At 42.7% G+C, this 72,089-nt stretch overlaps 3 protein-coding genes across 9 annotated transcripts; 2 read left to right on the top strand and 1 right to left on the bottom strand.

The window, feature by feature from the left end:
- The first annotated feature begins 48,378 nt into the window (after positions 1 to 48,378).
- Positions 48,379 to 56,565, top strand: cirbpb (cold inducible RNA binding protein b). 4 transcript variants are annotated; one of them, XM_014216311.2, is made up of 8 exons: positions 48,379 to 48,666; positions 49,687 to 49,796; positions 51,598 to 51,704; positions 51,792 to 51,927; positions 52,025 to 52,211; positions 52,381 to 52,448; positions 54,909 to 54,976; positions 56,143 to 56,565. In XM_014216311.2, the coding sequence occupies exons 2-7, from the start codon at positions 49,697 to 49,699 to the stop codon at positions 54,911 to 54,913; spliced, it is 603 nt and encodes a 200-aa protein (XP_014071786.1). In that variant the 5' UTR covers positions 48,379 to 48,666; positions 49,687 to 49,696; the 3' UTR covers positions 54,914 to 54,976; positions 56,143 to 56,565. The 4 variants fall into 4 exon arrangements, with proteins under 4 accessions (XP_014071786.1, XP_014071783.1, XP_014071785.1 ...); XM_014216310.2 differs by lacking the exons at positions 54,909 to 54,976; positions 56,143 to 56,565 and adding an exon at positions 52,879 to 53,829 and having other exon boundaries at positions 48,380 to 48,666; XM_014216308.2 differs by lacking the exons at positions 54,909 to 54,976; positions 56,143 to 56,565 and having other exon boundaries at positions 52,381 to 53,829.
- A 1,153-nt stretch (positions 56,566 to 57,718) lies between these two features.
- On the top strand, positions 57,719 to 62,663 carry LOC106613740 (cold-inducible RNA-binding protein B). 4 transcript variants are annotated; one of them, XM_014216306.2, is made up of 7 exons: positions 57,719 to 57,854; positions 58,669 to 58,783; positions 58,910 to 59,016; positions 59,120 to 59,267; positions 59,939 to 60,029; positions 60,271 to 60,326; positions 61,635 to 62,663. In XM_014216306.2, the coding sequence occupies exons 2-7, from the start codon at positions 58,684 to 58,686 to the stop codon at positions 61,652 to 61,654; spliced, it is 522 nt and encodes a 173-aa protein (XP_014071781.1). In that variant the 5' UTR covers positions 57,719 to 57,854; positions 58,669 to 58,683; the 3' UTR covers positions 61,655 to 62,663. The 4 variants fall into 4 exon arrangements, with proteins under 4 accessions (XP_014071781.1, XP_014071779.1, XP_014071782.1 ...); XM_014216304.2 differs by having other exon boundaries at positions 59,120 to 59,288; XM_014216307.2 differs by having other exon boundaries at positions 57,720 to 57,854; positions 60,271 to 60,305.
- Positions 62,664 to 64,460: 1,797 nt separating this feature from the next.
- On the bottom strand, positions 64,461 to 70,748 carry si:ch211-212d10.1 (granzyme-like protein 2). The gene is made up of 5 exons (XM_014216896.2): positions 70,606 to 70,748; positions 68,234 to 68,396; positions 67,447 to 67,576; positions 67,001 to 67,228; positions 64,461 to 66,843 (listed from the first exon to the last, which is right to left on the bottom strand). The coding sequence occupies exons 1-5, from the start codon at positions 70,661 to 70,663 to the stop codon at positions 66,712 to 66,714; spliced, it is 711 nt and encodes a 236-aa protein (XP_014072371.1). The 5' UTR covers positions 70,664 to 70,748; the 3' UTR covers positions 64,461 to 66,711.
- Positions 70,749 to 72,089: the final 1,341 nt, after the last annotated feature.

Here is a 72,089-nt window from a genome sequence, read left to right as displayed (position 1 = left end):
GTGCATATGTGTGGCCTAGCCTTATCTAGCAGGGATATATGCGAAGGCTGCAAATTAAAAAATCTAATGACAAATCACAGTTCCATTGATGGACGTAAGGTGCTATTCACTCACAAAGGCAGCAAAATGAACTGGCCAACCTGACCCCGTGGCCTGGCAACGAAGCGGGCACATTCAATCTCACTTGACCCACTCAGCTTTCACCTTTGACCACTGGCCAAGCCCATGCAGCATGAACTTTCACCCTTGAAGATCAATGGTTCTTGACCATTGCCCGGGGCCCGGGGACCTGATAGTGAGGAGGGATGACCTCTGAGGTGAGAGGGCCAGTAGGGCCAGTGTCTAATGATGATGATGATGAAGGCTTTCATAGTGGAATGGGCCTGTGGGGATGAGAAGGGCTGAGGAGGCCGCAGTGGGGGAGAATAGCATGGGTATGTGGATTTGCAATCTACCATCTACCCTTTAGCCTATATTAAATAACTATCATTCTCACCATGACTTTGGATGTGACTTGTTCCTGTGGTGTTACGAAATAATACTTTTTCCCAACTCAAACTGTTTGGATTTTGTCTGTCTGTTTGTTTGTTTTTGTCGTCTAGTTCAGAATGAAAGCGAAGCTAATCCTCTTATGCTGAAACAGAGTGCCAGTATCTGCAAGTTGAGGTGCCCTGCTTATTAACAAACAAAGAGAACAGGGCTTTGATCTTTTGTAATGAAAATACTCTCCCTTCATAGCTTGAATTGCACTAGATTTCAATGTCACTCACAGCGACATAACCTCAAACAGACTCAAATACCTCAGCTGGTCGCATCCTTTGGCCAATGTCATATAGAGCCACACAGTGGAAGTGTCATAATACCTAGCGGTCAAACAGGGAAATGGTTCCAATCGGTTTCCCCATTAGGGGATTTTAGAAAGACTTCAAATAAGTCAAATCAAATCAAATGTTATTGTCAGATGTTATTGTCGGCGTAGCGAAATGCTGTCTTTCGTGTAGGCTTACCCTGGCATGACGTTTTGATAACCATGTAAATCTCTCGGACAAGGTGACTTTTATCAATATATTCGGCTCAATGTACTCTCAGATTAGAAAATGCTAATTAGCATCAAAGTAGACATCGTGCAAGACTGCTAACAGATAATGTGTCACGGGAGGCTGGTGGCACCTTAATTGGGGAGGACGGGCTCGTGATAATGGCTGGAGTAGAATGGGTGGAATGGGATCAAATACATCAAACACCTGGTTTCTATGTGTTGGAAGCAATTCCATTCGCTCCGTTCCAGACAGTATTATGAGCCGTCCTCCCCTCAGCAGCCTCCTGTGTATTGTGTCAATTTAAAACTTGCACAAGACAGTTCACAGAATTGTCCATTTAAAGAAATGTAGGAAATGTATTCATTACTACAGTTAGCTAACATTAGATAGAGATTCATACCTTTGCCTCAATTCGGCAATCTTGTCCAGAGCATCATGGCATTTGTAGTTCTTTATGATAGCCACGTTAGCAGCTAATTAGCATTTCAAAAAAAATTGGGGAGGGGGTAAATACAGGCAAATATATTGATAAAAGTCAACTTGTTCTAGGTTTACACGGTTATCATAACGTCCCGCCAGGGTAAGACTACACGAAACACAGCCCTTATTTTAAGTGTTTCTAAAAAGACCTATGGGACAAGTGAATGGTGTATTAACAATTGGAACCATATCCCTGTTTGACCGCTACACGCCCGTAAATTAAACGTAATTCCCTTTATATACACTTTTCTCCTATTCTGACCTTGAACTTAAGCATGGGGAAACGCATGTGCCAGCCAGGTATTGGTTTGGCATGGAGATCACAGAAATTGAGATGCGGCAGAGATGTGTCTACAGATACACCGTATTCTGACGTTGACTTCATTTCCTAATAATTCCACCACCTTTACCAATGAGGAAATTATGAATAAGGTTGAGCAACCTGCTGGTTCCAAGTGGAAAAAACAGCGAATACATTTTTCCCCCCGATAGAAATAGCACCATTGTCCATGCAATCTAATTCATACATTTATAAGAGGTATTGATAAGAGCTAGGTAAATGAGTAATCCATTTGGATAAGGGGATTGTAAATATAAATACAATTTGTTTTAGATCTATTTTACCTTATGATCCCTGGAGGCATATCAGTTCCATGATCAGTGAGGATTAGGGTAGATGTATAGGACTACGTGTAAACCCTTACTGTTGCAGTTTTCTCCCCTTCCAATATTGAACAACTGAATGGCAACTTTCAGGATGAATCAAAACTGTATTTTTGATTCCCCACTATATTTTGTGTGTAAAGGCTCTGAAAACCATTTTTCTTATGAAGTAGGTTCCTTACCCAAAATAATAAACAAGATCAAATCATTCTAACATCTACCAATTGGTGCTGAAACGGAGATGTGCATGGGCCTATAGTTTGAAGGCTTTATTTCATTGATCTGGTCTACTATAGTGAGTCTGGCAAGAAAGTTTAAGGTACACGGTATTAAAAGGGATGGCTCTAGATAAGTGTACTGAAAACCCCATTGAATGAAAATTCTATGAGGAAATCTGTTGGTCATCAAGTTGAAGAGTTTTCAGCGGTTGAATTAAATGCATTCATTGTGCATAATGGAGCTACTCCAAAACAGCTGTTGAACACCAGCGTAAAGTAAGTCTGAATACCAAATACTGAGAATTGCATGAATCAAAACACGTAGGAAAGGCATACATTTCCTAAGTCTAAATCAAGTCCATACTGCATTGTCATATCCGTCTCCATGGCAACGTGAGCCATGTTAAATGAAAACAATGTTGGTTGTCTTTAGTGAGAGGCTGAGTGAGTGGAATGCTATCTCTGCATCTCTGTGCAGATAGACAGACCAGCTATGTCTCAGTGGGGAACAAAAACAAAAGCCTGGGTGGTGTTACAACACCAGTGAGTCACTGACAGCAGCCTGGCAGAACACAGAGAGAGCAGCTCCCGTCTCTGAATGCAGCCTGATTGGCCCTGGAGACCTGGACCCAAAGACACACTCTGACCCACATCTAAAGTTACTCAGACAAAGTTCAAGAAAAATTCCTCCAAGAACTGAAGTTGCATCCATTTAGAACTATCTTTGTCAGAAAGGTTGAATATCTTCTGTAGATCCAGTTTACTCTCTCCATTTCATGCATTCAATTGTAATGCATTTTGTCCGCAAGGTTGAAACAGTAGCCTATGTCTCAATACTCTTCCTAACCAACAAGAACTTGGCATGTAGGTCTAATTAAAGCTCATCACAGGTCATCCAGTTCCTCTCTGGCTCCAATCTGACTCATCCTAGAGAGCTCTTAATGTGACCCATGTCTGTCTGCTCTCATTTCCCATGCTGACTGTCTGTCTATTTGCGGTTTGAGAGACAGCAGAGTCCATCTCACGAGATGAGAACCATGACTCACATGGCTCGCAGGGCGGTGAGTCAGAGAGGAACGAGGGAAGAGAGAAAGAGAGAGAGGCAGAGAGAGAGGGAGAGAAAGAAAGAGAGGCAGAGAGAGAGAGATGGCATGCATTCACCTCACCCATCCAGGGTACCACAGAAGAGCAGCTGGACATGAATAGATGAGTTACAGCATTACCCCCATTCCACACGCACACAGACACACGCTCACACTCGAGCCAGAGCAGGCTGAAAATAGGCTGTGGCGAAACAGAGGCCCTCCACAACATCTGCTAATTATCTGGCAGATAACCGGGATGGGCTGTGGATCAAAGCTCTGCTCTCACAGCTGTGGCATAGGGAGAATGGCGATTTTCAATAGCAGACAAAGGGCTGTACCAAAAACTAACCCGCCGAGCCCACTGCAGCCAGAGCATGGATCAGTCTGTCATAAACACACAGATTTATTTGATCCATATGTGCTGTGGAGAAACAACCAGTGCCCAAACCCCCAGCTCAGCCCAGCCCAGCCCAGCCCAGCTCAGCCCAGCCCAGCCCAGCTCAGCCCAGCCCAGCCTTCCTACTCCATTGGCAGGCATCGCAATATCCTTGACAGGCATCCACCCTCCTCCACTGCCTCTAGCTCTCTCCCTTCCTCCCCCTCTCGCTCCGTCCCTCCCTCCTTCGCTCTCCTCTGCTCTCAGAAAAAGAAAGACAAACTAATTTCCATACAAATGGAGTGTGAGCCTGCAGCCCAGGGACCCTGTGGAATTGCAAATATTTCATCTTTGCCTAGGAGCCTGCTGCTATTACTCCTTAGCCATGACCCTTTCTCCTCCGCTCCCTCCTTCCCTCTCTCTATCCATCCCTCCATTCTCTACCCAATGCCCACATTCCTGGCCACAATGGGTACCCAGCAGCTGCAGGGTCCACACAGGTGCCCGGGCACAGCTTACATTGGCATTGCCCTCCTCACAGACTAGCTGCCAGTTGTGGACACAGGCACATCAGAGGTTCACTACGGTAAAGAGGACTAAAGAATCTAAGAGCTTTTCCCTCCAACCCACCAGGTATCCCATCCTCTCTCCCAGGTCTTTACTTCCAATTAGTCCTCAGGAAGCCCCTGTTGGCAGCAGTGATGGATGCAGTGTCTTATTTTGATCATTTTCCTCTGACTTTTCCATCAGGTGGAACAGAGGGAGGACATGAGAGGCCCAGGTGATCAGTGTGTAATGCAGTTAGTTATAGTTAGCCAATTTGCCCACACTGCCAACAGCTCCGATTACATGATCTATTTATCCCTCGCTCTTTGGTGGCCCTTTGTTCCTCTCCCACTCGTCCGGCAGAACCCAGGCCACACACAGGCCAGAGATGAAGGGAGACAGAAGGACATGATTTTTATTTATTTACTAGACATTTTGCAGGATGAAATCTTTTCAGATGCACCATCTCGTTTTCAAGGGTGTCCAAAAGAAAAAAAAGAAAACAAACAAAGTAGCAGCAATAATCTGGCAACTACTGTCTAATATTATTTTGTTTTCAACAGCATATTAACAGCATATTACGTTGTATAACTAATAATAGGACTACAAGTAATACAAACTACTGCTACAACTACTAATATAACTAATAAACCTAAGTACCTGAAATATATATATATATATACAGTGTACTGTACATACATACATGTTTATAAATATATTCACATGATGATATTTCTATTAGTTAAAAACACAAACGGTTTGTTCTTAACATTTGAAAAATGTCTTTCTTAAATTAACTATGTGATTGTAATACCCTGATTTCTATCTGTAAATGATTCCAGCCAGTTGGGCATTTGTATTTGAAAGATCTTACTCCAACCTCATGATGTACCCTTGGAATTTCTAGTTGCTGCTGTTTGTAATTGCTGCTGTTTGTAATTGCTGCTGTTTGTAATTGCTGTTGTTTGTATGCATGCAGCTGTAGAGAGGATCCGCAGCAGCACACGGTGTGAAGGACTCCACAGCTTATTTAGGAAGCTTTATTTTCCAACAGGGGAGCAACATAAAAATGCAATGAAGGTATTAATAATTCAGTCTCAGTTTTCACCTAGAAAACGGGTTTTCTGGGAAGATAGAGAAGAAATCAATGCTGCTTCTCTCTCTCCTCATACGTGCAAAGCAGAGAGAAATGGAGATTCGTTGTGTGTGTGTGTGTGTGATGTGTGTGTGTGTGCGTGCGTTTTCTGTGTGTGTGGGCTGTGTGCTTGATTGTTCGTCTTTGTGTGTGTGTGCACTTCTCAATGTGAGCGTGTGTGGTGTGGACGTCAGCAGTTTGCATGATTGGCGCTGCTGCTCTTACTCAATATATCTCCCCAGAGGTGTAGATTCATACCCAGTCATCAACATGTCTTCAGAAATCTTGAGACATGTCTAGAGACGTCTTAAGAGACGTCTTAAAATGAAGAAGTCTTTAAATACCAATGTCTTAAGACATCCGACTTAAAGACATGCTCTGGAACTATAGCAACTACTAAGGTCTAGATTCAATCAGATCAAGCGTTAATTCTTAAAAGTCTAAGGCGTGGGGCGGGGGAGGGAGGGGGGGGGCATATCTAAGCTGCCATATGGAATTGTTTTAAGATGGACATACCATGGGCCATTTAGCTATTAGATTTAGAATTTCAGGACACCTTTAGGTATAAAGAACAAATATAAACATTTTTTTTAATAAAATATTGAATTTGGACTTTACACATTGAATAACACATTCATAAATGGAAAGAATTACAGTAAAAAAAATAAATGATAGGAATAAGGATTTTGTTAAATGATAAGGAATAAGTGTCTCTTCTTTATCTAAGAGATATAAGAAAGCTCAAGAAATATATACAGTATGTATATATATACAGAATGTATATATACTGCTCAAAAGAATAAAGGGAACACTTAAATAACACATCCTAGATCTGAATGAAAGAAATAATCTTATTAAATACTTTTTTCTTTACATAGTTGAATGTGCTGACAACAAAATCACACAAAAATAATCAATGGAAATCCAATTTATCAACCCATGGAGGTCTGGATTTGGAGTCACACTCAAAATTAAAGTGGAAAACCACACTACAGGCTGATCCAACTTTGATGTAATGTCCTTAAAACAAGTCAAAATGAGGCTCAGTAGTGTGTGTGGCCTCCACGCGCCTGTATGACCTCCCTACAATGCCTGGGCATGCTCCTGATGAGGTGGCGGATGGTCTCCTGAGGGATCTCCTCCCAGACCTGGACTAAAGCATCCGCCAACTCCTGGACAGTCTGTGGTGCAACGTGGCGTTGGTGGATGGAGCGAGACATAATGTCCCAGATGTGCTCAATTGGATTCAGGTCTGGGGAACGGGCGGGCCAGTCCATAGCATCAATGCCTTCCACTTGCAGGAACTGTCCACCTGTGGACGTCGGGCCCTCATACCACCCTCATGGAGTCTGTTTCTGACCGTTTGAGCAGACACATGCACATTTGTGGCCTGCTGGAGGTCATTTTGCAGGGCTCTGGCAGTGCTTCTCCTGCTCCTCCTTGCACAAAGGCGGAGGTAGCGGTCCTGCTGCTGGGTTGTTGCCCTCCTACGGCCTCCTCCATGTCTCCTGATGTACTGGCCTGTCTCCTGGTAGCGCCTCCATGCTCTGGACACTACGCTGACAGACACAGCAAACCTTCTTGCCACAGCTCGCATTGATGTGCCATCCTGGATGAGCTGCACTACCTGAGCCACTTGTGTGGGTTGTAGACTCCGTCTCATGCACCGCCAGCTTTCAAAAGTGACCAAAACATCAGCCAGGAAGCATAGGAACTGAGAAGTGGTCTGTGGTCCCCACCTGCAGAACCACTCCTTTATTGGGGGTGTCTTGCTAATCGCCTATAATTTACACCTGTTGTCTATTCCATTTGCACAACAGCATGTGAAATTTATTGTCAATCAGTGTTGCTTCCTAAGTGGACAGTTTGATTTCACAGAAGTGTGATTGACTTGGAGTTACATTGTGTTGTTTAAGTGTTCCCTTTATTTTTTTGAGCAGTGTATATATATATATATATATATATATATATATATATATTTAATTTTTTTTTTTTTTTTTTTTACACATATTGAACCCCTTTTTTTGGGTAGGCACAAAACTACCTCCATACTTCCCTTCATTTTCTAAACTGGTACAGGTAACCTTCAGATGAGTCCCGTGGCACTTGTGGGGGTCGTAGAGAAAAACGGAGAACACAGTTGTGTTTGTGAGAGTCTCATCTTTCAATGGAGTGGACACTACAGATGTTTTTGTGAGAAGACCAATTTTTTGATATGTCTTATGGTCTGACAGAGCTCCAGAGTTCCTCTGTGGAGATGGGAGAACCTTCCAGAAGGACAACCATCTCTGCAGCACTCCACCAATCAGGCCTTTATGGTAGAGTGGCCAGACGGAAGCCACTCCTCAGTAAAATGCACATGACAGCCCACTTTGAGTTTTCCAAAAGGCACCTAAAGGACCTCCAGACCATGAGAAACAAGATTCTCTGGTCTGATGAAACCAAGATTGAACTTTGGCCTGAATTCCAAGTGTCACATCTGGAGGAAACCTGGCACCATCCCTACTGTGAAGCATGGTGGTGGTAGCATCATTTGTTATTTTACCTTTATTTAACTAGGCAAGTCAGTTAAGAACAAATTCTTATTTTCAATGACGGCCTAGGGACAGTGGGTTAACTGCCTTGTTCAGGGGCAGAACAACATATTTTTCCTTGACAGCTTGGGGAATCGATCTTGCAACCTTTCGGTTACTAGTCCAACACTGTGGGGATGTTTTTCAGCAGCAGGGACTTGGAGACTAGTCAGGATCAAGGGAAAGATGAACGGAGCAAAGTACAGACAGATCCTTGATGCAAACCTACTCCAAAGCACTCAGGACTTCAGACTGGGGCGAAGGTTCACCTTCCAACAGGACAATGACCCTAAGCACACAGCCAAGACAACACAGGAGTGGCTTCAGGACAAGTCTCTGAATGTACTTGAGCGGCCCAGCCAGAGCACAGACTTGAACCTGATCGAACATCTCTGGAGAAACCTGAAAATAGCTGTGCAGCGACGCTCCCCATCCAACCTGACAGAGCTTGACAGGATCTGCAGAGAGGAATGGTAGAAACTCTCCAAATACAGGTGTGCCAAGCTTGTAGCATCATACCCAAGAAGACTCGAGGCTGTGATTGCTGCCAAAGGTTCTTCAACAAAGTCCTGAGTAAAGGGTCTGAATACTTATGTAAATGTGATATTTCAGTAGTTTTTTTATACATTTGCCAAAATGTCTAAAAACCTGTTTTTGCTTTTTCATTATGGTTTATTGTGTGTAGATTGATGAGAGGGGAAAAACAATTTAATACATTTTAGAATAAGGCTGTAACGTAACAAAATGTGGAAAAAGTCAAGGGGTCTGAATACTTTCTGAATAGACTGTATAAGTACTTCCCAGCTAACATGATCCCATTGGCCCCATGTGGGTATTCAGTGGCAAGGTGGGCACGGGCTAGGCCACACCAAGCCAACACCAGCCCGACACAGGCTAGCCCACACTAATCCCACACCAGCCCGACACAGGCTAGCCCACACCAGCCCAACAAGGCCAGCCCACACCATGCCAACACCAGCCCGACACGGGCTTAGTCACAACAAGCCCAACACAGGCTAGCCACACTAATCCCACACCAGCCCAACACAGGCTGGCCCACACCAGCCCAACACAGGCTAGCCCACACCAGCCCAACACAGGCTAGCCCACACCAGCCCAACATGAGATAATGTATCACGTTCCCTAAATAGCTATAAGGCTTGAAAATTATGCAATTTAGGCATTTAATTAATGCGCATCGGCCCTATGTGGGCAGCCTACATGGGGCCAATACTTTAGGCCAAATTGGGCCCACATCATGCCAATGGCAGGTTGACTTTATTGTCATGAATCTTGCCCTGGAGGCAGCACTGCGCCAGCTGCAAAGTAAAAATTTGCTATATTGTAAACGTTCAAGCCTTTTGTTCTTAATTTAAGGTTGGGTTAGGCATTAGGGTTAGCAGTGTTAGCAGTGTGGTTAAGGTTAGGGTTAAGGTTAGGGTTAGATTTAACATCAGATTTTATGACCAATCTGCAGAGCTGCCTGCAAGTATATGAGTCTTGACAACATATACCAACCTGCGCGCCAATTTGGGCATGTTTGCTGGGAAAAGATTGGCTTATTTCAGGTAAAGTGAGGGCTGCCCCCACCTGACATGGGCTACCCACACTTGGCCACACTGGGCAAAGGCCTTGGGGGGCCAACGTGGAACCAATGAGCAAAGACGCATTGGCCCAATTTTGGCAGCCTACATTGGGCCAATATTCTAGCCTGCATTGGGCCCACATTGTGCCAATGTAGGCATGTTTTCTGGGTTGGCACCTTGCAGGGCCATACAATTACCCAATTGGCAATTACAAACACTTACCCATTATGCACAACCAGAATGACACAGACATACGTATGGAACACAGAGAAAACCCAGGAACCATACATTGAATTAAATAAACAGAACTTCTACTTCATTAGATTTGTGAACGTTCATTTAAACATTGCGACCACTCAGAAGGCAAGAAATGGTCAATTAAAATGTATCGTATGTAACATGAACCAGAAACGTGTTGCAATAAACTGTACGGGATGTACTGATTAAACACTATCAATTATTGTAGGATTAGATGGACTATAGATTTATCACATATGCATTTAAATGTGGGAAAGCAACAGCAAACATTTCAACAAGAGAACAAAGCAGTCTCCACTGGCGGGATTTTGGAGATCCCAAGTGGATAGACACGCCTTAGGTGCGTCTTTGCCACAGTAATAATGGATTTTAACAACAAATTCCAAATCTAAGTTTCCTAAATAAATCCCCAATTTCCAGCAATTATCTCCAAACCAAAAGACCAGTATGCTAGTAATTGTTGCTTGGTGACCCATTGCTGGTGAGCTTACAAAGTAAACAGTTAACATTCTTGATCACCCAAATTTCTTTGGAACTGCGCATTTATTTATGACAATCCTCTCCCTACAATTTGGCGTTTGCGCTGCACCCAATCCTATAGCTGTACACCAAATCAGATATCTTTTCGCTAGCTCACCCGACCAGTGTTGATTGACAGTTTGCTGGTCCAATCAGATGGCCGAGTGTGGATTTCACTAGCCAATCTGTTGCATGTTTTTTTTTGCAAGGGTGATGCTGCGGCTACTCTCTCTGGCTGTATGGAGAGTAATCCACAGAGACTCTGTGCTACAAAATGAGTGACAAAACATTACAAAAATCAGTCTCAAGTCAAAGTCGAGTCCCGAGTCTTGAGGCTCTAAGTCCAAGTAAAGTCTCAAGTCATCAATGTTTGACTCGAGTCAGATTTCGGCTAAAGCGCATCTGATTGAATTAAGTATTTTTTTAAACCTCCTGCTTTGGGATGGATGTGTCAATGTGTAGTTCAAACATGCATAATCTATGAACAGAATTTCTGTTTTATCTCAATAAGCTACGAAATCCCTAGTTTGAAAGCGACTGTTTTTCTGGAAGCTGTGCTGCGCCATTTTCCCTACATTTTCCCCCACATGGGCCAGCCCCCTAGCAATTTGAGTTCAACCAATGAACTTCAGCCCCTCACCATATGAGTGACAGTAAGCAAGAGGCACATGATGCACACACAGCAGAGCGAGAGAGAGAGAGAGAGAGAGAGAGAGAGAGAGAGAGAGAGAGAGAGAGAGAGAGAGAGAGAGAGAGAGAGAGAGAGAGAGAGAGAGAGAGAGAGTTATGACTTAGTGCAGATATCTGCACATATGTGACGTAGTATGTCATTTTCCGGGACCACTTTTGGCTCGTGAGCACTACTATCAGAACTACTGTATAAAAAGTATACAAAAGTATCAATCAATCAAATGCATTTATAAAGCCCGTTTAACATCAGCTGATGTCACAAAGAGCTGTACTGAAACCCAGCCTAAAACCCCGAACAGCAAGCAATGCAGATGTAGTACCGGATAATATCTTTAAGACATCTCCAGATCATTTATAATTTATTGTTGTTTTCATGTTTTATTAGTTATTAATACTTATCACTCACTATAGAACTCTCGTGTACATCCAAAAGCAGAAATTGTATTTCACACCCAATCAAAGTAATCAAGATTTATTAACCAAAATAACAATTTCAGATGCAACAAAATAACTTTTGGTAAAGGCGGTATAGAGCTCCAAACAACGGCTATCTTCAAGTCTTTACAAACAGATAGTCATATCTTTTTGGGTATCTCAGATCTTAGAGCAGCTCTTCCTTAATCTCCAGGGGGAAAAAATGCCATTAGGTACAATATCATAAATATAGCAACATCAACAACAATACCATATCTACCTTGCTATTTTCTTGTACTTTAATTATAAAGAAGAAAGCCCTACTGTCCATGAGGGCTTAATGTTTGACACCAGATAGGACACCAGCTTTATTATATACCCAGTCTGAAAATAGAATGAATCAGTTAAGCACTGTATGTTCTCATAGAAGAAATGTGTCATGTTCCTTTTTGCAATGCCGTGTTCTAACTTTTATTTGCTGGGTGACACTTGTATATGCTGGGTGAAAGCTTACCTTGATTGAGTTGAGTTGCTGACACGTCTTCCATTCTCGTATCCTGACAAAAGAGAAATAGGCCATGTTCATTACACAATAACTACCAAAGCATTCCAGCATCCAGTCATAACAAACCTCCTCTGGGTATCCATGTATAGAGGTCAGCACTCAGATAATAAGTCCAGTCTACTCTGCAGCATGAGAGGTTGGTGTCCCTGATCAATAAACCAAAACAAAACAAAATCAATAAATGCACTAGCCATTTATCTATCATTTATTTTGGGGATATAGTTGATGTAACACTTCAATCTATTCTCTGTTTAATAAAACTGCACAGAAAATACCAGAATTGTAGTTACCTGTTGACAAAGGTACTCTACTTTATGTCTCAAGTGTTAACAAAGGTACTCCACTTTATGTCTCAAGTGTTAACAAAGGTACTCCACTTTATATCTCAAGTGTTAACAAAGGTACTCCACTTTATGTCTCAAGTGTTAACAAAGGTGCTCCACTTTATGTCTCAAGTGTTAACAAAGGTGCTCTACTTTATGTCTCAAGTGTTAACAAAGGTGCTCTACTTTATGTCTCAAGTGTTAACAAAGGTACTCTACTTTATGTCTCAAGATAGCTGTGATGGCTGAGCTATCATCGAGGTTGAGACGTTTGACATGATTCCCTTCCCCACGCAAGCTTCAGCCTCCCCACCGACAGAGGGGTCAGGGGAGAAAGATTCAGTGGGCCAGGACAAAGACGAACAAAACAAAAGGGAGCACGTGCAGAGGAAAACAGGCTGCACATTGACTCCCATTCAGAACGAACTTCTCTTGGCGATCAAAAGCTATTTTGAGGTCGATGCATTAGCTGAATAGACAAAGAAGCAGATTATCACTCCTGTCAAAGAGACATGAGAGATTGGAGAGACAGCCCGGCAGACATGCTACTGGTGCATGGTCTTGTTTTATTGCCAGCTCTCCAAGGTTTCGATATACTGACCCTGCCCGACTCTATCCGACTCCTACTGAACCCACAGGGAACTACATTTTATAAACAATAGGTATTATCTGAGCTCCGCACGCTGTCTGGTCTCTTCTCTCTCTCCCGGCTTACTCACTGCTTCCACTGCACTGGGTTGTTGTCAGTTGTCCTCCACAGTAATTGGCGGATGGGAGTTTAAACAGATGCTAAAAGAGCATGTGGGCATCTAAGCTCATAAATGGTTTCAGAACACTTAAATTCTTGGTTAGGAGGATTTTTGTGACGTGAGGCTTTGACGTGAGGTGGAGATGTAGGACAGGGAGATCTGTGGGAGGAAGGCTGTTGCCTCTGGTTCTAGTTCACTTCTTTAAAGACAAGAGAGGCTCTAATTCAATCCGCATCTCAGAAGTTCAGCGTAACAGCGTGATTGAAATTTAAAGGCAATGTTTCCGCTTTAGTGGAGACTGCATTCCCGGTAAATGTCGCATATGTCGGCTCAATCAGAAATTACCTTCACATTTCTATCGCACAATCTGTAATGTTTCAGCATTACAGATTAAATACAGCCCTTTGTGTAGAAGGGCTTGATGTTGTTGGGAGAGAGAGAAAGCATCGATGACAGATGAAGGCTGTTGGTCTTATTTGGTGGTACATAGGCCTCCAAAGGCAGATAACAGTCAACATGGACTTCCTGTGATTGTGGAGGGGAAGCCTTGTGCGGCGTGAGCATCTGGCACCGGGATATATGAGTGTGAGGTGTGTAAGATGTGTGTGTGAGATGTGTGTGTGTGTGTGTGTGTGTGTGTGTGTGTGTGTGTGTGTGTGTGTGTGTGTGTGTGTGTGTGTGTGTGTGTGTGTGTGTGTGTGTGTGTGTGTGTGTGTGTGTGTGTGTTTGAAAGATGGGGAGGCTGTGCACCTCTGAGATGGGCACTGTGTCATACAGACATATCCAGGGTAGAAAAAATCATTAATGTTTTTTCACAATAATAAATTAGTCAGTTGAAGTAACCCAAGGCAAGGTAATACAAGGTTAATAATGTGCTGTTATTTCCCACTGGCAGAAGTAAACAATCTCCTCTGTTTATTTGCCTTTTTCTACTCCCACGAGATGAGAGAAGGAGCAGGACAGAGGCAGACAGGGAGAGAACGAGAGCGAGAGAGAGTGAGAGGGAGGGAGAGAGAGAGAGAGAGAGAGGGGGAGAGAGAGAGAGAGAGAGAGAGAGAGAGAGAGAGAGAGAGAGAGAGAGAGAGAAACTGAGACGGAGGGAGGGAGGGAGGGCGTTTGGGGGAGAGATGGAGCAAAAGAGAGACAGGGTGAGAGAAAGTGGGAAAAAAGCAGAAAGATGACAGATGGATGATGTTCCAATCCCACTCTGCCTCCCACCTCCCCATCCTGGTCCAACCGTTGCTGCTGGGAAAGAAAGTCTTTCCTTTCTCTCCATTGGTCCACTTCTTCCCCATCCCTCCCACACCTTTTCCCATTGTGTAGGTCAGGAGTCATCACTGGCTCTTTGGAACACCCCCCCCCCCCAAACTCCTCCTCCCTCCCTCCCTCCCCCTCCTTACTTTCATTCATCCATCACTTCCTACAACTGACAGCAGCTGTCGGCCCACTTTCCTATCAGTTCTCCATTTCTCACGGAAGACAAGATGAACTTCATTGATTTCCATGTACTGAATTTAGTCTTTTATGTGAATATTTTATGTTATAACATTTTATGTTTTTTAGAGGTATTATAGTAATGATACCATTAATAATGCATATTATAATCATCATTATCATAATACCACATTATCCTAATCACATCATCATAATTCTGATGATGGCTCCCATACATTACCTCAATCAAGCAGGTTCTGTAGCCTCTTCCGTTTGTGCTTTCCAACCCATATAAGTGGTTCATAGTGCCTCTTTCATATACGAGCTGAAATCACACCCACACACACACACACACACACACACACACACACACACACACTACACAACCCAATTGGCTCAGCTCATAGCGCAGTCATCACTCCCAGCAGGTGTAATCACACATTTTAGGCTACGCTTCTCAAATGACACTCTGTGCCCTATACCATACATAGTGTATTACGTTTGACCAAAGCCATTCCCTATGTAGTGCACTTGACCACATCCTTTCATGGCCCTGGTCTATAGAGGAATAAAGTGTCATTTGAGATTTGCAGAGCTGAGTAGAACATAGCTGAGGGTGGGACTAGCTTCCACCGACAGTATCTGTCTCTCTGTGACCATGTCATACCAGACAGGGTACGTGTGTGTGTGTGCATGGTGAGACCCCTGGCCATTCATTAGGCAGGCTGTGTGTGGTTCACTGTTAATTACACCAATCAGCTATAGGGACAGAGGAATCTTCTGATAGAGCACAGGCCTTTTATCAGCCCCCCTGGACCAGAGACGAGAGGGGTGGAAGGACTGAGATGGTGTTTTACATCTCAGAGACTTGTAGTGCACAATAGTGTCTCTAACCTACTGTTTCTATTCACACACTCCAGTTTCTATCAGTAAAGTATTTTATTCTGAAGGCTCGGAGAGCCAGTGTCACTTTTGAACTTCTCAAAGTTTAGCAACCATACCTTTTAACTGTCAGATGAGAATGATCCATAGAAAAACCAGTGTAGTAATGGACCAAAAGGCTAATGCTTGAGGCTATGTCCTCTTCCATGTCTCTGTTTCTCACCTCACCTCCCCTGTCACTCTCTCTCTCTCTGACACTCTGGCAAAACAGGATGTTCCCTAGTGATTAGATGGGGGAACAAGTTACAGCATGTAGAGAGAACAGTGGCTGGCAATGAGAACACACACAGAAATCCAGGCAGACAGTTGTGACCTCAATACTCTTCTTCCAGAAGCGCCGCTTCTCAGAACCATGTTTACCTTCCGATGAAACCTGTTATGCATATGGAGGCCTAATGGGGGCTTTGCTTCCAGGTGAAATAAAATAACAAAAAAGCCTGAATGTAAAGAGAGATCTTCAGGTTTATTAAATCAAATCAAATGTTATTTGTCACATGCGCCGAATACAACAGGTGTAGACCTTAAAGTGAAATGCTTACTTACAAGCCCTTAATTAACCAACAATGCAGTTTTAAGAAAATCCCCCCAAAAATAACAGATAAGAATAACAAATAATTAAAGAGCAGCAGTAAATAACAATAGCGGGGCTATTTACAGGGGGTACCGGTACAGAGTCAATGTGTCAATGTGCGGGGGGCACTGGTGTCGAGGTAATTGAGGTAATTATGTACATGTAAGCAGAGTTATTAAAGTGGCTATGCATAGATAATAACAAAGAGTAGCAGCAGTGTGTGTGGGGGGGGGGCAATGCAAATAGTCTGGGTAGCCATTTGATTAGCTGTTCAGGAGTCTTATGGCTTGGGGGTAGAAGCTTCCGGCGCTCCGGTACCGCTTCCTGTGTGGTAGCAGAGATAACAGTCTATGACTAGAGTGGCTGGAGTCAGGGCCTTCCTCTGACACCGCCTGGTATAGAGGTCCTGGATTGCAGGAAGCTTGGCCCCAGTGATGTACTGGGCCATACGCACTACCCTCTGTAGTGCCTTGCGGTCGGAGGCCGAGCAGTTGATATACCAGGCAGTGACGCAACCCATCAGGATGCTCTCGATGGTGCAGCTGTAAAACGTTTTGTGCATCTGGGGACCCAATCCAAATCTTTTCAGTCTCCTGAGGCGGAATAGGTTTTGTTGTGCCCTCTTCACGACTGTCTTGGTGTGTTTGGACCATGTTAGTTTGTTGATGTGGACACCAAGGAACTTGAAGCTACACAGGCATATTGTACTATACCTCTGGTCGTGGAATATCAAGAGTGAACAGGGGATGATAGAAAATGGTGGGCGGCAACGAAAGACACTGCAGAGTGAAAAGAGAGAAAGAGAGTAAAGAGTAGAGAGATAGAAAGAGCTAAAAAGAGCAGACAGGCCTGTTATTCGTACGCACAGTGAGGACCCACCATGGGGACTGGCTAACTAGGTCATTCAGGACCTTTGGGTGTCTTTGAATGCGCTGCACTTTTTTAACGAGAGGAGGGTGACTTATCTCCCTAAGTAGAATAGAGAGTTGTGATTCAACTTGTCCAGCCTAATTTCCAACTAGGGAATGCCTATTAAAGTCTAACAGCCACCCAGATCATTTTTTAGCATTTCCCCTGATAAACACTTATTTTATGCGTCTGCCTCGGGTCTCTTCTGCGCTGTCGGTGCATCACTAGAATGAGGCCAACATCAATCTATTGATTTCTTTACAAGGTATACGCACATAGGAATGATCGCAGAGCAGAGCGCTCTTAAAATATGGGCTCATTTAGGTGAGAAAACCAACCATCTTTCTCTCCGTAGGGGCTCTCTCACCATTTGTCCTGACAGTATAAAATATTCTTAACATGCTAGTGAGGAGAAATGGTTGCGGTATCCCCAGTATCCCAACCATTGGGGTGGCATGTAGCCTGGTGGGTAGGAGCGTTGGGCCAGTAACCCGAAAGGTTGATGGATCGAATCCCCGAGCTGACAAGGTAAAGATCTGTCATTCTGCCCCTGAGCAAGGCAGTCAACCCATTGTTCTCCGGGCGCCGAAGACATGGATGTCGATTAAGGCAGCCCCCCCGCACCTCTCTGATTCAGAGGGGTTGGGTTAAATGTGGAAGACACATTTCAGTTGAATGCATTCAGTTGTACAACTGACTAGGTATCCCCCTTTCTATGGAATAACATGATCACATATTTCCTCCTCGTATCATGCCGCACACACCTGTCTAATCAGACGTAATCTGGAGATTTTCCTTTAAGGGTCCATACTTCCCCTGTGATGTGATTGGAGAAATGATAGGATCAGTATGGGTTTCTCACACTAAGGGAGTTCAAATGATCTGAGAGAGTAAAAGCAAGATAGATGTGGGAGAAGAAGGGAGAAGTTGGGGCCTTTGTCTAATTAAAAGCGTGTGAGACTAGCAGGTGTGATGACGGCCTGTCTACTGGGGATGGGTGGAGGGAAACTACACTGTCACAGAGGAGAGAGAGATGAGAACAGATGAGTCAAAGATGGAGAGGAGGTAGTTTGAGGGAAGAAAGAGAACAACTGAAATGAGAAGGTGAGAAAGAGGGAAAAGGGACAGGATGTGTGTGTGTGTCAGTGTGTGTACATGTGCTTGTATGACCCGTACACTTTTTTCTGTGTGTGTGTGTGTGTGTGTGTGTGTGTGTGTGTGTGTGTGTGTGTGTGTGTGTTGTGTGTGTTTGTGTTTGTGTGCGTGTGTGCACGTGATTGTATGACTCTTAAACTGATATCAGTGTGTGCACATCTGCTGTGCTTTGGCTTGTTGTGTCAGACAGAAGTGCTGTGAGTTCTTGGCTCAGCAGCCTGTAATCAAAACCCACACCCAAAATCCACACGGTGCAGTGAAGCCCGCCCATGCACTCACCCCCCCCCCCCACACACACACACACACACACATACACACACATTGACTCACACCCACACACACTGAATGCACATCCGGTCCCACAGGCAGGACGTTAAGACCAACCACAGGCATAAACTCTTTCACACACATACACACACACCTATAAGTATGTACCTGCAGCTTGCACAGCACTTCCTCTGCACCCATTACACACTTTAGCCACCCACACATTAGAGTATTTGTTTTGTTCTCCTTTCCGCTCCTTGTGAAGCCATCCCTTTTCCCCATAATGAGGCCAGGGAGGCAAACAACAGCAGTCATCCTAACCCATGCTGTTATACCCTGGTCAATGAGTTTTTCCTGGTCATGAGGTGGGGAAAACTCTTACCCCATTACCGCCGCCCCACTACTCACATGTATGGCCCACTCCAGTACATATGGCTGGTCAAGGCAAGGCCATGGAACTGTTAACTCTATGACTCACAAAAGAGGACCCTGAGAGTGACTCACACTCTCTCTCACAACCCTCCCCTGCCGTCACTCACACAACTATCCCAAAACCATGTATTAAACAACATAACCGCATACTCTCCACACCCAGCCGGTCCACACATACTATTGTTCCTGTTTCATGTGATCTGCTTTCTAAATGTAGTATGCAGTTTGTGTTATTCACCTACTAATGGCTCAGTCATCCACCTTCACTCCCTTCAGTCCCGTTCAGTAAAAAGCCCACAGATGTCACAATAGTGTTTATTTCAACAAGGTCGCTCACATTTGACAGTTTTCTGAGACATTCACTAGGAAGGTTTGGGTGGGTTGGATTCCATTCGCATCAGCAATGAAACTATTATTTGAAGCATGGATGAGTGAGATTGTAAAACATGATTGTATCCTGGTTGAACCTCATCTTTTTCTAAATATGGTTATGTCCCTGCCTTGGCCATGATGACGGGTTGTAACAAAATGTTCTCCACCGTCACAGTACAGTGTGCTCACATGTACCAAGCAAGATATTTGAATGGCTCCAATGGGGTCATTTTAAACCATTCTACACCATCTCAGACATGTGCTTGTTAACACATTTCATACCACAGATATGAGGAGTGTTAGATTTTACTCAGACATGTTTATGATGATAGACTGATGAAGTTATTAGGTATGAGCTATCTGAAAAGATTCATTGCTGATTGAGAATAGAACCGTAAAAGGCACTGTATCTTAGCAGCAGTGGGGTTTTTCAGCTGCTGTGTGTGCAGTGTAGTCCGGGTCAGTCACTGTGGCGTTGTTCTCTTTCTTTCTGTGTTGTGTTCCCAGGCTCTGTGGACCTGCTCCCTGCCTAGCCCCCTGCTCTTTGTCACTCACAGCTCCTCCGGTTACGACCCTGCATCTCCAGAGGCCTCCGAGGCCTCGCCTAAATTGGTTTTAGCAGCTCTGTGGACAGCACCAGGAACCTGAGTTAGGATGTTTGCAGGCTATGAACCTCCTGACTCAAGGCCTCTCAAAGCCTCCCTGCCTTTGAAGTGCCTTATGACTTTCCTTCCTTGCCCCCAAACCACTTCAACCCTGTCACCCCCATCCTCACCACAACCTCCTCCTCACACGCCAAGGTTTCATCACTCCTCCCGTTCTCTCTATCCCTCCCTCCATCTCTCTGCCCTCGGGCCTTGTACTCCACCCTCGTGTTTCCCCCCTGACTTCCTCCCACTTCCATTCCTCTTTCCATTCCTCCCCCTCTTTCCCCCTTTACCCCTCTCCGCCTCTCCCCTGGCCCTGTCCCCAGGGCGCTACGTGCCTCACACATTCCTCAGCGCTGACTGGCTGTGTTTACATAGACCCCCTTATTCTCTCCAGTGTGGACCTGGGCTGCAGTACCGCAAGGGCGGCAGGCTGCAGCAGGGCTGCCACTCCACCAGCACACTGAGACACGTTCATTAACCCCCCCTCTGTTCTACACCACTGGCCCCTATGACTTCTTCTCACACACGTCGCTTGCTGTTACAGTACCGCTGTGTAAAAAGTGTGAAAATGCCAGAAGCCTTGATTTGAATTGTATTGGAGAGGACATTGTCATGGAGAGTTAGACGTAGAGTTCAAATTGAAGTTGTTATAGTATAGCATGGAGCCTGCAGTGGTTGAACAAATGTCGAGAACAGAGCCTGTACTCATTTGTCATTTCATACGGTAAAACTGTAAGTGGGCCAATGGCGTGTGCCAGATTCATTGATAAATAAATGGTAGGTAAGTGAATATTCTTAAAGCGCTAGTTCGTGGACAATTCAGCAGCCACCTGACTTTGGTTTATTTCATTAAGAAAGCAGAAAGAGAGGGGGTGTGGGTAAGACGGGGGACAATAAGATTTTGAAAAACCCGACTGAGTGCATTAGCAGTTCCTCTATCATCAACGTACCACTGGCTATGCACTGCGTTACCTATGACAAAACAGTCAGCACATTCAAATATCATTGTCTGCTGCTGTTGCATAATTCAGTTTTTGGAAAACAGTGGTGCAGGTTTCAGATTTCAATGTTCTTATTCACCCTAGTTCACAGACAATTCCTCGTCTTGTGAACTACATTCCAACCCCCACCCTGCATCCTCTCCCCTAACCCTTCCATATTAGGATATTATTAGGGTGACACTTGTATGACCATTTCCTGGTTGCACTACTGTTCATTGTGCCTGTACTTGCTTGGCAATTTGTCATGTTAATATGTCTCCGTACTTAGTATAATAGCCCATTGTGAACTATTTGGAATAATAGAGGCGGCAACAATGGTAATCTTATCCTTTGATCTCCTGCTGCAGGTGAGGCTTGGGTAATGTGTTTGTTGGCACCTTCCATGTTTCATCTAAGTTCCAGTAAACCCAGTAAAATGAAGATAAACAGAGGAGTGACCTACTCATGCCCTACCCTCTCTTGTTTGTTTGTCTTTCTGTCTACCCACATTGACACACAACCAGTGTGTGGCCAGGACATGTCCTTCAGGTTAGGTCACATGTAGGCAAATTCCTGGGTAAGTGATCCTTTGATGGGAAGAAACATTTGCAGTCTATTCATCTTCGACTTTCATATTGTGTTAGTTTCCCAGAAAACTTGCTCAACTCCCAAGCTGTGTCTGCCTCTCTGAGTCTCCTGCCTGCCACCAGTGGGACAGTACAGTAATACTGGAGCGGTCCCTCTTGGAAAGAAAGGCTCTAGCAAGGAGTTAAAAACGCCTGAGACGGAGAGGGGGAGGAGTGGGAGGAGAGGGAGGGATCGGCCGGCTCAAAGGTGATGAGCTCAGGGCCATGGAATCAGAAGTGCACAGACGTTGCTCTTTGCTCTAGTACGCCCCTGCAACACCACTCCACCCACACCTCACGCCCTCTGCTCTGCCTGGAATGCCGGCTCTCGCCCCTCTCCTCTCTCCCCCTCCTCTCCCTGGCTCCCTCGCCCCTCTCGCCCACCCTCTGGCCTCAAAAAGGAACTGCTGTCGCCGGCTCAAAGATCAGGCTCAGACGGCTGCAGCATAACAGTTCCATCCAAAAACCACTCTCACTTTGAGGCCACAGGAAAAAAATAGAGCAACCCAGATTCATGTCTGTGCTCCTCAAATACGCCGCAGCATAAAGAACCATGGACTAAAAATATCCCCGAAAGCAGCAGGAGGAGGAAAAGCCTGATCCATTGGAATTTTCAGTTCATAATTAACCCACAGACGCAGCAAACTCTGAAGCTAATACTAAGCTAGTGGTGTGCTGGTAGAACCACAGACACAGTGTCTGTCTATTATCATGTCTCTGTGCTTCAGGATGGAATAAGACTGTTAGACTGTTTTATCTTCAGCACAAGGTGCCCATCAGCAGCCCATGCTCTTGAATGAGCTGGGTCAAGATAACCTTTTGAAGTCATGAGACAGAGGGCAACACATCAGGTACTGCTAGAATAAGTACCCATAACTTTATTCATCACTGTCTGTCTGGTGCTGGCTCAGAGCTGGACAGTACAGACTGTCTACTGATGTTCTCTATGAATTATCTATGACTATGAATAAACCCCTGGTGATTATTGCTAGTCGTGACATTTTCAATTCAAACACTTTGGTTCTGTCACACCCTGATCTGTTTCACCTGTCTTGTGATTGTCTCCAACCCCCACCAGGTGTCTCCCGTTACCTCATGTGTATTTATACCTGTGTTTTCTGTTTGTCTGTTGCCAATTCGTCTTGTCTCGTCAAGTCCTACCAGCGTGTTCCTGTGCACTAGTGTTTGCGTTTCCTAGTCTTTCCAGTTCTGACCTTTCCGCCTGTTCTGATCCTGCCTGCCGTCCTGTACCTGCCTGATTCTGATTTGGATTACGGCTCTTTGCCTGCCTTGACCTACAGATTGCCTGCCCCTTGTACTGAAATAAACTCTGAGACTCGTACTATCTGCCTCATGTGTCTGCATCTGGGTCTTAGCCTGAGCCATGATAGGGTCAATGTGCATTAATGCTATTTGCTAATACTGTATGTTCCAACATAACAGAAGTGATGCTTTTCCATGTGTTTTTACAAATGAGATCAAGGATATTTGCAGTAATTGGTCAGCACCAGAGACGCAGCTTACCGCTTTGATCACACCGACAGTGTCAATGCATTTTGGTACACTGGAAGCACATTCATTTCCAATGGAACACTGCGTTTGCCTTGCAGCATTGCTTTGCAGAGGCAGTTGCAGTGCGTTTTGTGTGGTGCATACGTTGGAGTTATCTAAGGTGTGCGTCGAACGGTATGCGTAGACGGCCTGACAGAAAGGGTAGCAGAAGGTGAAAGGTGTACTTTTGTTGCACACATATCCAGATGATGCTGCGTAACATTTTGCACAATAAAGCTGTCGGTGTGATCAAGGCGTTAGAGAAAGAACAGCGAGAGAGAGTGCGGGGGGAGGGGTGCGTCTGTCATCCAGTTGGGTGTAAAGGATGCTGTTTTTCTTACCTGTGCGTCAACACAGGAGGGAAGGAGGGTGGAAAAGATTGCCAGAGTCTCTCCCCTCAAGAAACCAACACTCGACCCCTCTGACGTCCAAAACCACTTTCCCTCATTAAAATGCAAATCAATTTATAACATTTTTGACATGCGTTTTTCTGGGTTTTTTGTTGTTATTCTGTCTCTCACTGTTCAAATAAACCTACCATTAAAATGATAGACTGATCCTTTCTTTGTCAGTGGGCAAACGTACAAAATCAACAGGGGATCAAATACTTTTTTCCCTCACTGTAGCACTTGGTTCAATCCAGACTTGACTGCCCTTGACCAGCACAAAAACATCCTGTGGCGTACTGCATTAGCATCGAATAGCCCCCGCGATGTGCAACTTTTCAGGGAAGCTAGGAACCAATATACATAGTCAGTTAGGAGAGCAAAGGCTAGCTTTTTCAAACAGAAATGTGCATCCTGTAGCACTAATTCCAAAAGTTTTGGGACACTGTAAAGTCCATGGAGAATAAGAGCACCTCCTCCCGGCTAGGAAACACTGTCACCACCGATAAATGTACGATAATCGAGAATTTCAATAAGCATTTTTCTACGGCTGGCCATGCTTTCCACCTGGCTACCCTTACCCCAGCCAACAGCTCTGCACCACTCGCAGCAACTTGCCCAAGCCCACCTCACTTCTCCTTCACCTAAATCCAGATAGCTGATGTTCTGAAAGAGCTGCAAAATCTGGACCCTATAAATCAGCTGGGCTAGACAACCCTCTCTTTTAAAATTATCGGCTGCAATTGTTGTAACCCTTATTACAAGCCTGTTCAACCTCTCTTTCGTATTGTCTGAGATCCCTAAAGTTTGTTAAGCTGCCGCGGTCATCTCCCTCTTCAAAGGGGGAGACACTCTAGACCCAAACTGTTACAGACCCATATCTATCCTACCCTGCCTTTCTAAAGTCTTTGAAAGCCAAGTGAACAAACAGATCACCGACCATTTCGAATCCCACCGTACCTTCTCCGCTATGTAATCTGGTTTCCGAGCTGGTCATGGGTGCCCCTCAGCCACGCTCAAGGTCCTAAATGATATCATAACCGCCATCGATAAAAGACAGTACTGTGCAGCCGTCTTCATTGACCTGGCCAAGGCTTTCGACTCTGTCAATCACCGCATTCTTATCGGGAGACTCAATAGCCTTGGGATCTCTAATGACTGCCTCGCCTTGTTCAGCAACTACTTCTCAGATAGAGTTCAGTGTGTCAAATTGGAGGGCCTGTTGTTCGGACCTCTGGCAGTCTCTATGGGGGTGCCACAGGGTTCAATTCTCGGGCCAACTCTTTTCTCTGTATATATCAATGATGTCGCTCTTGCTGCTGGTGATTCTCTGATCCACCTCTACGCAGACGACACCATTCTGTATACTTCTGGCCCTTCTTTGGCACTGTGTTAATAAACCTCCAAACGAGCTTCAGTGCAATACAACACTCCTTCCGTGGCCTCCAACTGCTCTTAAATGCTAGTAAAACTAAATGCATGCTCTTCAACCGATTGCTGCCCACACCCGCCCACCCAACTAGCATCACTACTCTGGACGGTTCTGACTTAGAATATGTGGACAAAATCAAATACAGTTTACATACACCTTAGCTAAATACATTTAAACACAGTTTTTCACAATTCCTGACATTTAATCCTAAACAATTCCCTGTCTTAGGTCAGTTAGGATCACCACTTTATTTAAGAATGTGAAATGTCAGAATAATAGTAGAGCGAAGTATTTATTTCAGTTTTTACTTCTTTCATCACATTCCCAGTTGGTCAGAAGTTTACATACACTCAATTAGTATTTGGTAGCATTGCCTTTAAATTGTTTAACTTGGGTCAAACATTTCGGGTAGCCTTCCACAAGCTTCCCACAATAAGTTGGGTGAATTTTGGCCTATTCCTCCTGACAGAGCTGGTGTAACTGAGTCAGGTTTCTAGGCATCCTTGCTTGCACATGCTTTTTCAGTTCTGCCCACAAATGTTTTATAGGATTGAGGTCAGGGCTTTGTGATGGCCACTCCAATACCTTGACTTTGTTGTCCTTAAGCCATTTTGCCACAACTTTGGAAGTATGCTTGGGGTCATTGTCCATTTGGAAGACCCATTTGCGACCAAGCTTTAACTTCCTGACTGATGTCTTGAGATGTTGCCTCAATATATCTACATCATTTTCCTTCCTCATGATTGCATCTATTTTGTGAAGTGTACCAGTCCCTCCTGCAGCAAAGCACCCGCACAACATGACGCTGCCACCTCGTGCTTCACGGTTGGGATGGTGTTCTTTCGCTTGCAAGCCTAGAAGGCCAGTCACCTCTTCACTGTTGACATTGAGATGGGTGTTTTGCGTGTACTATTTAATGAAGCTGCCAGTTGAGGACTTGTGAGGCGTCTGTTTCTCAAACTAGACACTATAATATAGTTGTCCTCTAGCTCAGTTGTGCTCCGGGGCCTCCCACTCTTCTTTCGATTCTGGTTAGAGACAGTTTGCTCTGTTCTGTGAAGGGAGTAGTACACAGTGTTGTATGAGATCTTCAGTTTCTTGGCAATTTCTGGCATGTAATAGCCTTCATTTCTCAAAACAAAAATAGTATAAGATTTTCAGAAAAAAAGTCCTGATGCTGAGTATCTGATGTTCCAGATACTCAGCTAGTCTCAAGAAGGCCCGTTTTATTGCTTCTTTAATCAGCACAACAGTTTTTAGCTGTGCTAACATAACTGCAAAAGGGTTTTCTTATGATCAATTAGCCTTTTAAAATGATAAACTAGGATTAACTAACACAACGTGCCATTGGAACACAGGAGTGATGGTTGCTGACAATGGGCCTCTGTACACCTATGTAGATGTTCCATTAAAAATCAGCCGTTTCCAGCTACAATAGTAATTTATAACATTAACCATGTCTACTCTGTAGACATTGTTTCTTTCAAAAACAAGGACATTTCTAAGTGACCCCAAACTTTTGAACGGTAGTGTATGTTTTGAGCAAAATATGTGTTTTTTTTTTACACAACTGCAAACTTCAAGGTGTAGGGCATTCAGGGAGTTGGTCTGATGGTGACTTTGGGTTGTCATCGGCCTCCCCCTTACTTGTGCCATATCATGAGGATACCTATTAAGATGTGCCTCTTGTCAATTAAATCAGGTGTTAAATGAGGTGAAAAGAAAATTGGGGTAGGACTTTAAGCTAGACTGGGTACTCCCAGATAGTCTGTCACAGAGGTGTTGGTTGAAAGAGGAGTTAATATTGAAAGCCTTGGGTCTTTAGTGAGTCACTGGGACTAAAGGCGTCTGCATACTAGGTTCGGTTTGCTCCTAGCAGAACTCGGCTAGGTGACGTAAACGTCTGTGCCTCGCAGACTCTCTTAAAAGACATTCGCTTAAAAAACTAGACAAAAATGGCAATAGTAGTTTGACCCTTTTGCGACGCCTTAGCCACTTCTTCAATATAGTCCGAATTAATCTAAGATAATTGAAGAAATCGGTCATTCATTTTCACATTTTTGCAGAGGAGGTCTTAGTCGCGCAATTTTACATCTAACTAAGATGTTTGGTGCAGTATTTCTCAAGTGAAAAAAATGTGTTGAATGACAGCACTACATTGAAGAATCCCTACTGTTGACCAATCAAAGGGGCGTAGACTTTGGCTACTTAATTTCGGTTTGCCTCGAGAAATATTTTGCATGCACGGACAGCTGAAAAAAACCCTTGCTGAAGACCAAAACGAACAAACGTCTTAATCTATCATCATAATATATGCACAAACTGTTCCGAAGTGATTCGCATGGGAAGCATGTGGACGCCTTTAGGCATTGAGGAGTCAGGCAAGTTCTAAGTGCAGACTGCCTGTTCCTCCTCACAATGAAAAATAAAGAGGTGACATTCACAGGCCTGACCTGCATGGATGGCTGGGACAATGAAGGTCAAGGAAGAGACATACTCATGTCTTGTCATTTAACAGCACCTTTGAAACGGTGGTATTTTCCTTCATTTCTTTCCAGGGGGCATCTCTCAAAGGGGAGACCCTCTGGCAGTGGCCATCTGCACTGTGTCATGAGGCTCAGAGGTGTGTGTGTGTGTGTGTGTGTGTGTGTGTGTGTGTGTGTGTGTGTGTGTGTGTGTGTGTGTGTGTGTGTGTGTGTGTGTGTGTGTGTGTGTGTGTGTGTGTGTGTGTGTGTGTGTGTGTGTGGCTTTAACGTTCTGTGTTACCACCATCTGACTCCACTTGTGAAACCTCTTCATGTTCCACCCACTGAGTTTCCACTCCTCCAAAATGTCCTTGAAGACCTCCACAACCAGAGATACATCCTAAAAGTGAATAAATGTGATAGATTCATTTTTGTTATGTTATTGTTTATTGTTCATTCTGATGATCATGGAATTATTATTTTGGGGATTTTCAATTGAAGTTTTTTTGTGTAAATAAAAAAGGCAGCATAGGAGGTCATTGTGCAGAATTCTGTAGATTTGTCTTTGATCAGATACAGCTGATGCAACCAAAATGTCACCACTCGTTCAGCGCGTCCACTGGAGAGGAGCTCTTTTCATCTAACCTTTTATCAACAATACCACACTTTACGCCGTGACGGCAGTGGAATTCCACATTCAATGAGCACCGTTCTACCCAGACCAAGCCCTTTTTTCAGCATTCCCAATGTGCTTTGAAGAACTGTTGCCCAGTTGGCAAAGAGAGTGTGGATATAAGCGCCTTGTTGACAAGAGGTGAGAAAAACAAAGTTAATCAAACACTTCAGGGTGTGTATGATGTCATGAGTCATAAAAAGGTTTGTTTTGCTTCTAGTTACAACACAGTGAGACCGTTCAGATGAGACTGTCCTGTGATATATAAGGCTAGTTCAACTTTAGTCATTGACACACCTCATCTCACAACCCACTGCCTCTGTGTTTCTCCACTATCCTCATTCCCAAAGCTTTGTAACCTCTTCGCAGGTGTCACCTCCCACTGGGTACAAACGGGTTAAATCAACGTAGTTTCAACGTAATTTGTCAACGTATTGTGACATGTGTGTGGAAAATATGTTGGATTTGGAAAAAAGTTATCAACGTGAACTGTTGTTTTGAGGGTTTTATTCACAGGATTATTTCATCATGGTAACATCATTGTCGACAAGTTAACAAAGGATATGTTGGATTGACGTCTCCATCTCAACTAAAAAATAAAAGTCAAAGAATCCAATTAAGTCAGTGGCCCTGATGGAACTATCCAAGCAACAGATACAGCTCCTTTAAATGTTCATATTTGTTTGCGTTGTCAACCAAACACAATTCAATATTACTTTTGTAAGACAGTCAATAGCCTTAAGTTAAGGCTATCTTACAAACTAATGTAACAGTATTTATCGTACCATTAAAATGAGTAACACATTCATGGCCACATCTTGAGGTTACTATAACAATAAATGTCTTCTTACGTAACCATAGAAAGTGTGCATATTCAGGGTCGCAGGTCAATTGCTATAACAATCTGCAAAACGTCTTGATCACTTGGACCGTGTACTTTTAATGTAATCTCAACTGCAATCCAGGTCATTTGTTTGTGCTTTTAGATGAAGCACAGCGATAACACATTAAGTTGTATAAATAAACAAAATATCTGACATAGAATTCTTATATAATCTTTGGTGTGCTTTTCATTTTCCATTGGAATTTGGTTATGCTTGAAGATGGTTGAAAGCATAGTGAAATTCAACAAACTTTTGGCTGTTTTTGAGTAGGTGAAAATAGGTTAGAATCTCATCAACGTATCTATCAAATATAACCCAATTCTTCACATTGAAATGATGTGTTGTGCTCAGTGGGCATTCCATTGCTGTATTCCAGGTAAACATCATTCCACACAGACAGTGACACATTGTACAGGCCTATGATTCACAACAGGGTGTTTGTCAGTGTGGGTGTTTGACATCCTGGGCGACCATGTTCTTCTGTAATGTCCACCTGTTCAGTAAACACCAGGGGATGCTCTTAACCTAAATATGGCCATGTAGGCCTATAGAAATCTCTGTTGCGGGACACACAGTAAAACATATAGGCCCTGGGCTGACATTACATGACCCAGCAAGCAGATACCATGGGATGAGATGGCTCAGGCATCAGAGCTTGGCATAACATGAACATATTTCATAACTTTCCTTTCTTTCTTTCTTCCTTCCCTCTAGCTCTCTCCCCCCTCTCTTTCCCATCGCTATTCCTCTCCTCCCATTTTCTGTATCCCTTTCTCCCCCGCTGTCTCCCTCCCCTCCTCCTTGTATCCCCTCCCTGCTCTCTCCACATTCCTCAGTGAGTGGGCGGAAGGTTCAATGGGGATGTGGGAGCCCGAAAGGGCAAGGGTTCGCTATTCGCTAGACTCTGCCAGAGAGATATGTTTTATCAGCCATTCCCATCTTACTAAGTGTAAGTGGGTCACTGGACTGTATGGTTGTCCGGAGCCTTGAAGGGGGCAGAGGGTTTGAAATGTGCCCCAGACAGCTGCTCCATACTGGGGTCACTGGACAGAGAAGTACTGCAGTTCAGTCACAGTGAACAGATCAGCTGCTCTCTCTCTCGGGATAGAGAGGACAGTCACAATCATCAGCTAATGAGTGGAGGACCCCTGCTGGACACTAAGCGCTACTGCAGCTCTGCTATAAAATAGATCTTCGCTTTTTGCTTGGAAGTTCAGATTGTTTTATTGGGATGTACTTTGAGACAAGCGTGAGACAAGTGACAGATAAAAACCATTAATGTTACATGACTTTAATTTATCTGTAATGTTACTCATAACAGTATTTATGAATCCTAGTGACTCAGCGTACAGATCTAGCCAGAGATCATCTGATCTGGAATGGATAATTTTTTTGTGCATAATCTTGCTGCAGTGACATGACAGACAGAGCCATTGTTTTCTCAGAAGGAGCATTCCAAAGCCTTCTCTCACTATGTTTGTCTTAGAGATTATATCTTATCTCTATCTCAGTGCCTCTAAACAAACTGGTTTTAGATGCAGTGCTGGTCCGTGGGCTGAATGAGTAGGCGACAGAAACACAGGAAGTAGTGGGCGGCCAGTGAACTGTATTTCCTCTTCCTGTCTCCTCACACCTCACTCCCTATCCCGGGTTATTACTGCAAATCTCAGCTACCCACCATACACCCACATGTGCTTTTGGGAGCACACACGCATAAACACACGTACACATACATAGGTGTATAAACACACACACACACACACACACACACACACACTTACTGATGCCAAATGATGTCCACGTATAATTATAGCTTAATAAGCATCCAGTACATTAGCTGTTCAGAGGCATGTATTTTTGTCCTCTAGGAGATGCATCATATTTATCCTCCTCTTCAGCCATTACCCTCCCCACCTACCTAGCTGGCTCATAGGCCAGAGACAGCAGGTGGCAATTAAGTGGGTGTCCATCACTCAATCACTCTGTCTATCACCATTAACGAGGGAGGGAATGCAAGGCAGGAAAATACCAAACACAGTGATAATGTGGCCTGTCACACCTCTACTGCCTGCACCTGAACCACAAATATACGCACATGCATGGACACACACACACACACACACACACACACACACACACACACACACACACACACACACACACACACACACACACACACACACACACACACACACACACACACACACACACACACGCACACACACGCACACACACAGTGCCTTGAGAGTATTCATACTCCTTTACTTAATACACAGCCTGCATTCTAAATTGATTAAACACACACAATACCCCATAATGACAAAGTGAAAACATGTTTTTAGAAATATTTGCACATTTGTTGAAAATGAAATACAAAAAATGAAATACAGAAATATCTAATTTACATAAGTATTCATACCCCTGAGTCAATACTTTGTAGAAGCACCTTTGGCAGCGAATACAGCTGTGAGTCTTTCTGGGCAAGTTTCTAAGAGCTTTCCACACCTGGATTGTGCAACGTATTCATATTTTTCTTTTCATGCTCTGTTAAATTGGTTGTTGATCAGTGCTAGACAATCATTTTCAGGTCTTGGCATAGATTTTCTATTAGATTTAAGTCAAAACTGTAACTGGGCCATTCAGGAACATTCAGTGTCTTCTTGGTAAGCAACTCCAGTGTAGATTTGGCCTTGTGTTTAAGGTTATTGTCCTGCTGAAAGGTGAACTCATCAAGTAGACTGAACAAGGTTTTCAACTAGGATTTTTCCTACATTCTGTTTCTTTTTTATTCTGAAAAACTCCCCAGTCCTTAACGATTACCAGCATACCCATAACATGATGCAGCCACCACTGAAAATATGTGGAATGGTACTCAGTAATGTGTTTTGCTGGATTTGCCCCAAACATAATACTTTGTATTCAGAACAAAAAGTTGCTTTGCCACATTAGTATTACTTTAGTGCCTTGTTGCAACAGGCTTCCTTCTTTTCACTCTGTCATTTAGGTTAGTATTGTGGAGTAACTACAATGTTATTGATCTATGCTCAGTTTTCTCCTATCACAGCCATTAACCTGTAACTGTTTTAAAGTCACCATTGGCCTCATGGTGAAATCCCTAAGCGGCTTCCTTCCTCTCCGGCAACTGAGTTAGGAAGGACACCTATATCTTTGTAGTGACTGGGTGTATTGATACACCATCAAAAGTGTAATTAATTACTTCCCCATGCTCAAATGGATATTCAGTGTCAGACTTCTTCATTTTTACCCATCTACCAGTAGGTGCCCTTCTTTGCGAGGCATTGGAAAACCTCCCTGGTCATTGTGGTTGAATCTGTGCTTGAAATTCACTGCTCGACTGAGGGACCTTGCAGATAATTGTATGTGTGGGGTAAACATTTAAAAAACATAATTCCACTTGGACATTATGCGGTATTGTGTGTAGGCCAGTGCCAAAAAACATCTCAATGTAATCAATTTTAAATTCAGGCTGTAACAGAACAAAACGTGGAAAAAGTCAAGGGGTGTGAATACTTTCTGAAGTCACAGTCACAGACACAAATAAGCCCCCCCCCCCCACATACACACACACACATGACACATGTTCCAGTACATTGTACAGTCTTCCTCCCCCCGTCCAGCTCAGAGAACAGAACACGTACTGGCATGATTTATCATGGTGAATCACACAGGCCAATTATACAGCACGCAGAGAGAGGTGTTGCTTTTAACCAGGACACTGGCTATTTATAATGGCATGGGCGTGCACACACTCATTATAGGGCACAGAAGATGGTCACAATGGAAGGGTGGATGAGGGGTAGTGACTGCTTTTGAATGTCACAGGGAATGTATCCTCTTATCTAAATGGCTGCGGCGGATCTATTGAAAACACCATTAGAGGACCATTTTAGAAGGAGACAGAGAGGCCCTGGACCCCTTATACGTAGAATGTATGCACGCATGATTGTAAGTTGCTTTGAATAAAAGCATCTGCTAAATGGCACATACAGTATTGTTATTGTTATTATTATTATTATTATTATTATTATTATATATTAGAAGGAAGGAATAGAAAGGGGTGTTGAAAATCATTGGTGTTGTACTGGTTGGTACACTGGGACATGAGAGTAGTAGAGGGGGTTGAGACGGTGGTTGATATAGAGGCTCAATTTGCACTGAAGAGACATATTTCTGTTTCATCTTGTTTCAACAGGCCAAAAAAAAAGTCATGTTGAATACTGAAAAAGCAACTGTCACCGACACGAAGTCAATGCTCTACGTATATCCTCAACAGTCATACATCTGAGATCAACCGTGGCAATTTCAGGATAGCCTATTAATTAATATCATATAAGGCTGTGGTGGGTGGCATCAAATAAATATGAATATAATAACCAACCTCCCAACCATGAAAGGCAAACTCTGGAAAAAAGAGATGATTCTCTTTACCTTCACAAACTTCTGCTTAATTGGCTTGTTAAACTCTAATTAGTCTAACAAGTTGCAGGAAAACAAATAAACACAAACATAATTATCATATCAAATACATTAGCTGTTGGGGATGATAGACTCATTTGACAAACACTTTGTTCTTCTGGTTTTCTTTAAAGCTTTTTTTCCACGTGCCAATCATGCTGCTCCATGCATCAGAGGGAAGTGTGGAGAATTGCTGCCTCATCTACCCTAGCTAAATTCAGAATTGAAATATATCTGTTGTTTGTGACAATGATTCTGTATTTAAGTGTAGCTGCCTCATTTTGAATCAACTGTGCTGAATAAAGCAGCATTCTCAAACCATCATCACAAATGCTGTTGATTTTTGCATTGACCAGCATTGACCAGCATTGACCAGCATATAGGTTTGATCAGCATTGACCAGCATATAAGATTGATCAGCATTGAACTGCATATGACATTGATCAGCATTGAACTGCATATAGTATTGATCAGCACTGAACTGCATATAGCATTGATCAGCATTGAACTGCATATAGTATTGATCAGCACTGAACTGCATATAACACTGATCAGCATTGAACTGCATATAGTATTGATCAACATTGAACTGCATATAGCACTGATCAACATTGAACTACATATAGCATTGATCAGCATTGAACTGCATATAACATTGATCAACATTGAACTGCATATAGCACTGATCAACATTGAACTACATATAGCATTGATCAGCATTGAACTGCATATAACATTGATCAACATTGAACTGCATATAGCATTGATCAACATTGAACTGCATATAGCATTGATCAGCATTGAACTGCATATAACATTGATCAACATTGAACTGCATATTGCATTGATCAGCATTGAACTACATATAACATTGATCAACATTGAACTGCATATAACATTGATCAACATTGAACTGCATATAACAGTGATCAACATTGAACTACATATAACATTGATCAACATTGAACTACATATAGCATTGATCAACATTGAACTGCATATAACATTGATCAACATTGAACTACATATAGCATTGATCAACATTGAACTGCATATAGCATTGATCAACATTGAACTGCATATAACATTGATCAACATTGAACTACATATAGCATTGATCAACATTGAACTGCATATAGCATTGATCAACATTGAACTGCATATAGCATTGATCAACATTGAACTGCATATAACATTGATCAACATTGAACTACATATAGCATTGATCAACATTGAACTGCATATTGCATTGATCAACATTGAACTGCATATAGCATTGATCAACATTAAACCACATCCTCATGTATTCAAACTCCCTCACAACACAACTCCTACAAAATAACAAACATGGAATTGTTGAATCTGGTAGAACAAAAAGGTGGAAAATTACAACAACAGGAACAAGATCAAGAGACAAGGCCGGTAAGAGGTAAGAGGTAAAATCCTAAAGGGAGATGATCTGAGTGACTTCATTATCCGACATGTAAGAGCATGCGGTGCTGCAGTACCCACAACTGTTGCCATGGCAACCCTCTTGTCATGTCAGCTGTGTCTCATCTTGAATGAATGGAAACCTGAGTGATATGTGAGGGCCCTCCCCCAGGAGCATGGGCGGAGTGGTAGTGCGTCAAGCCGCCATGCAGCCAGGACACACCCACGGCAACCAGGGCTGTTTGTTTGTATCCTCCATGCCAGGATATGGTGACGTTGACGCTGGCTGGCTGGCTTCCTACAAGACTCTTATGTTCTTACCGGAGGGACACCATAACAACAACAACGACATAGCAACTCCTCCCTGTGCTGTGTAGAGAGACACCTCTGGAGCTGGAGGATTGTATTTCCTGTAACCTCTATCAAGGAATCTTTGTCTCTGTGCAAAACCTTGTTTGGAAAAGTAGGTATTGAAATGCAGTTATCCGGATACATGCTGCTTTTGTGACACCTTGATAGGGGCATGAATAGAGGCAGGTGGAAACCAAGTAGATCAGAATGGATAAGACATAAGTAGGCCACCTGAATGCATGTGCTTGTACTTGAGGAGTTCACTGCCTGTGAGCAGCACTCTCTCCTATATCTGCAAACAGACCTTTTTGCTTTCACTGTTTTTCCTCTTGATGTCCTCCATTCTCTTGAGTGTAGATAGGAGGAATGAGGGGATGAGGAGGAAGGCACGGCAGGTTTCCATGACAACAGCTTTTTATTTGCTCTTCCTCTATGGCGTTGGTGGAGAGGAAAGGGTCTGGCAGAGAAATTAGGCAGAGAGACAGGCTGGTGGGCCGGGGTGGGCAGGCGGGGGTGGAAGCCAGCTCGCTGGAAGCTGGCTTTGTCTAGAACAGAATGTCCTCTTTGTACACACCCCTCCCTGTCAGCCAACTTACCGACTCGCTGCTTGTTTTCCAACACTAATACCCCAGCAAACCACATTGGGACTGTTTGGCCCACACCAGGCCAACATGGGCTAACCCAGCACGGGCAAGCCCACAGCAAGCCCACATGGGCTAGCCCACACCAAGCCCACACAAGCCCAACATGGGCTAGCCCAGCATGGGCACGCCCACACGAACCCCAACACTGGCTAGCTCACACCAAGCCTAGCCCAGACCAGACCAACATGGGCTAGCCCAGCACAGGCTAGCTAACACCAAGCCCAGCTTGTCAACTACTTCATAATGTAGAAGCGGGGACTATTTGAATATTTGTGCGTGGGTTGCATACAGTTATTTTTGTGTAACCGTTACTGAGTGTTGTTCCAGTTTAAAGGGAAATTTCACCTTGGCTCTGGCACTGTATATAGTCATTACTATATTAACAACATTATGTTTTGTCATAAAGCTAGAACAAGTGAATTTGAATTTCACCGGAAGAGTTTCAACTTCCTGTGTATTCCGGCACTCATAGTGAATGCACGATGCACGGTGAGGCCAGAGCAGGAGCACCGCCCCACACCAAGCTGTGGGGCAGTGTATATCTAGCAATGAATATGCCGACAGGAGCAGAGGCGTAACTTTCACTGCGGACTGGGGGGACATGTCCCCCCCACATTCTGAAATTGCAGTTTTGTCCCCCCCAGTGTTATCATTGGAATGTGATACAAAACGAGGCAACGGTGTGCTTTAGGACCATGTTGACGCCTCCAAGTGGACGGGTAGGCTGTTTGGAGTGCTTATCCGACTGGATTATTATTATTATTATTATTTTTTAAGTTATGTCCTCCCCACTTCTAAAACCAAAGTTGCGCCCCTGAATAGGAGCATTTACATTTAACATTGCTGAAGATGTCCAATTACTCTATCAAAAGACAAGCATATCTACACGCACACTGCAATCGGTATAGCATAGAGGCTTCATGAAATTCCACAAAGCAGGACTACATTCATTTTCAGATCTCGTCCACCCCGTCAATACACCGGATGCGGTCATTGGGTGTATCAAACCCAGACACGCCTTCTTGGTAGCCAATTATGTGTGAAACATATCTCACTGACTTAGTAGTGCCTCGGACACGATCAAAACAAATTTCCCTTTAAGTGTTCTGTTGTGTAATGCTCAAAAAGTGTTTATCTTATAAAAAAAATATGTATGTGATAACAACAACTTGGTTGTCTTTCTGATGCGATGTAACACATTTGCTAAATAGGTCAAGATGTGAAAATTATACAATTTATGCATTGAGTTAAATTGTGATAAATACAAGTCCTATTAAATAATCGAGAAAACTGATAAATTGGCATAGAGTGGGCTGCCCTGGGCCAATGCCTTGGCGCTAATGTGGAGTGGATGAGTAGGGCACAGGACTCTGTGGAGGAAGATCATTCTGTCAGATGTTGAAGAAGGATAGAGTTCTTGCACTGTGGTCCAGGTACACTCCCAATACTACTATTGAGGGGCGGTAGACAAGTGCGCCTATGGCAGTAGTCTTCATACTATTGTGCCAGAAAACCCAGCCACTGCAATGACTCTCCAAACCCCAGGACTGATCACTGCCTCCAAACCTCTCCTCTCCTGCAGATCCATTTATATGAGACAGCTAGAGAAACACGGTCCCCGCTGTTTTCTATCTCCCAGTAGCAGGTTCCAGACAGACCTTCTCTACACAGCACCTGTTTTCTATCTCCCAGTAGCAGGTTCCAGACAGACCTTCTCTACACAGCACCTGTTTTCTATCTCCCAGTAGCAGGTTCCAGACAGACCTTCTCTACACAGCACCTGTTTTCTATCTCCCAGTAGCAGGTTCCAGACAGACCTTCTCTACACAGCACCTGTTTTCTATCTCCCAGTAGCAGGTTCCAGACAGACCTTCTCTACACAGCACCTGTTTTCTATCTCCCAGTAGCAGGTTCCAGACAGACCTTCTCTACACAGCACCTGGGGGTGAGTGGTAAATCTGTATAAGTGACAAGGAACAGATTTGGCCTCACAACTCCAAGTCACCTTTCTGTCCCCCTCAGACAGATACACGTTTTTATTAGCTGTGTGTGTGTGTGTGTGTGTGTGTGTGTGTGTGTGTGTATACTTACAGGTTCCTTCCATCCCTTAGCAGTTTGATATAGGTCGCATGGACCATGACTATTTCTTGCACATGCTCACACACACATCCTCACTCAAATGGGCACAAGCACACACATACACAGAGGCATGCACAGATTTCACACACACACACACACACACACACACACACACACACACACAAAAACACGGATAGTCTGTCTGAGTTAAGCATGACTCACCTCCTCTTCACCTGGAGTACTGCCAACCCTCTCCAGCCTCCACCCCCTTCATTTGTGTGAGCCCTTCAATTCACTCCAGCTCCACTGTAGAGCATTTCAATAATTACTATTAGCTTTAATCACTAGTCTTACACTTAGGGGTAGGGACCGCAGCATGTCCCTGAACATACGTCAACACATTTAATACATTGATTTATTGCATTGAGCCTGCTGTGAATGGGCTTTCTAAGGTGAGTGGGGAAAAAATGCAAAGCCTTTCCCAGGATATGCCTACATCTCAAAAACAATGGTTGAAGTTAGCTTTATAATGACAAGTGAAAATGATCTGTGCAGTGCTGAAATCGGGGAAGTGTAGCATCCAAGGCATCAGCTGTGGTCTCCACATAACGACAGAATTAGAGGTCTACTAATAGCTTTGACTAGTCACGGCACAGCACCACTTGGGAGAATCTTTGGGGAAATTATCCAATTTCCACCATGGAAGATCTATAAAGCAGAGAGGACACTGAAAGGACTATCCTCTTTTTCTCGTGCTGTCTACACCCCCCCCCCTCCTTCCCTCTCTCTCCCTAATCCATATTGCCCCCCGGAGACACATGTTTCGAGACTCCTACACATCTCCACACCACCATCACCACCACTATCCGTCCACCTCCACAAGCAGCATGTGGACAAACCCAGAATAACAATGTGATCTTATTTTACCTCTTAAAGAGACAGGGCCATGGTTTGCATCAGGAGCTGCTATTTCAGCTGTTTTCAACATTGGTAGATGTATTCTTCTCTTCTGGGAGGTGTGGTCAGTGTAATACAGCTTAAAGGGGGAGCAAATGTGAAAGGCATGCTATTTATGTGATTGGTGCTTGTACTTTTGTTACATACAGTGACTTCTGATTGTACAATGTTCTTGAATTGCAGTGGCATTTGTGTCCCTTTGCAACCGTGAAAAACACTTTAAAATGACAAATACACTGAACAGAAATATAAACACAACATGTAAAGTGTTGATCCCATGTTTGATGAGCTGAAATAAAATATTCCAGAAATGTTCCATACGCACAAAAAAAAAGAAATCTCAAATTTTGTGCACAAATTTGTTTGCATCCCTATTAGTGAGCATTTCTCCTCTTCCAAGATAATCCATCCACCTGACAGGTGTGTCATATCAAGAAGCTGATTAAACAGCTGGGGACAATAAACGGCCACTCTAAAATATGCAGTTTTGTCACACAACACATTGACACAGAGGGAGCATGCAATTGGCATGCTGACTGCAGGAATGTCCACCAAAGCTGTTGCCAGATAATTAATAATGTTAATTTCTCTACCATAAGCCAACCTCCAACGTTGTTTTACAGAATTTCGCAGTACGTCCAACCGGCCTCACAATCGCAGGCCACATGTAACCACGCCAGCCCAGGACCTCCACATCCGGCTTCCTCACCTGCAGGATCGTCTGAGACCAGCTGATGAAACTGTCAGAAACCGTCTTAGGAAAGCTCATCTGCATGCTTGTCGTCCTCACCAGGGTCTTGACCTGACTGCAGTTCAGCATAGTAGCCGACTTCAGTGGGCAAATGCTTACATTCGATGGCCACTGGCACGCTGGCAAAGTGTGCTCCTCACGGATGAATCCGATTACAACTGTACCGGGCAGATGGCAGACAGCCTGTATGGCATCGTGTGGGTGAGCAGTTTGCTGATGTTGACGTTGTGTACAGAGTGCCCCATGGTGGAGGTGGGGTTATGGTATTGGCAGGCATAAGCTATCCACAACAACACAATTGTATTGTATCGATAGCAATTTAAATGCAAAGAGTACCATGACGAGATCATGCGCTCTCACCACTGGTGTCCCCCAGGGCTCTGTTCTAGGCCCTCTCCTATTCTCGCTATACACCAAGTCACTTGGCTCTGTCATATCCTCACATGGTCTCTCCTATCATTGCTATGCAGACGACACACAATTAATCTTCTCCTTTCCCCCTTCTGATAACCAGGCGGCGAATCGCATCTCTGCATGTCTGTCAGACATATCAGTGTGGATGACGGATCACCAGCTCAAGCTGAACCTCGGCAAGACGGAGCTGCTCTTCCTCCCGGGGAAGGACTGCCCCTTCCATGATCTCGCCATCACGGTTGACAACTCCCTTGTGTCCTCCTCCCAGAGTGCTAAGAACCTTGGCGTGATCCTGGACAACACCCTGTCGTTCTCCACTAACATCAAGGCGGTGACCCGATCCTGTAGGTTCATGCTCTACAACATTCGCAGAGTACGACCCTGCCTCACACAGGAAGCGGCGCAGGTCCTAATCCAGGCACTTGTCATCTCCCGTCTGGATTACTTCAACTCGCTGTTGGCTGGGCTCCATGCCTGTGCCATTAAACCCCTACAACTCATCCAGAACACCGCAGCCCGTCTGGTGTTCAACCTTCCCAAGTTCTCTCACGTCACCCCGCTCCTCCGCTCTCTCCACTGGCTTCCAGTTGAAGCTCGCATCCACTACAAGACCATGGTGATTGCCTACGGAGCTGTGAAGGGAACGGCACCTCCATACCTTCAGGCTCTGATCAGGCCCTACACCCAAACAAGGGCACTGCGTTCATCCACCACTGGCCTGCTGGCCCCCCTACCTCTGAGGAAGCACAGTTCCCGCTCAGCCCAGTCAAAACTGTTCGCTGCTCTGGCACCCCAATGGTGGAACAAGCTCCCTCACGACGCCAGGACAGCGGAGTCAATCACCACCTTCCGGAGACACCTGAAACCCCACCTCTTTAAGGAATACCTAGGATAGGATAAAGTAATCCTTCTAACCCCCCCCTTAAAAGATTTAGATGCACTATTGTAAAGTGGTTGTTCCACTGGATATCATAAGGTGAATGCACCATTTTGTAAGTCGCTCTGGATAAGAGCGTCTGCTAAATGACTTAAATGTAATAATGTAATGAGATCCTGAGGCCCATTGTAGTGCCATTAATTTGCCGCCATCACCTCATGTTACAGCATGATAATGAACAGCCCCATGTTGCAAGGATCTGTACACATTTCCTGGAAGCTGAAAATGTCCAAGTTCTTCCATGGCTTGCATACTCACCAGACATGTCATCCATTGAGCATGTTTGGGATGCTCTGGATCAGCGTGTATGATGTCAATTTTAATGAACGTTAATTACATTTTGAGCAAAATTATTAATCATATCACTTCAGTAAATTATTTTTAAAGGGTTTAAAGACCTTATATTAGAGAAAATGTGGCCTCCATTTAAGAAAATCCTGAATAACCTAAACATTTGAATTGGTATTACCATCATTGGTGTTACTACTCCTACTGGTGGCACAATGGTATCATAATGGTAAAAATTATTCTGCAGTATTAGTTGATTTAGAATGGGAAGATGTACCCAAATACATTTAAATAAATTATGTTCATTTTTTCAAAAATGCCATGCCGAAATGTCACCGCAATTCAAGAATGACCATTGTTATCCTATTTTAGCAGAGGTCTTGTTTTTTCTTTCGTTGTCCGTTTTGGCTTGGCAGTGGTGCTCAGAACCAGAGCAGACAGTTCTGTTGTGTGGGATAATCAGTATGAGTTAAGCAACACGTATGGCAGCCAAGCCTGAACACATCCAGGTTCACACTGCCTCTGCAATGCTGCATTCACATAATAGCAATCAACATCTAACAGAGAATCCACTGCCAGGACACAGCACTATCTGCTGCAGTCAATAAACTTCTGGAAGAACTGGTCCAGGCAGCTAGCACTTACAGCAACCCCCTCCATCTGACTGTATGTTAGTTTAGCTATAATAGAATTAAACATTCTGTTAATCTCATCTGCATTCCATAGGCTACCATTAATTGAGGTTGCACAGACACTAATAGACAAGTTTAAATGTGCACGTTTTGTTGCATTCATCACTTTTCTCACATTATTTGAATTGTTACTAATGTTTTGGGGTCCTGAGTGAATAATGGGACATTGTGAACCAGCCTATAGCTGAGAGAGAGAGACAATGAGGAGGTGGTGAGGCAGTCAGCATTGGGTGGAAAACCGTGGTAACGAACAGGAAGCCGCAGAGCGTGTAGGAGGTAAGGCAGAGGATAGCAGCACTCACGTTGGCCCGGCAGCTCTGGTATTTATAGCCTGGCTGTGGTCGGGACCAATATGCCGTCTTGTGTAGTGCAAGAACAGCAACATTGGAGGAGCTGCAAAACTGTCAATCTGATCAGACTGGTCTGGTGAATAGATGTTTTGAATGGCATGCTTATCTCTGGCATGTTTTATTCTGTTTGGGCCCTTGCCTTTGGTTTGTAGACTTAAAGTAGCCTACATACAGTAGCTTTGGGTTATTTCAGAGAACAAGTGAAAATGTAAAATCACTATCTTCAGGAAACATGCCCCACAGGTATACCTCCATTTTCTCACATCCATGTGCACCCCATGGTGCCATCCCAGACCCCAATGCAGCGAATTGAGAAGTAGCGCCCAGACTCAAATCACAAATAAATTAAAGGGGAAACTGGCTTGTTCTGCCCACGGTGCATCCTTTCTCTCATTTGAAACAAAGCAGATGTCCTTTCTTGGGTTAGTTTAATATTTGCTCGAACTCAGGTTCCTGCAACTGTCAGTCTAACTCTTACACCAAGTGTAGTCAAGATAACGTGACAATAATACCACACGTCTTAAGAGAATGATTGAAAATACAGTAGACCTAGCCTACCCACAAGATTTTATTTTATTTGGCCTACTTGTCCACAACAGGGTGGTTATGATGTGAACTATACTGTTGCTTTACCGCCACCCACTGGACTGCGGAGAAACTACTCGAGGCATGCACACACACAACTTTAGTTATTTATTCATGACTCACACAGATGCTCATAAACAGAGAGGGGAAGGGAGGATGACGCAATGCAGAAAGAATGGCGCCAAGTGCAAACCGTAAAAACCTTAGTCTCCCGAATACAAGCCTACTAAACTCACGTATGAATCAACAATGGGAGTGATGTTTACATGCTCCTCTCCAAAAAAACTCAAGATGGAATTGGTTAGTGAAAGCTCAAAACGTCCACGTCATCGGCAACAAGAAGCTGGGTACTTTTAACTCAGTCAAATAAACCAAAAGTGGACTTGTGTTGATTTTCTGTGTGTCCTCCGCCCAGAAAGAATTAGCGCTTCATGCTAGAATATGTTATCCAGTGAGAGCTTTTGTTCCTAACCCACTACAGTATTTTAGCTGTCAAACTTATGGTAATGTTTCAGAAGAGTGTAGGAGGGAGATTCTGAGATTTAAGAAGTGTGCAGGAGGGCGAAGGACAAAGGAGTGTTTCGTTTCAGTAGAAAAAGCTGTATGTCAATTGTGGGGGTGCCCATGTTGCTGGGGATCAGAAATGTCTGGTGCGAGAGAGATAGTTTGAGGTTGCCAGGGTTCGAGCAGTGAAGAAAGTGTCATGCAGTGAAGAAAGTAGATGGATGATGGGCAAAGGGTTAGGGAGACTGAGAGGATCCCTGTGAGTAGTAGTAGGCCAGTACAGAGTGACCCGAAACAGTTTAGTAAGGTTGGCTTCTTGGCATTTATTTCTATAGTCATTAATTGTATGCCACAGATGGAACGGAAATCCCAGAAGATTGATTTGGAAGTAGTAGCAGTAGAGATGTTTTTGGGTGTCCGAGATTTTAGTACAGAAGAACTAGAGGGAGATTTGAGAGAAGGGGTCCCATCCTCCCAGAGCGACAGCCTGGTGTAGAATCTGTTAGGGCCAAAGTAGTGGGAAGAGGTAATGGGTTTGTTGGGGATAGTGGCATATATGTAGGGTTAGATGGTAGTCTAATAAATTTTTTACCATTCCCCTTTTCCCCTTTTTTTGCCATGTCTATCTGGGGACTACGGTAATTGGAAAGATCGAAATTTACTGGGGGGGGGCTGGTCCAACTCAAAGTGTCATGCAATTCCATTCCCCAATATTAAACATATTTTCACATGACGCTCCCCTTGCACTGTAAAATAAATGTAACATCCTCTCCCCTCTTAGAATGAACTCAAAATGATGTTTATGACCAAAAATAACAATAACTGTAGCGACCATGTGTTTATCAATGTGTATACGGCCACTTCAATATGCTTTTGTGGCACCGTCGATGCCACACAGGGCTACGGGCCAGAAGATTGAGAGTTTGCGGACCTCCACAGACAAACTCACTCTCCCTGCCTGTTTCATTACTTCACTATCAGAGCCGACTGCAGACAATGATCAGCTAGGGGAATCAGATTTTATACATTTTGATTCAATATTTACAATGATATAAAATATATGCAACTATTTTTCCACCAACAGGTTTCTGTGCCAATGCACCACATAACCACTAAACAAAGCATACCGACTTCGGGCACTTTAGTATCACAGTTTGTATTTGCAACACCACAATAAAGAGACTATGTCAATATCGACAAACAGAAAATAGATCCCTATCTTGTAGGCTTAACCAATATCGAAGGCTTGGATTGATAATCTCCAAATGTCAAACTTTTTGGTGTTTTGTAACAGATGTCTTTTTCCATTCATCAGTTGGCCACTGCACAATTAGGATTAATTGATTGACTTTATTTATCAGTTAAAAAAATACATTTATACACAAAGATTTTTCAAAGTGACCGGGATTGTACAATAAAGTTGGGACTTATTTCCATTGTGGTCCCTATTTTTTTTTACACAAATACATATTCAATTTCATAAATACAGACGCATTACAAAGATACAGACAAAAAGATGCTCAACCTCCAGATAAGTCTGAGAGGGGAGTTTAAGTACAATTCTTACAAGCTTGTTTGACTGGTAACTTATTCTTTAGATGTTTGGGACTCCTGGTGAACCATGATGTGCATAATCAAAGTGACACTGGACTAGCACACTTGCCAGAGTCTTTAGGGTGTCTATAGCTAAGTTTCCATCCAATTAACGACAGAGTTTCATGGGAATATTCTAAAATCTTCATAAAAACATTTCAGAGTTTCATTTAGGAAAATGAAGCGCCGATTTTAATTTACAAGACATTTGAGAAATTTACCGGACATCCATATGCATTCAGATCGGACCTGGAGCAGACAGTTGGCCAAATGAGCCACATTAACGTGTCCTTAAAAACAGCTATAACAATGACAAAAATCACTATTCTTAAAATAATAATGGTCCACCTCACGGTTCAGCTGTCAGAGATTTGAGTACTAAATGTATCAGGGCATTGCATACATAGGCCTATAGGCTTAGGTGTCCACTGTATGATATAAATATTTTAATAAATATATATACAGTGCGTTCGGAAAAGCATTTAGACCCCTTGACTTTTTTCACATTTTGTTACGTCACAGTCTTGTTCAAAATTGATTCAATAATTTTTTTCCCCTCATCAATCTACACACAAAACCCCATAATGACAAAGCGAAAACAAGGGTTTTAGAAATGTTTGCAAATATATATATATATATATATATATATATATATATATATATATATATAAAATTACAGAAATACCTTATTTACATACACTACTGTTAGAAATTTTGGGGTCACTTAGAAATGTCCTTGTTTTTGAAAGAAAAGCAAATTTTTTGTCCATTAAAATAACATCAAATTGATCAGAAATACAGTGTAGACATTTTAATGTAGTAAATGTCTATTGTAGCTGGAAACAGATGATTTTTTATGAAATATCTACATAGGCGTACAGAGGCCCATTATCAGCAACCATCACTCCTGTGTTCCAATAGCACATTGTGTTAGCTAATCCAAGTTTATCATTTTAAAAAGCTAATTGATAATTAGAAAACCCTTTTGCAATTATGTTAGCACAGCTTAAAATTGTTGTTCTGATTAAAGAAGCAATAAAACGGGCTTTCTTTAGACTAGTTGAGTATCTGGAGCGTCAGCATTTGTGGGTTTGATTACAGGCTCAAAATGGCCAGAAACAAAGGACTTTCTTCTGAAACTTGTCAATCTATTTTTGTTCTGAGATCCCATTCAACGCTGTGTACTACTCCCTTCACAGAAGAGCGCAAACTGTGTCTAACCAAAATAGAAAGAGGAGTGGGAGGCCCCGGTGCACAACTGAGCAAGAGGACAAGTACATTAGAGTGTCTAGTTTGAGAAACAGACGCCTCACAAGTCTTAAATTGGCAGCTTCATTAACTAGTACCCGCAAAACACCAGTCTCAACATCAACAGTGAAGAGGCAACTCTGGGATGCTGGCCTTCTAGGCAGAGGTCCTCTGTCCAGTGTCTGTGTTCTGTTGCCCATCTTAATCTTTTCTTTTCATTGGCCAGTCTTGAGATATGGTGTTTTCTTTGCAACTCTGCCTAGAAGGCCAGCATTCCAGAGTCACCTCTTCACTGTTGATGTTGAGACTGGTGTTTTGCAGGTATTGTGTGTAGACTGCTGAAGGGGGGCAATTGAATAAATGTTAGAATAAGGCTGTAACGTAACAACATGTGGAAAAACTGAATACTTTACAAATGCACTATATATAGCCTATATAAAGGAAGAGAAGCTTAGGCCTAACCCCAGAGAGATAGAGAGAGATATGCCAGAGGCATGCTACAACACTGAGATTTCTTTATGCCAGAAGGCTACTGCGTCTGCGATTTAGATATAGACGTACAGGAGGCTAATTCATAAAAATTCTATCTAAATGTTTTTTTTTTTATAAAGACAAGCATTATGTTGTTAGATAAGAGTAACTCTGGTAGGCCTGAAACAGACTTCCTCACCTCAAGTGTTGATCCAGTTGGAGCTCCGGGGCACACTGCCTTCATATCATAGTCCTGCAGTAGCTAAAGTTTAATAATAACCACACCATACAAAACCTCTACAAACGTTTCTAAACTTTATTAGGGTAATATAAAAAGTAAGTCAAGCCATTGTTTATAGGGAAAATATGAGTAGAAGGGTGAATGTAAACCAGGGTCAAAACACACTACCCTCCCCTGGGCCCAATAAAAAAAATATTTTGGGCCACTGACCCCCTCCCCCAGTCAATTTAGATGTCCTCTACTACATGCCCCGCGCACTATATGTGGTTCCTCTGGCCCACACTACAGCACAGTTGCGGTAATGCACCAATGTTGGATGCCAACCGTCCCAAAAAAAACATTAAAGGAGGCCGCTAGCTAGGGAACACCGGTACAGTAGTATTTTCTCAACTCCTCCGTCATCCGTTTGAAAAAGGTCATCGTTTTTTAATGTTTCCATGCTTTTTCTCCTTAGAGAAAACAATAGCTGATTCACAGCGGGTGTGGCAGACTTCAAAACTTTTCCACAAAGGACACTTCCTTGTCAAAAGGGGGCTATCGTGGAGGGGAGGACAGTCGTCCGTTTGCCTACTAACGAGGACGGAGGATGGACATTTTCCAAATGAGAAAACCCTAGCGTCCTTTTCCCCCGCCTACTTAGCACTGCTTTCCCACAGTTCTGGTAACGTTACGGCGAGGGAAGTCGCTAGCTAGCGAAGGCAACCCAACACAGCGTTGCACTCTAAAATATTTAAAAAATAACACCATTTTTAGAAACTTTGGCAAAGGGTAAAGTCTACAAAACGCAGTCCACTCTGTTACAGATTCTAGTTTTGGAAAAAGAAAACTGTATGGAGATCACATGTTTCATCAATGATAAAATTAGCAAAATGTCGGCCAAAATCCCTCTTGCTCCGTTTTCTCCCACTGCCGGCCAATGGGCTTCCTTTCATCACCATACATGGTAGTGAGTGGAAACGCCAAACGGATGCTTCACATTTATACATCCGGTGCAGTATCTACCTAGTCTGTGGCACATCAAATCAAATTGTATTTGTCACATGCGCCGTGAAACGTTTACTTACAAGCCCTTAACAAACAAGGCAGTTCAAGAAATAGAGTTAAGAAAATATTTACTAAATAAACTAAAGTGAGGTCAATATAAACATGCTGGATGTCCATTTGATTAATTGTTCAGCAGTCTTATGGCTTGAGGGTAGAAGTTGTTAAGGAGCTATTTGGTCCTAGACTTGGCGCTCGGGTGACTGGAGTCTTTGATCATTTTTTGGGCCTCCCTCTGACACCGCCTAGTATATAAGTCCTGGATGTCAGGAAGCTTGGCCCTAGTGATGTACTGGGCCATACGCACTACCCTCTGTAGCGCCTTTACGGTCAAGATGCCGAGCAGTTGCCATACTAGGATGCTCTCGATGGTGCAGCTGCAGAACTTTTTGAGGATCTGGGGACCCATACCAAATCTTTTCAGTCTCCTGAACTGTCTTGGTGTGTTTGGCAGTGGGCGCGGAATGTAGCATGTAATAACAGCGGTCTGCAGGTAGATCCTTTTTTTTTGTGAACAAAATGTGCAATTCACACTCTGACCTGTGAAAGGCAGCAATACGCAACAAAGCGTCTATTATAACGGAAGACCACACGAAGAAGAAGAAGAGCTCATAAACAGGAGCCATTTTAACATCTTTCTCAGACGGCGCCAAACTACACAGAGGTGAGTAGAGATCCACCCAATTCTAATAATTAGCGGGGGAAACCTAGGCCTAGTAAAATTGCATTGTTCATTTCGACCCTGCAGTTTGCGTTCCTTTGGGAAGTTATTGTCTTTGACGAATTACTTGCTAGTTAAAGTTAGCTAGCTCTGCAATTTAGACAAGCTGACGTTTATTAGTCGATGAAGGAGAATAGATTAACGTTAGCCTTTGATTAACGTTACTCGACCCCAGTTCGCATGTAATTTGACTTGTCCTTCAACCTTACTCTATTTTGAGTGACACTTTTTACTCGTATCTTCACTATTTGACGTTACAGCTGGATGGTATTTCAAAGTCGGTCTAAAAGCAGCGTTAACTAGCAGTCGTCAGTTACTACAGTCCCTACAAAATGGCCGTTCACTACAGTACCGTTAATGCATCTACGTTAGCAGGCTACGATTTTTGCACTGCGTGGCAAGTAATGTTACTTGCTGCCGCTGTTTAGTTAACTTTAACTACCCTTTAATACGCTAGTTTACGTTGCAGGATGGGCAATATCTGGGCCATGCCATGTGTACCGAGTGGCTTGAAATGTCTAATTTGACTGGTTTAGTCGGCTAACGTTGGCCAGCTAACTGGTCTGGCTTTGTTTGGGACTGGGAGTTGTGGGTGTTTGTCTAGCGTCACTATCTAGTTAGTTAATCGCCATCTTTTGAGAATTAACAACATTCCCGTGTAACTAGCTAGTTAAGTTGGCCAGCTAAATTATACATTATGCATAGCTAGGTAACTGACTTTACTGCACGGGTTAAAACATGGCTACTCCACGCATTTGAAATCGAGCCGATGGGTGGAAGAAAATGGCGTTCTGTCGCTTAAAATGTATGGCATCTCGTGGTGCCATCCGCAAGCCAGTTGGTGATTTTCTAACTTTTTTTTACAGGACTTGGTCACATTCTTCAAACAGCGAGCATGTGTTGCCATTCTCAGATTTATGAACTATGTTTGCAGGTCATACTCTTAATTTTTTCCCCTTCAAGATAATCCAAGATGTCTGACGAAGGGAAGCTTTTTGTTGGAGGACTGTGTTTTGACACCGATGAAACTTCACTGGAAGAGGCGTTTTCAAAATATGGAAACATTGCTAAAGGTATGTTGCACCCAGATCAGGGATTTTTCTGCCATCGTAATCTTTAGGCGGGCCGTTTTTTAAATTAAAGAATACAATCGGGATGGGGAAAACGTGCGAAATGACTAAACTCGCCCTAATATATATTTAAATCTGATAATAATAACCAATATAATTAGTCAGTGAATTTAATTCCAAAACCAATGAATTTGAGAAATTACACATTAGCCATGGCGAAATGCACGTAATAGCCGGAAATGTGGTGTTAATGGTTCAAAGGTGACTTTGGTTCTGGTGTTATACTTTGTATTCAATGTTAAAGAACAGCTTCTGAGTAACACAGATCATCATCTTAATTCATGAGAATGTTCAGGATTTACCATTGCTGAGAACTTATTTTCAAGTCATGGAAAAGGTTGCGGACAGTTCAATGACAATTCCCCCATCAGACTTTGTCCAATATCTTAAGGCTGGGTTGCGCATATCATGAAATTCAGGGTCATAGAACACAGATAATTCAAATAAAATATACTTTAATGAAATTAATATGCATATTAGCAATACATGAGGAGTTACAGTAACTTAAGCTCAATTTTAAGTTGTTGGTCATATTAACAAATCTAAATGCTTTATGTGAAATGATATGTAACAATTTCTGTAATTTGTATACTGTTTGAAAAATAATAAATTAAAAATAATTGGGGTTAAATGCATGTAAAAACAAATGTTTCCTGGTCTTATCTGATGTAGGTTAGACACTCCAGAACACATTTCATTTTAGAATTGTTTTGGGGGGCTATCTGTTCCATGTAGTGAATCTGTTATTCAATGTCTTTGTATGGGCAAATAGTAGTAAGGTCAAACATTTTCTAGATGCTTATTCTAAATCAAATGGCTAAATGATCCTTGGTATGACTTGAAAACAATTCCATATCATTTAGAACCCTTTCCCCCCGGCAGAGTATGATGGGTTAAGCTAGATATGTTTTGCATGGGCTGCTTCTCAATCTGCTGATATTGCCTTTCTGCGGTGAAAGGTGGCAGCGCTAGAGCTGGTTTTGTCAGACCGTGAGATCCTGAAAATCTGTTTTCTCACATAGTAGTGTCTAAACGCTTTGGCCTACAAACTACTGACTAATCAATTGGAAGATGTCACAAACACATTGGTGTTCTTGCTCTAGGATACCCACAAGACTCGTTTGAAGTTGGTACAGCCTCTTTTGCTGATTTCCGTCTGTAGTCTCACCGGTTTTGGATGCACACTAATATACCTCATTGGAAAGCTAAGACTCTCACGAACACAGTGGTGCTCTCTGTTTTGCTCTGATGCCCCCAAGCCTCGTCTGAAAGTCCCTGCTAGTCTTATGATAAATGGGGTGTATAAGGATTTTAGTGCCTACAATAAAGGGATAAATATATGTTCAAGTGCAGTATTGATACTTTTAGACATGGCTAACTACTGCATGTGTTCAAATGATTTATGCATTTTGATGCCCACATTGGCATTTGGTGAGAATGGATTTGTTTACTGCTGTTTGTAGAATTCTCGCATAATGTCAGTTTGTCTCATCGCTTAACATTTACACCTGAGAAATTATCTCTGCGCCATACAAGAATGTATATAATTGCAGGAAATAAGCTGAGAATCTCTGCTTATGGCAAATTGTTGGTTTAAATGTAACAACGGAATTCTATTGTTGCTGACCACTCCCCTTTTGAGCCAGGAAAAAAAACATATTTTTCTTCTTGTGCAGTATAGAGTGGACTTTCGCCATATTGTGTCAATATTTTGAGTGGGTGGTTGACGTTTTTGTTTTTTCAGTCGACGTTGTCAGAGACCGAGAGACACAGAGATCCAGGGGTTTTGGCTTTGTGACTTTTGAAAACCCAGAAGATGCCAAAGACGCAATGGCTGCAATGAATGGCAAGGTGAGGGGATGGGATGGTTTCCCAGACAAATGCATGTCTTTGGCTGACGTAAATCATTGGTATTATAAAAATTTTTCTTCTGTTTAGTCGGTCGATGGCAGGATGATTCGTGTGGATGAAGCTGGCAAGTCAGGAGGAAGATCTGACCGCGGGGGCGGCTTCAGGGGCGGTTCTGGCGGCTTCAGGGGCGGTTCTGGTGGCTTCAGAGGAGGCAGAGGAAGAGGTTAGCGTCCATTTGCTCCACGCCACAACCCTCCTTTTTAGTGTAACTTGCTCCAAAGTGAGGTCCTTTGGCTGAAATCCTCATAATTTTGTCCTAGGTGGTGGAGGTTATGGTGGGGGAGAAAGAAGCTATGGCGGGGACCGCAGCTATGGCGGGGACCGCAGCTATGGCGGGGACCGCAGCTATGGGGGCGGCGGGGACCGTAGCTATGGCGGTGGCTACAGGAGTGGTGGTGGAGGAGGATACTCCTCTGGGGGTGGCAGCGGCGGTTACAGAGAGGCCAGGTAAGAATGTTGCATGGTTTAGTTCTCTAAGTACTAAGTGATCAGTCTTCTGTACATTAAATCCTATGTTATTAAAACCAGAAGTTATTTCTAGGATAATCATGTACCTGAGCCAACACGTATTTTCCTTGGTTTCTGTTAACCAGCTTTCATTTGTCCCCCTTTTTAGGAGTGGAGGAGAAGGTGGTTATGGTGGCCGCTCTGGGGGATCCTACCGAGACAGCTATGACAGCTATGGTAAGTATAATGATGTAGCCTAGTTGTTGATCTCACTGTTAGTACGAACTAGAAATGTTTAGGAGGAACTGGACATGATTGCATAGACTCCCAGAACGACCCCTGTAAGACTTTGTTGCTCAGAAACCGAAAGCTTGTGCCCTCTTCAATTAGTATGTTAAAATACTCACGTCTGCTCAAAGAATCAAACATTTCTTTGAAACGATGGATATCCAGCCCTCTACCACCCTATCCAAAAGCAGAAAGACATTCCTAGATTTTTTCACTCAGTTTCCTTTTGAAGAGGCATAGGTTCTTTCAATGCCCTTGTCCTGGTGCTTTCCTGTTGCAATGATAACTGTGGCACAAAATATAAATAGGCTCTAGTCTACTGTGAGAAATGTCAGAATGCTGCAGTGCCTTTACACTTGTGCCTACTTCTTGTCCTCAGCTACACACGAGTAAAAACAAAAACAAACTTCCTGATTGCAAGATCGTCCCATCGCTGGCTGTTTTTTTAAAGATGCGCTCTTCGAAGACTTTTTTTTTTCTGTTTGTGGTATCTGGTTCTAGTGTTTTCTTTAACAAATCAGCATCTTTAGTCCTTTTTTATCGTGTTGAAAGTACTCTTCAGGATCTCTGTCCTCATGGCAGTAACTGAAATCCTGTAGCATTTAATTACTGTAAGCCTTGATGCTCAGTAAGGGTCTGAGTACCTTAAGCTCAATATGCCCTCCTGTTGCAGGGAGAATGCACTGGGAGAATCAAATTTGATAATTTTATAAAAATGCCTTTGTTTGCAATTAAACCTGTTTCTACTGTTGAATCGTAACCTGTTCAACACAGCCTGATAGCTTCTAAGACAAATTCAATGTTCCTGCTCAATCGAAAGACTCAAATATCAGTAGCGACATGTTTCCATTTAATCTCATTTTTAACTGGAGTTGTAGTGAATTCTGGTCTTTAAAAAATGAAATCTATGAAATTTACACTAGAAGCTGGAAAAGCTGTGATTGTGCTCTAAAGACATTTTGCTCCTTCAGTTCTGTAATGCATTCCTTTAGTGTAGCAAGGATGGAATGCTAAGTGGGAGCACTGGTTTCCAGCTGACCACCTTGATATTGCTAAAGATTTGTCAATACTCGGTATCCAAAGAGTGAATTACTTTGACTGGTGAACCTACTTCAGCTCATTGGGCTGTATACTAGGTGTTAGTTGCAGCCTTCTGCAGTTGGCCTAAGGTACTTTGCTCTTTGCAAACATGTGCATAATATGCTGATGGACTGAACGTTCACTCTCAATGTTACTTCAAGGATATGTGCTCTCTGTTCTGTTAACCAACACCTAAGATTTTTTTGTATATCCTGGCTTCATGAAGCCTATTAAACAACCCCGTTGAAAATGCTCTGATTTATTGTGCCTTCAAAGAACTATAGCCTGTTCACTAAGCCAGCTGAATGTTATGTAATGTGAGTGGTAGTGAGGGATTTAGTAAGTGGGTTGAGTAAAATGATGGCATAGTCTGCTGGAAAGGGTATTCTGCAAAGCAGGATTTCATTTTGAAAGGGTGGCTGGGTCTAAGTCTCATTTAGGAGTATTGGGAGGTCCTCTGAATTAATACTCAAAACATGCTAAAGGGTCTACCCTGATGCTGAAGCTAGTCAATGTACGGGGGGCTGGGGGTGTTGAAAGCAGAATAGAAATGAAATGTCATCCTGGTGCTGGCACTGGTTCTTTTATAACGCTTCATTGCGCCCAAGAGCTCTACTATCGTTTTGGAAATCAACAAAGTCCTTGGAGAATGAAGTGTTGTGCCTACCGACATGTGAATCCTCTCTGGTGAATGCTGCTCTCTTGGCTAGTTCATAAGTGGATATAGGCCAGTAATGTGAGGTAACGACTTTTGCTCTCCTGTTCGCATCCCTCAAACAGTTCTCATTTTGATGTCCATCTTATCTACCTTCAACTTTGCCCAAGCACCGCTGTCACTTCCTCAGGCCCTAGACGTTACTGTTCAATACCCAGAGTTGCATGAGAACGTCCAGTAAAGTATCCAGTTTTTGGAGAAGCGTTTCACCCTGTCCCCATTAGACCGAGGGGACTACTAGAGCCTCTGAAAATCAACATTGAGCTTTTGCAAATTCCATGAGCAGTCAAGTCCCTAGTGTTAAACAATATTCTCCTAAGTTTGATCCATCTGTGAAACCAGTGTTTTGTACTGTTCTCCCAGTGATTGCAAAGTTGTCTTCATCTTAAATTCTAGACTCACCTTTTTCTTGTTAAGTTTATCACTATGTACAGTTTAGTATAAATGTCTAGCTTTCGAGGCTTGTGGTTAATATTGTCTAATGCTAAAAGGTAATGCCGTTCAACACATTTGTAGTTCTTTGTTAGGTTGATATTGATAAGCAAATGCATGCCTTGTCATTGTTGCCCTCAAGCTGTACTCAAAACTAATTACCCTTCTCGTTACACGATCAGGTTAAGCGTTGGATGTGAGCAACTAACTCAAGGCTTGACTGCGACTGGTTCCTGCCGACGCTTTCTAGGTGGGTGTCCTCTGGCATGTTTACTGAATGCCTTGCTGCTGAAGTCATGGGCCCTGTTTTGTGTTCCCCCTTCATTATGAAATCACTGACCTGCCGTGAATGGATTGGTGAAAGCAGTGTTGTGGAACCCTACTTTCATCTATCCTTTAGGCAGGTGGCTTATCACTAAAGTTTTTGAATTTATTAAATCAGTGCATGTTCAAACCTTAAATCAATTGATCTAAGTAACCGAATAGAAAAAATCCTGATCAAAATCTGTTCGCGCTAAATAGCAAGTGTTTGCATGGGCTGCGTTTCAGTCTGCCTATGTCTGCTTTCCGGGTCTGGTGGAAGGGTGCGCTACAGTAGTGTTTGTCAGATCATGAGACATCCTGAATCTGTTTTCTCACAAACATCTGTAGCATCTGAACGGTTTGGCCTACAAACTATATAGACCAGTCTATGGACATGGGAGACTCTCAAACACTTTTCTTTTGCTCTATGGCCCCCACAAATTTTACATTACATTTTAGTCATTTAGCAGATGCTCTTATCCAGAGCAACTTACAGTAGTGAATGCATACATTTCATTAAAAAAAAATCGTACTGGAATGAATTGAAGTATAGAGGTTGTGTTCCTCTGCACAGGCGTGGCTAATGCCTGCCTGAACTACGCCTGGATAGGTATTTTGAGTTTCAGTTAACTGTCAGTCGACAGCGTGGCATACAACCATTGGTTGACGCATGCATAGTCTGAGCAGGGGAACACTACCATAGGCTACAGCCATTTGGACGCGTGAATGTGTATTAAATCGTATACAACATTGTCCTTGGGTCAAATTTTCAGACAGTTGCGTTTAAGGGGTTTAAGTCAGACCATCTCTTGCCATTCATCCAGTAATGGATGACTCCCATTGGAGAGAAGCATTGGGCTTGTTCGACATTGCAGCAGACAGTCAAGACTGGCGGATCTTCAAATCACCTTGAATAATAGATAATTACTCATTAGTTGTAGGTCAGTTCAGATGCACTGACTTGGCGTTTTTGTGGACCAGCCTCAACTGTTAGCAGTAGCACATACTCTGACTGGTACAACTGACTTGGTTTACAAATCTAGCAGTGCAGTATGTACAATAATCCTGTCATTTTATGGTTTCTTCTCGTGCTAATTGTGACTTCTATTCCAGATTCAGCACAGGGTGGCTTGCCCTGAAATGGCAAACTGCTCCTTGGGAGGTCGCTACCAGGAGAGATCTTGAAGGCTGAATTAGATGTGCTGCTGAACTGGACCTGGGGTGTGTTCAGCAGGATGCAGTGTCTTTGAATGATGCGATGGAAATATGCTGTGTAGAACAAACATTACACTGACAAGTATAGTAAGGACTCCTGTCTGCTTTATTCATGGCATTTCTATCTGCTTTGTTAGACGTTTGCCAACTGAACGTGGCCCTGACTCAAGACCAGCCTTAAAATGTGATTGGAAATCAAATCTGGTACAAACATGCACAATACTATTTTTGCATGATAATTAAATGCTGTATGCAGTGGTGTGAATTCATGGATGCCAAAGGAAGCCAGGCTTCACACGAAATAAAATATTTAAAAAAACATTTTAGTCTGTTTCAAATTGTTTCTTCAATTCCCCAGCGGTTGACTATTACAGGAGAAAGTGTCCGAGCGAGCTGAACACAACCTACGCATAGAGAGGCGTAGGTTATCTGATGCTGTCTGGTCCGAACGAGTATGACGTTGTTCCTGCCTGTAACTAGCTAACGTTGCTTTGAATGGAAGTTAGACGAGCAAGAATTTTAGCCAGGTAGCCCAGAACAAATAAGTGTGTACTGTGAGACTCTTTCGTCAACATGGTAAAGGATGGCACTGTCGTTTCTCTACAAGTAGGGTGAGTTAACATGTTTTTTAATTGCATGAACACGCGTGCGCACTAAGAACCATGGACACGCATTTAGCTTACGTTGATTGGACTAAGTTTTGTTTTTGGTATCTTTTAGTTGTCACTATTAGACTAAGCAGAGGTGATTTGATAAAACGGTGCTGGAATAGTGGCGGCAGCGCCTGTTTTCTTTGCGACTTGCGGAACTCTGGTTCTAAATCCGTTTCAGTTGTCTGAAATTAAGTTGCTTGACCATGCTGTAGGTCATGTTAGTGTACATGCAATATGCTCTGGACTTCACTGGACAGAGGTTGCTATGTGGTTTTGTGATTAAACAAATATATAGTTGAATTTATTCTGCCACCGTCTTCTCAGCCTTTGAATTAACAGGTTGAGCGCAAACAATTATCACAATACAAGTTGTGGTTTTAACCATGCACTGCTACTGGCTCTATGTAACAAGATGCAGCATGCACTACCTGTGTTACCAGTATACATAACTGACATTCTTTTGGTGTAGAGTCATCAAATTAACCATTGGGTGGTCAATTAATTTTTTACAAAGTTGTTGCTTCTCTGGTATATTTGTTATAGGACATTCCTTTAATGTCAACATTTAGCTATGTTGTAGTACAGGACACTAAGATGTAACTTCTTTTTTTCCTTTTTTTTTTATCTGATCTTGCAAACAACTAAATGATTTGACCTTCATATTGTCCCAGAAAAGGCATCGACTTAAAAGCCCACTCCACGGGCAGTTATACTTTTGAGTTTACGTATCATTCTAGTTGATTCTCCAACTTAACATGCATGATTTCCCGACCATTGAGTGATTAAAAGCAAATCGAGTTAAATTAATATGCTGGGTCAGATGGCGTATCTACTTAATATTAATAAGATGGGCGTAACCGCAAAGGTCTCATCAATACATAAACCAGGAGGCCCCGCAACTCATTCGTTCCCATCTACTGCAGGTCGGTCGGAAGAGTCTCACGGTTTTTGTCGGCGGTAAGAGATTGTAATAGTCTTTTGTGTTTAAACTTTTAAATTGGGGACAGTAACAAGATGGTGTCGCGGTAAATTAGGGTCTGACACCGGAGAAGTCTGAACGTGGCTATATATGTAACTAGCAGTTAGCCTACGATAACATTCTCATGATTGTAAATTGATTTCAAAGTCAATGTATGTCCAATTATATTGTGGTGGCATGCGACAGTCCCCCTTTCTGGCATTCGTCGTTAAAGCAAGGCAATGCCAACCATTTTACTCTGCGAGCGCGCTCACTAGTCGATGCAATGACGCAGTGATGGCTGGCTACCAGGGGCTTCCATTACATTACTATAGCATTGTAAAGGCCGTTGTGGTTTAGCTGGACAATGTTGAACAAAGGGAGTTGAATCTAGCTAGGCATAGTACACGTGGGGGCGGGGAACTGCATTGTGTACATACACCAGTTGGCTAGTTTACTGATTCAAATAAAAATCGCACCACGGTCATCCGCTTGTCCAGCGAGGCGTGCTTTTTGAGAGAACGCACATTTCCTTTCCGACGTAAACCCCCATACGCGTTTGTGCTTCTCTCGCTCGACTATCTCAAACTCTTTGCCTGGATCGCGCTGACCTTTTTAATTTTTATTTTCGCAATACAAAACACTTTATTTTATTCAAGCCATCAACTGTTAGCTAGAATTTAATTGTATTACTGCGTGTCTTTGCACCATTGCAAGAACAGAACATGAACAGGTGTTTGAATCCGAAAATAACCTACTAGTTAACAATCTGAACCACTGCATCCATAATAAACATGTTATTCCCTTCTACAGTGGTTAAAAGGAAGGATGTCTGACGAAGGGAAGCTTTTTGTGGGTGGCCTGAGCTTTGACACTAATGAACAGTCATTAGAAGATGTGTTCTCCAAATATGGGCAAATATCTGAAGGTAACTAACTGTTGGATATTGGGTGCAATGTAATTCTTTATTTGGGCATGTAGTCTGCTATTTGAACATGCTTTGAATGTCTATGGTCTAACTTCTTTTTTTTTCTTCTTTTTTTCCTCTGTCTAGTTGTTGTAATTAAAGACAGGGAAACTCAGAGATCCAGGGGCTTTGGTTTCGTCACCTTTGAGAACCCGGATGAGGCCAAGGATGCTATGCTGGCCATGAACGGCAAGGTGACAAATTAAACCTAAACTCTGCCCTGGAACACAACTCTTTGACTGTGCAATGATGATATTAATGGTGTATTATCTTCCCACCCAACCTTATCTGTGCCAGTCACTTGACGGCAGACAGATCCGTGTCGACCAGGCTGGCAAGTCTGGCGGTGGTGGCAGGTCCGGAGGCGGATTCCGAGGGGGCTCGTCGGGTGGCAGAGGAGGTGGAGGAGGATACTTCCGTGGAGGCAGAGGTGGTGGTGGAAGAGGTGGGCGTGGCTTCTCACGAGGCAAGTTTGTTGTTTTCTATCCTCCAGCATCCAGTTTCCCTCCCATGTTTGCCTTGGAGTGACTGACAGACACCCCAGTCCCAACCCTACAAAGATGTCCCCACACCTTCGCTAGCCTGGGATTCTGTGACTTGCAGAACTAACCAGAAGCAGTCAGTGCGTGCACCCCGTGCTCTGACCCTCCCCTCTGGTCCCACATCCTTAATAACCACTCCTATCCCACTGGGCAAAAACAGGTTGAATTAACGTTGTTTCCACATAAAATAATAATTGTTGAATCAATGTAGAAAACTGATTGGATTTGAAAAAAGTAATCAACCTGGATTTCATCATTTTTTAAAAACCTAAATCCAATGACATGGTGAATCTTTTGTTGTTGATTTTATATTAGTTAACTCAACCTACTGTAAGTCAAAACTAGACGTTGAGCCTGTGCCCAGTTGGATGTCCTCGTGTCTTGTTTTTGTTTTGCAGTGACTGTTGCAGTTGTCTGGTAGCTGTAGAGGTTTGATTGAACCATCTCTTAGCCTGATAGCATGTCAACACTAAAGTGTCCAATATTCTCTTATCAACTAATTGAACCATAATATGAATACATGTCTGCTTTTAGTCCACCTTGAGGCAGCTGTTGACCACAAGTTCTATTACAGGTGGTGGGGAGCGGGGATATGGCGGTGGACGTTACGACAACAGAAGTGGTGGCTCATATGGATCAGACCGAGGCTACTACAACAAAGACAGGTGAATGATACACCACCTCGGATACATAGACGTTACATTTGCATATACATGGCTATGTTACAGTCGATAGAATAAGACGGGATAGATTCTATAAATGAATCTTAACACATTTCAAGAAGCTATGCGCCCAATTTTTGATAGTAAGCAAGCAGTTTTAGGAATAATGTTTTTTCAATTTGATATTACTCAACTGCTCATCCAATTCTTGTTTACTGATGTACATTTCTTCTTCTGCCCACAGAGCGCAAGGAGGAGGATATGGAGATCGTTCTGGAGGTTCGTACAGAGATAGCTATGGTGAGGCTTCTTATAAGCTTACACAAGTGTAGGGAGTGAGGATAGGCGGCCAATCCGGTGCCTGGACAGCCACATCACTGCAAGCTGCCATAGATATGTATTCGGCCAATCGACACCAGAGCCGTGGCAGGTCCTTGACCTGTATAGCAGCTGGATGGACTCCACTCAGACTGGGTTTGCCCCCACTATGGTGTTGGGCCAACCGATGGATGAAAATATCCGTTAAAGTAATGAAATAAGTAATTTTCTCAATGTATGAAGCTTTCCTTTAGTCATATGTAATGGAGAAACGGGTTCCCTATTCTCGTTCTTGCCTCAACATATTAAGAAATACACCCTCCCAAGTTACACTTTTGTCCTTCACAATATGCCCTATATAATTCATCTTAAAGAAGGGTTGCAAATGAACCCAGTGGTGGGTTCACTGGGCATTTCCAACAATCAAATGACCTACCTGGTTAGTATTGTAAAATGGGAGTCATTGGTGCTCATTAAAGGTATGCAGTATATGAAAGACCCAAGATGCCACTTCAGCTCAGCATCCATTCCATTAGGGAGCAGCAGTGGAAGAGAGGGTCTGCAGATGGGCCTTAGTGTGCTTGTTTCCCTCCTTGTTGGAGAGCCTGGGACCTTGTCATTAACCACTGGGCTTTCTCTTCTCTGAACAGGCGGTGCTGTTCTCAGTGGTGCACAGTGAGGCTGCCTCCTGTAGTTGAAATATGTTGAACTGAAGAAACAATATGTTGAAGTCCCAGTTTAGCACTGCAAAAAGCCAAGGTAGGCTCTCGGTCTGCAACCGTCTTGGCGCGAGCTGTCAGGGGTTATAGCATCAGCTCTCTACTTCCTGCTTTTCTTGTCATAAGCTTTTTCTGTCTTGCAGCAGCTTGTTTGTAGAGGTATATTTTACTTTGCTTCTTTGCCTTGCAGTACTAGGATCTGCATACACACAGTGGAGCCAGTCACCTTTCTGGTTGATGTAATCTGTTATTTGCAAGAGTAGGAGGACAATTGTCCTATGTCTGCTCTTGTTTAGTTCTTCAAACATTTTTTCTGTCCATGGAATATAGGAAGGTAATATTGCTTTTGTGGAGCGACTTTGCTGAATGGAAACAACGAGTTTCTACTCGGATGGTCTGCCTTCAGATGTTTTTGTCACAGTGCCGTTCACACCAGCATAAATTGCTTCCAAATCTTAAGTATCTTCAAAAGGGATTAGCGTTCAGTAGCAGCAGGGCCCCTTTCGAAAGACGAGCCTCATACCTTCCACAGAATCATGGTAACCTGTGTGTTTTCCGACTTCCTCTACAGGTGACGAGGGCGGCTGGTAGGACGGAGGCCACCGGATGTCTGTCGTCTGGGCACGGCCCCTGGCCCGGCATGGCCTGGTCCCAGCCCAGGGCCTGCTGCTCCGCAACACTTTAAATCTTCTGAAACCGACCATGTAGATAAGAGCAGTCCTGGATAAGTGCGGGGAGGGCTGGCTCGCACTCCGAGCCACCCACCACCGGTCTATTCCAAGTTTTTGTTTTTTAACTTTCTGATCCTACTTATTTGTTATTGAAAACTGCAGAGAACTACTTCTTAATTTACAGTTTTTGTGGGTAGCTCGAAAGAGCAAGGCTCGTGCTGTAGGCCGTTGCCTCACTTTGGGCCATGCACGCAAAGAGGCACAACCTAAAAGACAGGGAATATATCTTGGATAGATAATGGTACCGCTTTTGTAGTTTTAACTCTGCTTTGTAACAAAGTACAAAAACGCTTGCACTTATTTTGTTTATGATTGACTGTTTTGCCAACTGATAATGGTGATGAGCCTGAATGAGGTAAATGCACACAAAGGTCTGAAACTATCACCACCATGTCTGCGCTGTTCTTCCTGACTGAGAGAGGAGAGTACGAGTTGAGACGTTCTCTAATCGACTGGGCTTGCTAAGATCGCTGTGGGTTCCGGTAAATGAGAACCTGCTCATTGGTTTTCTGGAGCACTAACCTTTTGCTTGAATGTCCTGTCTATGGCAGGTTCTTGTCTAATTTATTTTGGTTTCTACTGAGAATGGTCTTTTATTTTATTAGCTGCACATTTTAAATAAGGAATGTTTTTTGTGTGTATCTGAGTCACACAATGGTTTCAAGTACACACAGCGCTGAATTAATGTGAAGTGGGACAGTTCTACTTGCAAGCTCTTTTCAACAAACATACTTTCTATGAGGATACAAATGGAGTGATTTCACAACTGTTCTCGTCATAGCATCAGATTGGTTTTGTATTAGATTTTTTTAAGCGTTCTGTATCTTCATGGTTGTATTTTTCCTAAATAAAAAAACATTTACAAATCTGTTGCTGGTTTGGACAGGTTTCATAACATATGGATATCCATATTCTAGTCATCTGCAAGCGTTTAAAAAAAAAAGAGGTGACTTAACAGCTATACACTCAGTGGCTAGTTCATTAGGTAAACCACCCCATTCACGAAAATGGTTCGCTCTTACAGATAGTAAGTCACGTGGCTGCGGCTTGCTATATAAAGCAGGCATTGAGGCATTCAGTTACTGTTCGATTGAAAGTTAGAATGGGCAAAACGAGTGACCTAAGTGACAGTGTGGTATGACCATCAGTGCCAGGCGCGCTGTTTCCAGTATCTCAGAAACATCCGGCCTCCTGGGCTATTCACGCATGTCTAGGGTTTACTGAGAATGGTGTGACAAACTAAAAACAACCAGTCAGCGGCAGTCCTGTGGAAGAAAACAGGTTGTTGATGAGAGGTGAATGGTCAGAATCGTGCAAGCTAACAGGAGGGCCGCAAATGATGGCGCAGTACTACAGTGGCTTGCAGAACGGCATCTCGGAGCACAACTTGTCGGTCCTGGTCACAGATGGGCTATTGCAGCAGATGACCACACCGGGTCAACGGTACAGACTGGTGTGGATGTTTTCCTGGCACACGTTAGGTCCCTTGATAACAATTGAGCATGTTTCCATGCCCCAAAGAATTCGGGCTGTTCTGGATGACCGGTACTAGACGTGTGTACCTAATAAACTGACCACTGAATACTTGAGATTCTATTGAAAAGAGTATCTGGGTAGAAGTGTGTGTGTATATGTATATATATTCATTCATTCAAGGTACTCCCATGCTAATGAATAAATAGAAGTCATGCTAGCTATTTCAACATCCAGGCAAGAGTTTATTATTTTCTTGAAAGTCATGTGAAAAGTAGCAGTTTACTGTTGGAGGGTTTATAGGCCATGCATGTATAAAACAATTCCAGCAGAGGGGGCTGTTGTCCTGTAATCCATTGCATGTGCAGAGAAAACTACCCTGGATCTCAAGAGTATTCTGTCTCCCTGAGGTCCGATCAAACCAATGATTCGCCAGTCTTCAACAGATCTAGCCTGGCATGCCAGGGCTGATAATGGGGACAGTATTATATAGGTTCGGTTGGAATGCTATCATGCTCCATTGAACCACATATTTGACTTTTCTTCTGTTGTATCTCTTCTGTTTGTCACAGTATTGGCGATCTTATCGTTAGGCCTATGTAAACAAGTCACGAGAGAAGTTGCTTCCTTCATTTATTGCAATTAATTTTGCCCTTGGAATACATCCCAGACTGTTTTGAAGGTCCAATACGTTTTTTAAAATCTCAATATCAAATAATTTCTGGGTAACAATTAAAGGGATAATCCACCCCCAGAAATACAAATCACAAAACTCCTGTCAATTTGGTGAAAGCCTATGTTCTATCAGTGGGTAAAATACACATTTTCCCCGTGATTTAACTTGTGGTCCATCTGTGAAATCAGGTGTATTTTTCAACCTCTAATATAATCTTTAAGATCAAATGGATACAAAACTATTTAAGAAATAAGGATTGCATTTGGAATATAATCCCTAATGTAATATTCCAACAGATTGGTGGTCTAGAATTCTTACTCAAATGCAACTTTGATGTGGGTAAAATCCCTATTAAGCTTGCTAACTTTCATAAGTACTTCTAACTTGGAAACTCATGTACAAACACAATTTCCCCCCACATAGTTATACAATCTGGAGTAATAAAGACATAAAATACAAAAACAAGTCTTTGTTTTTCCAGAACTGGTTTGACAAGATAATCTGGGTTAAACAATTATTGAATAATGATGATTTTATTCTATATGATTATCCAGAATTCATGAGAACACACAATGTTACATTTACTCCTGAGGAGTATCAAATTCCACCTTATTAGATATACAATATTTGCCAGACAAGATTTTGTTCCAGTTCACTTGTCCTAGGGCTGCATTCCATTACATCTAATAAGGTGAAAGAAGTATCATACAAACTCATTCATAGAATCTACCCTGTAAAGACCTTTATTATACACATATTCAAAATAGCTATTGATAACAAATTTGTATTTTGTGGTTGTGACCCAGAAACTTGACCATTTATTTTGGGACTGTTCTTATGTCAGAAGAGTCTGGAGTGAGTTAGAAGATTTTATTTGAAAAAAAACGACTATTAATGTTAATCTGAGAGACTCTGATATTATGTTTTGTTTTGATCCAAATGATATGGACCCTGATTTAACTTTCATTGTTAATTTATTTATTTTTCATGGAAGATTCTTTATCCATAAAATGAAGTGGGCAGAGAACAAACCCCTCTTCACATTATATAAGATAGAATTTAAATATTATTTTGAAATTATCAGTAAATGTAAAAGCAAAAAAGCAATACGCACCATAAAAGTGTTTGACAAATTGAAAATGTATTCGATATGTAATACACCTTGTCTGTTAGGTTTATGTGAAAACTCTGTGAAATCAGGAAATCGTGTAGGAATGCGTCATAGGTACATGGTTCTCTTCACTGGAAATAGAGGATAACATGCTATCACATTTCATAAAGCTTTTAAAACAATTACCTGCACTCCAGGTCGCCAAATCAGCCAATATATGGTATGGGCATATGTGTCTAGAACACATCCATCCGTTTATATCATTATGACAAAGTATATATTTCGCTTAGATGTGCTCAATCAATTATTCAACTCAGTTTCTCCTTCAATTACCATCTCGCAATGCGCCTTGTATGTCTGTGGGAAACATGGGAAAGGCCATTGTTGCCATATCAACGTCATCTGCCCTTGCTCTGGGCCATTTTTATTGTGCCTCAGTGCTCTAGGCAGAGATAGCTGCAAGTTGAATTCGGTGAAATAGACTCTTAAATTGATAGTGCAGTTTAGGCGATTTTACAGCTAGCTAGTTAATTCACATGCTGATATTGACTTTGGTATTATACGTTTGCTAGCTAGCTACCTAGACAGCCCAGAGAGAGAGCATTGCATTGTGGGTTTTGTAGTCAATTTCAGCTGCAACCGATTTCAACAATGATTTTCACATGTTGCTACCAAGCTTATTATAATGACAAAACGAAACGTTTGTAAACCAAAAATATTGTTTTCACATATTAGTGTTATTTAACACTCATATGAATTTGTGGTGGATACCCTTTAAGTACCTGTTTTCAACTAAAATTGTAAAAAAAAATAACAAAGCATCTTAGCAAATAACAGTTTCTCAAGCAAGAATTTTACTAGGACTGTCTGGGAGTCTGAGTGGGGAGGGGAAAACTGAAAACTAGCTATTATTGGCAGAGAGGTTTGGAACTCTTTCTTATGGATCTATTTACTAACTGATGTCACCAGGCAGGCTGAAATTTCAGGCAGCCTTTTCAAACAGCTCTCACACTAAAAGGGCATTATCATAATTTTCACAATTTCACAGTATTATTCCAATCTCATAGTGTGGAAATATATATAAAACATAGGAAATCACGTTTTGGACTGCACTTGGCCTTGTATTTTACATGGACTGTATGTTATTCAGATGTGCACAAGGGGGCAGTCTTGTTAAGATTTTTGGTATGCTCAATGTCTTTTACTGCTCATATATATTTTCAATATAGCCTACTCCAAAATGCAGTAAGCATCTGCCAGAAATAATGTGATTGCCTCACTGTTGAAGGGACAACTTGATCAAAGCACCTCTTCTCAGTTTGCTCATATTGATATTCACAAAATAAATGTGTTCAATAACATCAACTCTCTACTTAATCCCACAATTCATAATTTAAGATTTAAAACAGCTGCAGCACAGAACAGGACTTGAAAGCATTGTTTGACAGATGGAAATTCAGAGGCTTCAACACAGAACAAGAAGGTTATAATAACAATCTTTGGCTTACTGCATGTAGGCACACAGACATTAAACAGCACTGTTAAATCAATCAGAAAGCATCATAAACACAGTCAGATTCTGCAGTATCATAATCATGCTTCTAGGGACCTGGGTGGCCAAATGAACAAACTGTAGAGGTTTCTGCTCAGTGTCGTATCAATTATTCATGGTGTTGGTGATCCAGTCCAGGTAGTCAGGGATGCGTGTGTAAATGTGGAGTTTTTCCATAGAGCAGGACACCACCCCATAGGCCACACCGTTACAGACCAATGGACTACCGGAGTCTCCCTGGAAATAACACATGTAGACCACGATACTGAACAAATGAACAGGCACATTTCACTTGGAATGATTCATGCCATCCATCAAGGTGAAAGTATTGTTTTCTTTCTTTACTCCCATGATCTTTCCCCTGCAAAATTTCATACTTTAAGACGCCACTTACCTGACCAGGTCCATTTAGTCCTGAAGAGCAGAACGCATGGTTGTCTGAGCATACTTGACTGTCATCCAGTGTCACGTTGAGGTCCAGTAGCACAGAGGATCCTTTCTTTACTCCCCTGATATTGAAGCCCCAGCCTGACACCAGACAGTCCTTGGGCACCTCCTCATCTTCTGTCTGCGGGAGGCCAATGGGTCTCACACGGTCGGTGAAAAGTACATTCTTCTCCAGCTGGGAGGCAGAAAGAGCGGGGATGTCAAATGTTACAACTTAGACCCTTAGATGTTCTATAACCTACCTTCATAGTGGTAAACTAATAATAATTATTTGTTGTGACATGTCTGATACAAAGAAATTGCATACTTTGACATTGTAGTCACATCAACATGCATGCACAATTTCACATAAAAACAGCATGCGTAACTTTAGGTCCTAGCTAGGGGATTTACCTTGAGTAGCATAATATCATTATAATGTTCTTCATTATCATAATGTGGATGTGGAAATGCCTGTTTCACAAACATTTCTTGAGCGCTTTCCTGGTGCACGTTGTGGACTCCCAGCTTGACCTTAATGGATCTGGAACATACACAGACACAATGTAATACAATATACTGTAGTCTTACACGTATCTGCAGCAGGCAGTAATGGGTTGATTGAAAACATAATGTTAATCTATGTCATGTCAATCTACAGTATATTCTTGCACTCCCATTTGTTTAGCATGTGCCTTGACATTTCAACAGTCTGCAATACATCTTAATGGTGCGTGATCCTATGTATTGGTAGGTTTTTCATACTGCACCTTTTATCTCAGCGTTTGGCTATTGGAGCTCTTAGGCTTGGGCTAAGCTGTGTTTCACATCTAAATCCTCCAAAGGGGACGTTAGAAATGTATGATGTCAAAATGTGTAAATGCAAAATTAGGAAGACCTGTGTGAAACATGGGGTAGCGTAGGATAGCCCTAGCCTAAAAACAGTAAAAATATTCAGGTGTGGAAAAACCTAGAGACATTGAAATGGTGGCCTATTAAAATGTCCTTTTAATAGGTGGGATTGCAATAAATATCAGTGTTTGACTAGCAATAATTTTGCACTTGTTTAGGCTGAATTCTAATTCCCTGCATAAGGTAGGAAAGAGAAACAGTTGCATGATTTATAGGGCAGACAATGGCTTATATCTCCCCATATATTTGCCCCTGGTATTCTCTCACTAGATAAGCAGACATTACTGACCTCCCATTGCAGTGGGCAGCAGTCATCACAAAGTCCTCTCTCACTAGAAAGCCACCACAGTTTTTGGGCTTCAGGATGTTGGTGGTAGCCCTCTCCAGGAGGACCATGTAGGGTCTGCTGTAAGGCACGGCCTCCTTGCCCCCATAGATGCGCCCTGCATGCACTGTGACAGCACCAAAAATCAGGATCCACAATATTTAACAATAGATGTGCATTTTTCATCTTACCCTCATAAAGGTTATGCAATACTTGATGTACACCCCCCTCCATATCTATTTGGACATTGAAGCTAACATTTAAAATTTGGCTCTATACTCCAGCATTTTGGATTTAAGATAGAATGTTTCACATGAGGAGACAGCCCAGAATGTCACCTTTTATTCGAGGGTATTTTCATACATGTTTTACCATTTAGAAATGAAATGACTTTATATATCTAGTCCCCCATGATCTTTGTCCCTCTGTAATTATAACGGGGTGCGTACTGGCAGAAGAGAAGTCAGGCGCAGGAGAGCGAAAACTGATTTACAACGGTGTCGTTTAATAAACATAAAAACCACCGTAAACAGAACAATCAAATGAATGGGTCAAACAAAACCCGGTATCCACCAGCATAACGTACACAAGCACTACAAGAAACAATTCCGGACAAGGACATGGGGGGAACAGAGGGTTAAATACACAACATGTAATTGATGGAATTGAAACCAGGAGTGAGGGAAGACAAGACAAAACCAATGGATAGTGAAAGGTGGATCGGCGATGGCTAGAAGGCCGGTGACCGACTTCGGCGGAAGTCGTGACACAGGTTTGTAGGCCTCCTTGCTCGCACACGCTTTTTCAGTTCTGCCCACAAATTTTCTATAGGATTGAGGTCAGGGCTTTGTGATGGCCACTCCAATACCTTGACTTTGTTATCCTTAAGCCATTTTGCCACAACTTTGGAAGTATGCTTGGGGTCATTGTCCATTTGGAAGACCCATTTGCGACCAAGCTTTAACTTCCTGACTGATGTCTTGAGATGTTGCTTCAATATATCCACAATTTTCCATCCTCATGATGCCATCTATTTTGTGAAGTGCACCAGTCCCTCCTGCAGCAAAGCACCCCCACAACAAGATGTTGTCACCCCCGTGTGTCACGGTTGGGATGATGTTCTTCGGCTTGCAAGCCTCCCCCTTTTTCCTCCAAACATAACAATGGTCATTATGGCCAACAGTTCTATTTTTGTTTAATCAGACCAGAGGACATTTCTCCAAAAAGTACGATCTTTGTCCCCATGTGCAGTTGCAAACCGTAGCCTTTCAGGTTATGTCGATATAGGACTCATTTTACTATGGATATAGATACTTTTGTACCTGATTCCTCCAGCATCTTCAGAAGGTCCTTCGCTGTTGTTCTGGGATTGATTTGCACTTTTCGCACCAAATTACGTTAATCTCTAGGAGACAGAACGCATCTCCTTCCTGAGCGGTATGATGGCTGCGTGGTCCCATGGTGTTTAAACTTGCGTATTATTGTTTGTACAGATGAACGTGGTACCTTCAGGTGTTTGGAAATTGCTCCCAAGGATGAACCAGACTTGTGGAGATCTACCATTTTTTTCTGAGGTCTTGGCTGATTTCTTTTGATTTCCCCATGATGTCAAGCAAAGAGGCACTGAGTTTGAAGGTAGGCCTTGAAATACATCCACAGGTACACCTCAAATTGACTCAAATGATGTCAATTAGCCTATCAGAAGCTTCTAAAGCCATGACATAATTTTCTGGAATTTTCCAAGTTGTTTAAAGGCACAGTCTACTTAGTGTATGTAAACTTATGACCCACTGGAATTGTGATACAGTGAATTGCAAGTGAAATTACCTGTCTGTAAACAATTGTTGGAAAAATTACTTGTGTCATGCACAAAGTAGATGTCCTAACCGACTTGTCAAAACTATAGTTTGTTAACAAGAAATTTGTGGACTGGTTGAACAACGAGTTTTAATGACTCCAACCTAAGTGTATGTAAACGTCCAACTTCAACTGTAGATACATGTATTTCTTTTCTAAATGGTAAAACAGATATGTATGAAAATACCCTTATTTGAAATGTGACATTCTGTACTTTCACCTCATATGAAACATTTTCTCTCAAATCCAAAACGCTGGAGTATAGAACCATATTTAACATTTTGGCTTTCTGTCCAAATACATACGGAGGGGAGTGCGCCAGCTGTCTTTTATCAAAACTTTTCAGGCACATTTTTTTTACTGTACATTCCTTGAATTCCCTTGTGTACAAGTTTAAAATGGTAGTAGTAGACTGCAAAAGTACATCAAGACCCTGAATCAATACATACATTTAAAGTCTAGGTATTTGCTTTCTTTACCTTCGCTGTAGAAGTTGAGCATTAGGACCAGAGTACCCAGGTTCAGTGGAATGCCCATAGTGAATGGAGTTCAGGTGAGCAATTGATGTGGTTGGAGACCTGTGAGAAATGTCATTCAGTCTCTTACCACACTCCAGCTTTAAATAGGCCTTGGGGGAAACAGACCAGGAACTAATCATCTATGCATATATTATAAGCGATTGACACTGAGAGTGATGAATGACAGAGCTTAAACCCTTTGCTGTTGTGTGCGTGTCATTTTTCCTGTTGAGTGCATCTTTCATTTAACATTGGTTGTGCATGTAGCCTACTGCCTGGTGAAACTATAGCTAGGCTAGTTGTTATGGACTATAGGGGTCTTTCGGGAACATCATGGGACTGAAAGGAAAGAACACAGACACATGGATTATTTTTGAGAACTATTTTCTGCTGTAACGAGAGAAGACCCTTGTGGGTGACATTGAACAAATATCCTATGATGATGATTTATGTTTTGATAGGTTTATATGATGTGAAAAGCCACTTCTAGTGTGTGACCCAAGGCTGACTTATAATTGAGTCTACTGGTGCATCATTTAGCATAAATCAGGCCATTTGGCCGACTGTGATCCAAATACATCCGTCATAATTTACCATTGAATGCCTCTGAGGTAGAAGCAGCAGACAGCTTTGAAGATTCCCATTCCCTGTTCAAAGTCATGGCTCTTATAAGAGCCTCTTTGTCTGCCATCGGGTTCCAGAGGTAACGCTATTTCAATGTAACCCCAGTCAAAAGAGAGTGTATCGAAATAGGATTGGTTTGATATAAGGGTTACTTGTACCAAGTGCTTTCTGATCGGAGTCATTTGTCTAGTATGAAGAAGGCATTAGAGTCATTTGGGAAGAAAACAAGAGGATCAAGTGACTCTTACAGTATATAATATTAACCTGCACAGACGACAGTGAGCATCACGGTCAGTCATTCTACTTCAAACCAGAAATCCAAATAGAATTATACCACTATTAGAAGTATTAATGGATGGCATAAATCAAACGCAGTTAATGATGTATCTTGGGAAAAGTAAAGGAGAAGCTGACTTGAAAGGTATGGGTACCCTCGGTCGTAAAATACCAGCGCTCAACATCGTTATTCTCTTTGAAAATAATATTTGAAGGATGTTCCATTTATTCAAGTGGAAAAATTATTTTAGATTGGAATTGAACTTCAGGGTCAATGATTGGATCATGGACTGTCACACAAGTATCAGAGCTGCCTTAAGGATTTAAGTCTAGATCACTTTTAGGAATGTCCATTAATCTTACACATTTTGCATTTTCCCCATTGGCATGGTGCAATTTGTTTCCAATTGCTTCAGTTGATTTTAGTTCATAACATAATAATAGCAGGGTATTACTAATATTACTATTTGCCAGAAAAGCAATGAAACAGTTGGCTCCTCTTCTCCCTGTGACCCATGTGAACATATCTATTATTGTACTGTCTC

This window comes from Salmo salar, chromosome ssa10 (assembly GCF_905237065.1).
Source record: "Salmo salar chromosome ssa10, Ssal_v3.1, whole genome shotgun sequence".
NCBI lineage: Eukaryota > Metazoa > Chordata > Actinopteri > Salmoniformes > Salmonidae > Salmo > Salmo salar.
This window is presented reverse-complemented; position numbering and strand designations above follow the sequence as displayed.

Coding starts and splice junctions, on each gene's coding strand:
- cirbpb (XM_014216308.2), top strand. CDS start 49,697: ATGTCTGACGAAGGGAAGCTTTTTGTTGGAGGACTGTGTTTTGACACC. Junction 51,928..52,024: donor CAGAGGAGGCAGAGGAAGAG/GTTAGCGTCCAT, acceptor ATTTTGTCCTAG/GTGGTGGAGGTTATGGTGGG. Junction 52,212..52,380: donor GGCGGTTACAGAGAGGCCAG/GTAAGAATGTTG, acceptor CCCCCTTTTTAG/GAGTGGAGGAGAAGGTGGTT.
- LOC106613740 (XM_014216304.2), top strand. CDS start 58,684: ATGTCTGACGAAGGGAAGCTTTTTGTGGGTGGCCTGAGCTTTGACACT. Junction 58,784..58,909: donor ATATGGGCAAATATCTGAAG/GTAACTAACTGT, acceptor TCCTCTGTCTAG/TTGTTGTAATTAAAGACAGG. Junction 59,017..59,119: donor TGCTGGCCATGAACGGCAAG/GTGACAAATTAA, acceptor TATCTGTGCCAG/TCACTTGACGGCAGACAGAT.
- si:ch211-212d10.1 (XM_014216896.2), bottom strand. CDS start 70,663: ATGGGCATTCCACTGAACCTGGGTACTCTGGTCCTAATGCTCAACTTC. Junction 67,577..68,233: donor GCTGCCCACTGCAATGGGAG/GTCAGTAATGTC, acceptor TGTATGTTCCAG/ATCCATTAAGGTCAAGCTGG. Junction 66,844..67,000: donor GACTAAATGGACCTGGTCAG/GTAAGTGGCGTC, acceptor TGTTATTTCCAG/GGAGACTCCGGTAGTCCATT.